Consider the following 72,089-nt stretch of genomic DNA (forward strand, 5'->3'; position numbering starts at 1 on the left):
ACTCGAAATTTATTCTCATTATTAATTTTAATAATTATTGTTATTTCTATATTGGTTTAATAATTACGGTGCTTGTTTGTAGGAATAATAAGAGTAAACGAGAAAGGCAAAAGTTGGGCATACAAATTCTCGAATTCTAAGCTCCCCGAGGGTTTTATTTTCCCACAATCCAACACCCACCCATATTACTCAGTTTCTCAGTCACTCACTCATCCCTCACCAACCTCAAGCCACCACCAAACTCCGTTCCGCCACCCTCATCATGGTTGGCGCTATCGATCCCCAAGTCAGTCACAACGGTCTCGTCGCTCACTGATGCGACGCAGCCACCCTGCTTCCTCTTGCGTCCCCTGCTGCGACGCAGGTCTTTCAGCCATATCTCCCCTGCCATATCACTCCACCACCCCACTCGTCCCCTGCTGTGACGACCTCGCCTGTCACCTATCGGCTCCGCCGTGCTCATCTCCCTCGTCGCTCACTGATGTGACCATCCTCACCCAACCACCATCTAATCCCCAAATTCGAAACCCTAACCCCATATCGATTTCATTATTGCAACTGAATCGGATTTCTGGGCTCGCATCAAATCGGAATAGGGTCTGAGTTGATGACGATTTGGGCGTCAATTTCTCCCCGTAAATTGGGTCGAAATTGATGCTAATTGGGGAGAGATATACCGGGATAGCTTCCTCTAGTTCTTGCTTCTGATGGAGGTATGAATTTCTAGCCAAATTAGTTTATAAATCGCTACTCGATATATAATGCGTCTGCTATTGAGACTCAGTTTGATTTCTGCTGCGTCGGAACACTATTTTACTGCATATACGTGTTCCATTTGTTCGAATTCCGAGGATTTGCTAGGCTCGATTCCTGCTACATCGAGCCCTTGTGTGAAATGAGCTACTACTTCCTGTGATTTTGCTTTTAAATGGTGTGATGCTCGGTGTTGTGCATTGGTTTTAACTTCGACCAGTGTTCATGAGTTGTGGGAATGATTAACTCGACTTTTGGGCGAAAATTTCTGGACTTACTTGAGTCCAATTAGCTGGTAATTTTAGGGTTTGTCTTGATTTCTGCTGTAGCAATTGGGCCCTGGACGAGTTGAGTCTGTGTTGTTGCTTGTCTGACTCGAATATGAGGTTCTTTCTGTCATCTTTGCTTCCCAGTATTGCTGAGCATTTGACTCAATTAATGATATTTTGAGTCGTTCTTGAAAACGCCGAGCTCAGTTTCCTTATGACTTAGCTTGGATTAGATCGGATCAAGGGGTGATTTGAAGAAGATTTGGGCATAACTTTATGGGTCTAATTAAATCAATTTTAATTCTGATTGATTTATGTGAATGGCTATAAGTTTGGTTCACAGCTACTATGAGGTGCGTATCTGCTTGATGTCACACTTATGCTGCTGAGTTTGGGGGTTCAATTTCTCCTACACTGGAGGACTGTTTCCTGAGAATACGCGCTCGCTTGTTCAAATTCCGGGTTTGTTAGACTCGATTCCTGCTATATCGAGTCTGTGTGTGAGTTGAGCCTTCAGTAGCAGTAATTTTAGCTCTATGATGGTGCGATGGGTGGTAATTTCAGGCCTATATTTGTGGGTTTCACGGCTCAATTTCTGTTATATTGAGTCCAGGACTGTCGATTGATTAGCCATAAATTTACCGCTGGGTTTCTGCAACTTCTTGTTTTGTCCAGTTGACGTTTGCTGATACACTGACATTCAGCCATTGACTACATTCCTCAAGTCACCAAATGGTATTTTATGCTTCTAACCTGGTGAGCTCGTTTCCTTCCTCCATTACATTTTGTGTCCTCTGATTTTCTAGTTATTTTTCACATACAATGAGGACATTGCATTATTCAAGCATGGGGTAGGGATTAATTATTGTGATTGTTTGCTGGACTTGACTATTTATGCTAAAAATTTTAAAAAATTGTCACCCGAATATGTAGTGGCAAATTCTTGTGGAATTGAGCATAATTTGATCGAGTTACTAATATTTTGAAAATGAATTGCTTGCAAATTATTTTCGATTTTGATCATATGCGGCTTGTAAGACGTTTTTGCCCTTGATAGTCCAACAGAATAATTGTTTTGTGCTATCTTGCGACATTGTTTGTGGTAAGACGGTATGACTAGACTTGTGACTATATAACCGTGTGACCAAAAAGTCGTGAGATCACATGAGCCAAATAAGATTGGGACATCCATGCCAATCTAATTCTTTCATGAGTGGTTATAGGATTAGTAATTGCCATTAGGATTGCATGAATGATAGAGGCATTCATTTGTTTATGAACTACATTAACCAAAAAGTCGTCCTGAATTTAATATTTCCTATTTGCAACCTCTTTGAGCCTTAGCCTTGTTTTTTTTGTTACCCGATATTTTAACCCGTTTTCCCAAATTATCCTACCCCAGTAAGGGCTAGTGAAGTGTTTGTTTTTCTCGGTTTGAGTAGAGGTATAATACAAGCAAAGCATGGGGGAGTAATTGATGGCAATTTGGTGAATATTTGTCATACGAGAAAACATTGATCTATTTGGAAAAAAAAAATCAGAAGAACAAGAAAAAAAAAACAGTGAAAAAACATTCAAAAATAAAAGACAGAAAACAGAGAAAGGAAAAAAAAAAGTCATATATGTAGTAGTATTGTTTAATAAATTGGGTTTGAGTTTCATTTTAGATGGAGGTGTATGTCCTAACGATGGAGATTTTGTTAATAAAATGGTGTTTGTGCTATATTTCATACGAGGAGTATTTGTTTGGAGGTTTTTGCGTTCATTTCTTAGGCCGAGATTTGACATGTTCTTTTCTAGCTCTTACTCTTTAACACCATATTCCCAAAAAAATTATCCACCTTCTTCCCTTTAACCCCTAGCCCCGTTACAACCCTTAAAAGTCCTCTTGACATGTAGTAGTCGGCAAGTTTAGGCTTAGTCTATATGTGTGACCCGTGTCCTCATCACTTGGACACATGAGAGTGAGTGATTTTCCGCGTTTACATTCCCGAAAGTGAGGGTCACCGGTTTGTCACTTGTCTAGACGGTTTGTGGTAAGAATGAATGGTCACTTGTGCACATTACATGATATTTTGACGGATTTGTTAGGGTGATTGTTCTTACTTGCTAAATTGTGATCTAACTCTATTTCGAAATTAAAATGATTTTAAACTTGTGTTTGATTTCTTTTCGAAAACCTTGGTTGGATTATTGCTCGGTTCCCTTGTATTTTGTCACTAGGTAGACCTTGTTTTCTATTGTCTTGTTTCGCCTCTTGAGTTTACTCGAGGACGAGTAAAGGTCTAGCATGGAGTAGTTTGATAAGTAAATAATTTACCTATATTTTATATAGTTTTCCCCCATAATTTTATACTAATTTCTGGCATTACTGATATGTTTAGTATTATATTTGTCTCTTATGCGGCTTACTACGAGTTTGTATAATTATTTGCATGAAAAAGTCTTTTACGCGAAAAATTACCTCGAAAGGCCGAGTAAAATCAAAGAGCAAATAAGTCAATTGGGCCGAATTTAGTAGATGAAGGGACGAAGCCCAAGTAATTTATTTGATGAAGATGTTGCTGCCGTCACTAATGATTTGCCCATAATTTGTTGTCATTGGCCCACTTAACTTGATAGAGACAATAATTCACATGGACCTTAATAAATTGGGCTTGTGTATGGGATGGATTTAGTGGTATAAAAACAATTCCTACGTTAAGACTCACGCATGTACGGAGAATTAGTTTTAGGTTTTCTTTCTTTTGTCAGTTCCTTGTACGCTATTTCCGTCTTAAATTCTACATGTTCTTCCTTTCAAGATTAATTCAAGACTAAGTTTTTCTTCCCTAATCTTTATTTTAATTATGCATTCAATTATTATTTGTATTTGTTTATTTCGATTTATGAGTAGCTAATTTATTAATCTAGGGTGAATGGGGATCTAGGTTGTTAGAAAAGGGGTTATTGTGAACTGACTGTTAAATTGCTTTTAATTGTTGTTTAATTATCGTCTTACCTCTAATTAGTTAATTACTGATCAGAATTGATTAATTAGCCTAGCATAAACTAGGATTTTCACCGACCGGGTTAAGACTAGTATAGGCCACGATAATTGAATAGAGATAATTTAATGATAGCGATCGCATGTTAAATTAGATCTAAAAGAAATATTAGAATCGACCGATCATATGACTTTCAACAATATAAAATGCTCAATCAATGAATTAAATTCTACCCTTTGATGACTACCTAGTGAACCCGAATCCCTAGACTCTTTAATATTATTGTTTATCATCTTTATTTTACTTGCAATTAGTTGATTAGCATACAAATAATCAAATCCCCAAAATTGGTTACTTTAAGACAGAATTAAATATATACAAACCAGATAAACACCGCTTCCCTGTGGATTCGACCCTGACTTACCGCTAGCTATCTTGTTAGTAGTAGTATAGGTTTACTTTGATTAAGGCAAACGACTGAAAATAACCTTATCACGCGTCATGTCAAGACACAAAGTAGTGACATAGACACTAAGAACGCGTTACCCTTAGCATTCTATGTCTAGAATGACTCTCGTGGATGTCAATGAACACGGATATTCACAGAGATCTGCAGTAAGGGGTAAGGGTACGTATTAGGAAGTCTTTTTAATGAACACCTAATCCCGCCCGCCTCGATAGCGGCCTCTACTAATGATTAGGGAAGTTGTTCATATTCGATATGTTGTCGATTATATGCATGCAATGCAACATCCAACGTTTAATCCTAGCATGTGAATTAAACTAAGTCGGTGAACAATTAATTAGCACTCATTAATGTCGAAGTAGGGTTTAGATTAATTACATGTGAAAACAAGTAAACATCCATGATAAAATACAATAAGTAAATAAAGAAATAAATTACAATGATTTAACTGATTTACGTCATAAACATGGACAAAAGAGTTTTAGAAATAAAAGAAAAGAATAAATGAAATAAGGAAAATTGGAAATATAAGGAAATTGGAAAATAAGGAAAATTAGAAAATAAGGAAATTTGGAAAACAAGGAAATTTGGAAAATAAAAATAGAAAATAGAAATATGGAAAATATGAATTATATGGAAAATATGTCGAATTATGGTGATAATAAGAATAATAGTTAATTAAGATCCTAATTAGAAACCCTACTTCAAAACGAGAAGAGTTTAGAGGCAGAAGCCAACTCGGAACAGGAGCAACATCTGCTGCATCCTCTGGAAGAGGCGCAACATCTGTTGCGTCCTCTGGAAGAGGCGCAGCACTTTCTGCGTCTGTTCTCCAGTTGGATTCTGACTGTGAAAGTCATACTCGTGGGTTGCTAATGTTCGTTAGTAATTTATGGCCGATTATTGATATTAGAACTCGAGTTGAAGTGATTAACAGATTACATACATACTAATATTGTCATAAAACGATAAAACGGATTGAAACGATTTAATACAGGTTAGATATTATTTACGATGCCAGAATTGATTTATATACAAAACTTGAATTAAAGACGGTTGAAAACAAAAGAAAACAAAATATGAAAAATAAAGAGAAATATGTACAAAGACGAATTCAAGGGACTTGATACGGATAAATCGAGTCTCTAAAATCCGGGTTTGAATTTGTGACGAAAACCCGCAAATATTAATTATAAGGGATTTAAGTCGAAAATTATTGAAAAGGATTCATAAAAACTAATTTGAAAATTATTAGGTGGAATAAGGGGAAGAACGAAGAAAGAAAAATAAAAGACGAAAAGAACAAAAACCCGAGGAAGAAGAAGAAGTGCAGCAACTGAAAGCAGCCCCTAGAAGAGGCGCAGCAAATGCTGCGCCCTTTCCAGAAGGCGCATCAGTTGATGCGATTGTTCCCCACGTCAGATCTGTGTTATTTCCGTTAAAAGGTTTTAAAAGGTGATTTTAAAAGACGGTTTTGAGCATGCTTATGATATAAATTCGTACATAAATTAAATACGGAAAATAAATAAATAAAGTTGGGATTTTACACCCTCAGACTTACATGTTAGCGTCGCGAGATTTAACTAAATCGGGTTTTAGTGGTAACTCGACTCGATCTATGCAAATATGAAAGTGCCCTTGAAAAAGGAATTAAAATAAATTGAATTATTGATTATGATGTAGTGGTCAAATTGGTCGGTTATGCAACGTGACTGGTACTCAGAATGATCTTAGCTTACGTGGTCGATTGATCAAGCACGTAGACGTCAAAAGCTTAGAGCGCGGTCTTAGAATGCAAAGGGAGAAGAGAAGGGCGGACACTCGCGTGCAAAATATGGGGAACGAAGGTCCCTATTTATCCTAAACACACGGAGGAATTATGGTAAGAGTAGGATACGGAAGGAAAGATCCGGAAACAACCGACTTGGACAAAAAGAAAGCCCTTAGAAAAGGCGCAGCAGGTGCTGCGTCCCTTAGAAGAGGCGCAGTGCTTACTGCGTCCTTTCTCGGGTAGGATCCTTCTGCGCGTAGAAAACGCGTTTGGCAGCCTGTCATATTTTAGGCATAACTTTCTCTACAAGATTCCGATTAAGGTGATTTTAGTGGCGCTGGAAAGCTAAGAGAAAGATCTAGAACTTTTTGTGAAATGGGCCTGACCCAAAAAAGTCGTTATTACCTCGTAAAACGGGCTTAAAGGTCGGGTTGTCATTTTAACTAAATGAAATGCACATTTTGTATTGTAAACTTTAAGTTTAGCCCAAAGAAGTGACATGGGACTCAAAAATGAGATATACCCATAACATTTTATATCATCCTAACCTTAGGTAGACAAGCACATTGTTTTTTTACTCGGAATTTGACGGTTTTAGGAAATGAAGACGGTTTTTGACCCGGACTCCAAATGTACTCTAATTACTGCCAAAATGACCGTAATGACACCTGGATGACGACCATGAGGTAGACAAGAGTGTATGAGTTACCGTTTATTAACCGATTTACAAAACGTCATAAAATCGCGACATATGCTAAACATGCGGCTCAATCATCACTGGGTGTTTGGCGGGAGGTGCAGAAATGAGGTATCTACAACGTTATTAAAAACGAAGGGTTAACCAGGAGATACCTGAAATAGCAAGTCTATTTAACATATGACATGGATCAGACACGCATATTACATTAATCAAGCTGCCATAATAGAGCTGGTCTTTTTATGTGCTAACAAGTGAGTCTAGACAAACTTTATTACTTCACCATATATGCTTGTGACTCACACAGCTATCTCTTAAGAAGATAGATGTATTTCTAAGAGATAGAGTGGGAGTAGATCGTCACAAACATGTCTTATAGTTAAAGTGTTACTTTTTGAAAGTAATGGAATTATAATCTATTGAGATAAAGTGGGAGTAAAGCACACGTGTCTTATTGTTAATATGTTACTTTTCGAAAGTAAAGGTATAATTACCTTGTCCCAAATCGAATTTGTTGCATACGAGTCATAGCATTACAATCCAAAATTGTCGCACAAGAGTAGATTTACCTTAAGGCGATGGTCTCCTTAAAGTAAATAGAGCTTTAGAGTACCCAAGTGCATAGATTGACATGAAGATGTTAATCAAGACAAATCATGTTAGGAATTGCCACATTTCACTTTGTTGAAGAATGGCAAATGATATTAAAAATTCGCTTTTCTAAAATGGGAATTTAGAGAAGGATGTGTTTAGAACACAAAATCTTAAGATAAAGATCTAAGAATCCTAACATATTATGCAAAGCTTTCTTAAGTTATCCTAGAATGGTCTTAAGCAAGCATCAAAGGATTATACTTTTCGTTCATGTGATAATTGAGAATGTTTTCATTCACATTGTTGATGAATCATATTTATACATGAAGTTAAGTGGGAGCCAGAATTTTTTTTTTTCCATGTCTTATAGGTTGATAACATATTACTTATTGAGAATAATGTACCAATGCTCTCTTCTGTGAAAGAGTGATTGGGAGACTAGGAAAGGGTGCGATGCATTATAAATTTCTTAATCTATGTATTGAATTTGAGAGAATATTGGCATAGAGTCGAGAGTCTTATGATGATAATATCTTTCATATCTGTTTAACATCAACAAGGTTGGGTAGTTTATTCATGTTGATGAAAGTGGAATTGCTATGATAGAGTCATAGTCATTCACTGAACCTAATAAGTTGTTGATCACATGAAATCGATTGCTAATTTTTCCGCCATTAGAACGATCATGTATGCCATTATATGCACATGACGTGATGAATCGTATGCTTGGAGCATAATAAGTCAATAACAAGTTAATTCGAATGAATGTTTTTGAAAGTCTTAAAGAACATCCTTTGAGATTCTTGAGGTGAATTGAGGATTCGTTCATATGTTTGGATGATATACTGAGTTATGTGTTGAAGGGTTACACAAACTCTAGTTTCCAAACCTATAAGGATTTGTCGAAATCCTAGGCTGATTTTATTGACTAAGGAGTAAGAGACTAGATAAGTGTTTTAGTTTCGACCATTGCAAATTCTACAAACAGAATCTAAGTAAATTGTGATAAAATGGTCAACATAGGAAATAAATGTGAATCCCTCTATAAATGACTTTATCACAAGTTATATGATAACAGTAGGAGCAACTTTCAAGTTAAAGAGCCCAAGTCTAGTAAGAAGACTAGACATATACTTAGATAAATTCATGTTATTAGAAATAACATTGAATAGAAGGAAATAGCAATTAATAAAGTTGGAATATATGGATATATGGTATATCCACTTACCAAGCTTTTATTACAGTACAACTAGTGTAAAAGGTACACTATAGATTATAAGGTATGAAGTAGTAATAGTGTATTAACTATTCATATATGATAATCGCATTTATCGTTTGAGTTTCTTTAAACTCATTTATTACATTGTTAAATTCAAATGGGTTGTTGAGACAAATTGAACCCCATTAAAGTGAACTGGATTGACATGGTATATGCCCCTGGTTACTTGAAGGAGGTGATGTCTCGAAGTAACTAGAGTGTGATGCGATTGATGGCAAGTTCAAGTGCCATAGAGTCATATGGGATGACTAGTCGATCACAAAGGCAGACTGTATGGGACACTCTGTCGGGCAGTGACCGCTTATAGAGTTCTGGTAATTCATAAAGTCTGGTCGTGACAAGAGCTACTATAATATTCTTATGAGTCAATTCTTTTGACTAGAGACTATTCGCCCAAGTTGGCACAAATTTCTGAATGGCTTTGATTTATGCTCTACGACTGTCGTAACTGAGGTCAAATGAGTATATTTTGGGTTATGATGAACTGTGGCTAAGCGAAGGGAATAGTGCGATGGGAATTGTCCATCCCCTTGTCAGGGTTATTTGAAATCTCAAGGCCACTCGAGAAGTAGTGAACTAAAAATGTGTGGCAACGCTCGGAAGGTATCTACGGTAGATAATTCCGGCCAGACAGTTACTCTCCAGATCGAGGAAACCACTCAAGATATGATCAAATGCAAGCACGACCTGTGAGACACCTTGCATTGAGTGGGAGATTGTAATAGGACAAGAGAATTGGTGACGCACACTTGTCTCGGACAAGGGGGAGATTGTTGGAGTATGTGTCCTCAACAATAGTGCGATCACATGTTTAAATATCAAATTAAGAATACGTAAGGGATGATTCATTTATATAGTCAATTGATCAACATTAATCAGTAATGATTGGCTAACTAGAGTTTGACATTACTGTCGTTTGACGGTGGTGATCAGTTGATCCCTTAAGGCCACACCTAAAGGACAATTCCCCTAATAGACAAATGGATTAATTGTATATATGACGATACAAGTTAATCAATTCCTTAAATTGAACAATTCAATTTGTGAGAGAGAATATTTATATCTTATTGTAATTTGATTAAATAAGATTTATTTTGGTAATTAATATACTTTATTACTAAAATTGATTATTGTTTGTGAAACAATAGAGATAAGAATGAATGGTTAATTATAATTACAATATGTTGTGAATTATAATTATATGACCCATTTTATTTATGTGATCAAGAATCACTAGTCAATTTGTTATATGTAATTAATTAATTTTTATTTGATAAGTATGCATTAAATTAATTAATAACATGTAACATACTACATGTGACATAATGTGTGACAAATGACAAATTGACAAAATAAAATGGTAGTCCATTTTACACATATGGACCGAAATATTGAGGGTGGAAGTTGTTAGTGGGTGAATTATTTTATGAGATAAAATAACCTAATCATGCCTAACCTAAACTAGCTTACACACCTACATATTTGGAGAAGTGTAAAAGGAAAAAGGTAGATGCCATTTTGGCCTTATGCTACCCGGTCCCTTCCTCCTCTATAATGAGAATTTGTTCTCATTTTTACACTACTTCATTCATCCATTCATTTTACATGCAATTTTGCTCTTCTCTCCCACTTCTCTCTAAACTAGTTTTAGAAAATAAAAGGATTGTTCATCCAAATTCTAATAATAATATAAGATTACTAGTGTAGTAATAAGAACATTATTAGAATTAATTTAAGGATACTACTATATTAATCTAGTTAGTTAATATATTAGTTTAAGGAATTTGTCTTGGGTGAAATCAAAGGAGGATCTCTACATTGAGATTTTGGAGGATCATCCATTACATTTTAGCTCAAAAACAAATAAGGAAGGTGACCTTATTTGTGCCCTTATTTCGAGCCACTTAACAATGTAAGAGACATTATTTTTCTTATTAATCTCTTATTTAGTTATGCATGCACTAGATCTAAAGAACACATATTAAAAAGTTAATTAGTTCACTATTAGAAGAGTCTAATAATAGGTATATGAACCTAACAGATTTAACAAGTAGATAGTGACCGCCTCCCTGTGGAGATCGACCCTACTTCCACTAGCTTCTGTTAGTTGTTTTAGGTATTTATTTTTGGTACTAAACGACGGTATCAAATTTTGGCGCCGTTGCCGGGGAGGCAACTATTTTATTTACTTGTTTATTTTTGTCTGTCTTTAGCCTCAAGGGATTTATTCCTTGAGAAACTTCTCATCTTTTCTCTAGTATTGTTTTGATAGGCCCTACAGGTCCTACCTAGACAGATCTAGGTAAAAGATCATCAAAGGGAAGGCTTGAGTACCTTTGATCTTCCACCTATGTTCCATCCTATGGCACGACAGGTGGTCTATTGTGAGACATGTGGTGCTGTGGGGGCACAATGCTGTTATCTGTATAGCGGGGAATGATGAAGTTTATGCGTTTAGGCAGCATAGGCAAGCCACTCATTCCTTTGCATATGTGCCACCACATCCGCTTCAGCAACGAGATTATCAAAAGTCTCTGACTATCAAAAGTCTCCGTTTATCTGGCCCCCGCAACAACAAACCCTTCCTCCCGTTGAAGAGAATGAAGAGGTTGCTGAATTGAAGTCCTTGGTGAAGTCACTTGCACTTCTAGTGCAAGAAATTGATAAAGCTAGGGAAGCTCGTGTCAAGATATTTGAATCTCAAATAGTTCAATTAGCTACCGAGATAGATTATAGGCATTCAGAGGAGGTACTTGCTATTTGTACCGAGAGCGGTCCTTCTTGTGAAAGACCTGAGCTGCCTATTGATGATGAAGATTTGTACGAGTCGGAAATTGAAGAAGCTATTGAAAACGAAGTATTTCTCAAGCACCTCACTACGGTTCAGCATCAAACACTCAATCGAACGGTTCACCTTGTTCGATCGAGTGAATTCTATGAGAAGGAATTCGATCGAGCATAACTTACCACTCAATCGAACGGTTTGTATGAGGAAGACCTCGATCGAACACCCCACACTGTTCGATCGAGAACTGCTGAGGAAGAGGACCTCAATCGAACACCCTACCTTGTTCGATCTAATGAATTGTATGAAGAAACTCCTCGATCGAGTACTATTCTTGCTCGATCGAGTGCTCTGACCATGAACAGCGCTGATTCGTCATTCTCGCCTATTTTGGATGATGACACGAATGAAGAAAATGGTTATGGTGAATCCCTCATTTGGAAAGCCGAGCTGGATGCTTTAGAGGCTGCTATATATGGTATAGAACCCACAAAGGAGGAAAATGAGAAGGTAGATGAGTCAGTGACTGTTCCTAGCGCGGTAGAGGTAATATACTCTTTTGCCAATGATTATGACGTTAGGAGCGACCAACCTGAGGTAGATATTGATAATTTCTTGATTATTGTTATGACTGATAGTAAACTACCTCATGTGACTTCTGCTTTCTGTTTTGATGCTCCACCCTCTCCTGGTTGAACAAATAAGTTAATAATGTTCCACCATATTTGCCATAGGAAATTTGTTAGGCTTAAACGGTTGTACATTTCAATTTCTTATGTTACTATTATATTATGGTGCTACTTACAGTTTTGTGTAGCGCATGCGCAGTTATTTGATCGGCTGCTGCGTGCTTTGAGCCGTTTTGACTGGGCTCAATTAGAATGGATGTTGAAGACAAGATGGTCGAGCTGGAACCTGTCTGAAACTAGCGCTTTCCGGGAGGCAACCCGGAGTTTAAATTTTTAGTTGATTTGCATTTAGTTTCTGTTTTGTGTGTAATAATTGGTTTTCAAACCATAGACTGTGAACAATTTAGGCTCGGTTTTTGGTCGTATTTGTGGCTGCTATTTGCGTCTTTGCAGGTGTTTTATTGACGCCTAAGAGTTGAGCAATAGGGAGCTCTTGATCGAGTACTATTCTACTCGATCGAGTATTTAACTTCCTCGATCGAACACTTACCTTCTCGATCGAGCAACCACAGACGGCGACCATTCGATCAAGTTATTTCCCTTTCCTCGATCGACCACTTTTGCAGCTCTTGTTCCTCGATCGAGTGTCATCGAGTGGGCTTGTTTGATTTACTTCCTGTGACGCTGTTCTGGAGCTGTTTGCAACCTCCCATGTTGCTGGCTGGTTTGGGGAGGTCCCTTCTTCACGTATTCTTGTGAGTTTTCCGCATCTACACTCTCTCCTTTTTAGTTTTCATTTCCTTTCCCTATTTTTGAGTACAATGAGGGCATTGTACGGTTTGGTTTGGGGAGGTTATGCATCCATATCTGTGTCTGCATTTACGTTTTTATTGCATTTCTGTTATCACGTTTAATTTCTGTATGCATTGTTGTTTATTTTTATAAAAATCTCATAAAAAAAAATTTCTAAAAAATCAAAAATTTCACGTTTATTTAGCTTATAGGTCGAGTCGGAACGGTAGATTTCAATGATGATATTACACTATTATTTGTCACTTTGCTTAAGCCTTGCATAAATTAATGTCTTTTAGCTTTGTCTTTTTGCATATCTACGAGTTAATGTTTAAATTTACTGAACGAATATACTTGACCTGAAATTTTGGCAAACTACTTATAACTTCTAAGATTTAGAGCCTTATAAACTGGTGTCATCCATGACCAGTTCATGTAGGATTGTGAGTAGTTACTCCTTGCATAACATGTATCATTAATTTGCACAAATATGAAATTCAATTACTTTTCGCCTGCATACATTCGGGTTAGTGATTGGTGTCACATGCAAGGAGGCGCTTACATTTCCCTTTCTTTCATTTCTTACCCGTTTAACTCCACATTAGCCAAATTTGCCTGTTGACCCTTAACTATATCCAAACTTAGCCTGCCTTGTCAAGCCAGTTTAGTGTATGTTTTGCGGTATATAGTTTATTGTGCCAAGTTTGGTTTGTATTGCATTACTTGGAGTTGGTAATTTATGGAGGAAGGGATTGAAATTAAAAAAAAAAAAAAAAAAAAAAAAAAAAAGAGAGAGAGAGAGAGAGAGAGAGAAAAAGAATTCGAAAAAAAAGAAAGAAAAACCGAGAAAAAGAAAAGAAAAAAGAAAATTGATGAGAAAATTGATGGCGCGGTTTTTGCTCCTATGTTCCTATTCTATATTTTATGAGGAGCTGATTTTATTCGGTTTGGTGAGTTTGAATGCCACATCAAGGGCATTGTGCTTAATTTTGATGGATTAGAATGTGTTCCATTTGGTTCTGTTTAGGTACTAGCTTGGCCGCCTACACCCTCACATTTCCAAAAATATTTTGCCTTTTCTTACCCATTGCCTCACTTTACCATATTTTTGTAAGCTCTCGGCTATGACAGGACCTTGTTTGGTTGGAATGTATGTGCACGGTAGCTAGAATTGTCTGTCATATTAGTTGCATGCATGTTTATGTGGGTCGTAGTTTAGGTGAGCGACTGTATTTCTTTCTCTCTTACATTTAATTTCTTACCCTTTGCTTCATGAGAGAAGAGTGACCCGTGAGAGTCCATTTTTAAAGGTCTTGCAAGGTCGATGGTTCAGCTTTATTATAAACATCTTACAACTCGTTTGCATTTGACAGTTTTTGCTATAAGTGTTAGTTTGCTACATTAAATCGGTTTAAGTGGACATTTGTAGCTACCTCAGAGTTTTCTTTTCTGTTCCATTAGTTGCATAAAGTTTGCTTGGGGACAAGCAAAGGTTTGGTTTGGGGAGGTTTTATGCGTGCATTTTATATAGACTTTTTGTACCATATTTGCACGCCTTTCTATGCTTATTTAGTAGTGTTTAGCTACAAATGTCCCCCGAATAGTCTACTTTGGTTTGTCTTGTATTCTTTGCAGGTATGAACCAGAGAGGAGCGTAATCAGGCCTAAAACATGTCCCTATGCATGCATTTACGAGATTAATTGAGTCGGAGCTTGAAGACTACTATTATGAGATGCGCAAAGAAGTAATATAGATAGGCAAGTAAAGGAAGAGCTTCAAATTACTAGTGCCTACTTTGAAGAGCCATATCTCTAGTTCTACAACTGATTTTCAGGTGATTCCAATTGGAGATTCAACCTTGTCCTCTTAGATTTCCAACGACACCGGAAAATTGTTGTTTGCCCAAGTAACGAAGAAATGGCGGCCGTTTGAAATTCAGTGCGCGAAGTAGGAATTGTGCGCTGAAAAGTACTCGATCGAGTACTATCTTGTTCGATCGAATCGTTATTGTCTTAGATCGAATGGCCTCTTTTTGATAGTGTTCGATCGAGTACCTAAAGTTCTCTATCGAGAGGTTTTAGCTTGGATTTGTTCGATCGAGTGTTATGAAAGTGCTCGATCGAGTAGCTTGCTATGGACACGGGCTTTTTAGCTTAAGTTCGTGTTTTAGGTTTAATAATTGTCTTTCCTATAAATAGGAAAGACGTCATTAGGTTTAATCTCTCTTCTTTTCTCTCTTTTGAAAAGGGGATACTGTTGAACATTGCTTTTCTCTCATTCTCGGATCTGAACTTTTGTAATTCCTTCTTCCCTTTTATCCTAGTATTCTTTCTCTTCCTTTCATCTCTTCACTATGCTTTCTATTGCTTTGTCTTTCCCTTTTTCTTCACCCATTATTATGTTTAGCTAATTCCCCTGCTAGGATTTAAGGGATTCAATGAGTTGATGTTATTTGCTAATTAGGTTTGCAGATCTGTTGCTAAAATCATGTCTTTGTTGTTAATCACTGCAATTAATTTTTCTTGTCTACTTGAGTCGACGCAATTAGATAATTAATCTTGGTACACCTTGACCTGGATCGGAAGATTGGAATGGGTAAGATCTGCAGTGAATATTAGGATGCTTTAGTGAGGGCGGAAGCTAAGCTAATAATGTTTTAGGGTAAATTGAGACCGGAAGGAGATATTCGTTGCCCCTTAGACCGATATAAGTGACCGATCTGTGACCTTAGCTGCAATTATCTGACATTCATTGGTGACCCGACAATCCTAGTTCTCTCTCTTTATTGTTAATCCCTTATATTCTTTTCTCCGCTTCAGTTAGTCAGTTTAGATAACAAATCAACAAAACCCCCAGTTTAGTGACCTCAAACGGACTGATTTAATGAGTAGATAGTGACCGCCTCCCTGTGGAGATCAACCCTGCTTCCACTAGCTTCTGTTAGTTATTTTAGGTATTTATTTTTTGTACGACGGTATCAAAGGGATATATTAGACCTAGTGTATCACAATGGGGAGCACCAGTTCTGTTTGTGAAAAAGAAAGATGGGAGTTTAAGGTTGTGCATCGACTACTGAGAGCTGAACAGGGTTACAGTGAAGAATAAGTATCCTTTGCCAAGGATAGACGATCTGTTTGACCAGTTGAATGGGGCAACAGTCTTTTTCAAGATTGATTTGAGGTCAGGTTACCATCAGGTGAAGATTCGGGATGAGGACATACCAAAGACAACTTTTACATCGAGGTATGGTCACTATGAGTATGTGGTGATGCCGTTTGGGTTATCTAATGCACCGACAGTGTTTATGGATTTGATGAACCGGGTTTTCAGTCAGTTTTTAGATCGGTTTGTGGTGGTCTTCATCGATGATATCTTAGTCTATTCTAAGACTAAGGAGGAGCATGAGGAGCACTTGAGGTTGGTGTTACAGACTTTGCGTGACAATCAGCCGTATGCAAAGTTGTCTAAGTGTGAGTTTTGGCTTGAGGAAGTTTCCTTTCTGGGGCATGTGATTTCCGAGAAGGGTGTCCCTGTGGATCCGGCAAAGATTGAGGCAGTCACTCGGTGAGAAGCACCGAAGAATGTGGCAGAGATCAGGAGTTTCTTGGGTTTGGCAGGGTACTACCGTCGGTTCGTGAAAGACTTTTCTAAGATAGCCAGACCTATGATAGCGTTGATGAGGAAAGAGAACAGGTTTCATTGGGATGAAAGTTGTGAGACGCCGTTCCAAACATTAAAGGAGCGTTTAACCACATCTCCAGTCTTAGCATTACCTGAAGGGCGTGAGAACTTTGAGGTATATACAGATGCTTTAAAGAATGGTTTGGGATGTGTGTTGATGCAGAATGGGAAAGTAATTGCCTATGCTTCTAGGCAATTGAAGCCTTATGAGGAGAACTATCCGACACATGATTTGGAGTTGGATGCAGTTGTGTTTGCTCTCAAGATTTGGAGGCACTATCTTTATGGGGCGACCTTTAAGGTGTTTTCAGATCGTAAGAGTCTCAAGTACATCTTCACTCAAAAGGAGCTGAACATAAGACAGAGGAGGTGGATGAAGCTGATAGGGGATTATGACATGGATATTATATACCATGAAGGGAAGGCAAACGTGGTTGCTGATGCGCTGAGCAGGAAGAGTGTGCATTCTCTATGCACAGTTATGTCTATGATGAGGTTGAGAGATGAGGTGGGGAAGATGGTGATACATATGATACAGAAAGGGGATGTTAGAGAGGACTTGAGAGTAGAGCCAGATCTTTATGATGACGTTTGATAGGCTATCGCACACCTATGTAAAAATAAATATCCTAGACACAAATTAATGTAGTACGTAGGGGTCGAATCCACAGAGAGACGGAAGTTGTTAATTAGTTGTTATGAGGTGAATTTTATCAAGGTCGGTTATCGTATGATTGGTTGGTTGGATAATGGAGGATAACAATAATGATATAGAAATAGTCTAGGGAGGTCGGGTCACACATGCAAATTATGTAAATGCTTAAATTAAACATAGGAGTTGATGAAACGTTAATTGTTTAGGCTTAGAGACACCCACCTCACGATATTAGTGTCAATCATAGACCGGGTCCTAGAGAAACTCTCGTTTATTTATAACTAGGTCGTCCTACTACACATGCTTAGTCTAATCCGATTTCGTGCCTCTCGACTTATAGAATGAATTAACAAACTTAATCAATGAATAAGGCCTTTAAACAAAGATTAAACGTGGTGGTGCAAACATGTGATAGAAATAATTAGACAATATTATAACATCCTAGTTTATCATGTTACAAATACTTTTTATGCATAGCTCCGTTCATTCCCTATACAAGGTAGACTACTCTAGCATAATGTAAATGTAAACTAAACTAATGACAATTGAAATGATAGACATAATGAAAATAGGAATAGAATTACCTTGAAATGGAAATGGAAATATAAATTGAAATGCTTAAAGGAAATTGTTTATAGTAAATCTAATCTAAACTAAACTAAGAACATGAAAGTAGTGTAGAAAATACTAAGTAAAATGGTGTGTCAAAGTGTGTATAAGATCAACACCCTTTATATAAGAATAAGGAAGTAAAATTTGCAAGGAAATCCAAAATGGCAGCCTAAGCACACTCTTAAAATTCCTTCAAATCTTGAGTAATTGCCAAGAGAATCTCATGTTTCCCATTAACTCCTTCTTAAACATCCGGTTAATTGCACAATTAGCATCCAAAGAGCATCCTAAGATGAGCATCCAAGGCATTCTCCCATCTTCTCTACTTGGGCTTTAACACTTGATTTTATACTTAGGCTCATTTCTTCATTTTTCTACTAACATAAGTTAGTGTCATTTTTGCTTAGACCAACACTCCTTATAAATTGTCATGCCATGATCAAGCTTGCCTTTACTTAGCCTTGGAAATTCTTATGTTTGCTAAAATGACGAGAAAAAGCTTCTGATCGCTTAGATTCCTACAAAATGTAACAAATACAAGCAATACACCTAGAATGCAATATTAGCTCACAAAAACACTAAATAAAGCGCAATAGTCAAATAAATCGAGCTGGAGGTTAAACTATATATAAAATGGACACATCAACATTCGCAGGAAACAGGCTTTGGATCCTAAGATTGAGGAGTGGAGAGCTGGAGTAGAGAAAGAGATAGTGTCTCGATTCTCTATTCATACAGATGACAGTGTGAGATTTGAGGGCAGGTGGTGTGTTCCTAATGATGAGGAGTTGAAAAAGATAATCATGACAGAGGCTCATTGCACACCATATTCAGTACATGCAGGTGGTGACAAGTTGTATAAAGATTTGAAGAAGATTTTCTGGTGGCCTGGGATGAAAAAAGAAACAGCTGAGTTTGTAACTCGATGTTTGACATGTTAGAGGGTTAAGGGAGAGAAGCGATGACCACAAGGTAAGATTCAGTCTCTTGAGGTACCTGAATGGAAATGGAAGTCTATCTCTATGGATTTTATAGTGGGTTTGCCGAGGAGCCAGCAGGGTAACAACATGATATGGGTGATAGTTGACCGTTTGACCAAGTCAACTCATTTTGTTCCGATGAAAGATACTTGTACCAAGATACAGTTAGCTTTGGCTTATAGGAAACATGTGGTTCGTTTGCATGGGGTTCCTAAGGATATAGTGTCTGATAGGGATGCGAGGTTCATATCACGGTTTTGGAGAGAGTTACAGGAGTTGATGGGAACTACTTTGAAGATGAGTATTGCTTTTTACCTTGCGACAGATGGACAGACAGAGAGGACCATCAAGACTTAAGAGGATATGCTGCAAGCTTGTGTGATGGAGTTTGGTGGCAGCTGGGAGGATAGATTGGATCTGATTGAGTTTTCTTATAACAACAGCTATCACATGAGTATTGGGATGACACCATTTGAGGCCTTGTATGGGAGGAGGTGTAGGAGCACGATTTGCTGCGACGATAGAGCGGAGGCCGTGGTTTTAGGACCACAGATGGTACATGAGAAGATAGAACAGGTTAAGCTGATCAGACAAAAGATGAAAGCGGCCCAGGATCGACAAAAGAGTTATGCCGACTTACATCACCGTGTCATAGAGTTTCAGGTTGGGGACAAGATTCTTTTGAAAGTGTCTCCTACGCATGGGGTCATGAGGTTTGGTAAGAAAGGAAAGCTGAGCCAGAAGTTTATCGGACCATATGAGATTTTGGATCGTGTGGGTGAGGTTGCTTACAGGTTAGCGTTACCAGCAGCTTTGGATAAGGTGCATAATGTGTTTTATGTGTCCTAGTTACGGAAGTATGTGAGCGATCCTTCACATGTGTTAGAGGTGGAGAACATATAGTTGGATGAGTCCTTGTCTTATCTTAAGGTGCCAAAACAGATTCTTGATCGCAAGGTTCGGAAAACTAGGAATAGGGAAACAGTGTTGCTTAAGGTTCTATGGTCTAACCATGAGGTTGAGGAAGCTACTTGGGAGGCGGAAGAGGCTATGAGGGAGCGGTATCCGTCTTTTTTTTATCAGGTATGTGTGGTTACGGGGACGTAACCATGTTTCTTTGGGGGGGGGGGGGGGGGGTAGGAGGTGATCGCATAAGGTTTTGGTATGGTTTATGTTAGTTTTAGTATAGTTAGTAGTTGCTTTGAGTCGGTTTGAGTTTTGGTTGGGAGTTTTGTTTTGAGTTTCTGGTTACGTTGTTGTGTCGGAGTTGAGATAGTATGTTTTGTTTTTGTGTGTGGGTTGAACTTCGGGGACGAAGTTCTTTTTAAGGAGGGAAGACTGTAATACTACGGTTTTCCATGTCTATGGGTACTCTATCGAGTGGGGCTTACTCTGTCGAGTAAGTATGTTTTTATACGAAACAGTAGTCTGCCTGTTGGATATTCGATCTAGTACGTGTGACACTCGATCAAGTAAGGGGCACTCGATCGAGTAAGTCATTTACTCGATCGAGTAAGTCACTTACTCGATCGAGTAAGTTGGTCTTACGTGTTATTTTAGCCGGGTTTTGTTAATAACGCGTGATTAGTATAAAAGGGTTCCGTCATCTTTCTTAATCATTTTTCACTTTTCTAAAACCTTTCAAGAGAGAAAAAGAGTTACGCTGTTTTCATTCTTCGCGTTGTTAGCAAATCCCAAGGGCTAGGATCGTCGGTTTGTCATGTTCTTTACACCGTTGAGTTCGTCGCGTTAAGGGTAAGATTCTTGTATAACTTTTATAATATTTCGTTGAGTTTGTTTAAAACCCTAATTGGGTAGAATTGGGGGTTTTGGGTGTATTATGTTGATTAGGTGATAATTATATGAATATGTGATTATAGGAGGAGGTTTCGTAGAGGAGCATTACTGATTAGCTGCGTGTGACGGTCTTGTGGTTGCTTTTTCCAGGTAGGATTTCCCTACTCGGTTATTGTTTACATTGTATTGTTGATGGTTGATCATTGTTGTTGATTTATGTCATATCGGAATCGGTAATTGGTAATCGTTGTTGTATAATGTGATTGCTTGTGATTGCTTGTTTGTGGTTTGCGAGGTGCGTTCTCGGCTGAGTGGAGTGGCTTCACGCCCTTGATTCGCCCTCTGTGGAACCCGCCACAGAGGGGATGTGCACATTAAGGAACATGAGTTATCGCTCGGATGAGATGAGCGGGGCTTAGGTGGGAACGGCTGCGGTCTCCCACTGGCGGTGTGGAATACTTGTTGCGATGAGTATTCTGGCAGGACTACACACTTTAGTGTGTAGTCTGGTGTGTGAAGTTATGATGGAGATTGGATGATTGTTGTTTTGTTTATGCTGTATTGTTTTATGTAAACAGTAACTGACCCCGTTTAAATGTTTTGAAAACTGTGGTGATCCATTCGGGGATGGTGAGCACTTATTGAGCAGGTATGATATGATGCGCATGGGATAGCTGGGTTGAGTTGCCACGAGATGTCTAGAAGTCTTCCGCTGTGTCTTAAACATTGATTTACGTTTTGGATTAGCATTTTTGGGAACAGTTGTATTTTGTTTAACAGTTTTGGTTTTGGACATGTATCACTTTAAATTACTTATTAAAGTACGTTTCGTTGTTGTCTATTTGATATACATTGACTCGGGTAACCGAGATGGTAGCATTCCCATGCCTTAAGTGGTCCTGGTAAGGGACTTGGAGTATGGGAGTGTTACACTAATAAACGGCCATGAAAGCGGAAATGGAGTTTAAATCTTTACAAGAGGAAATGAATAAAATATAACGATGGTAATTTGTTCGGATTTTGAAGTGTGAACGTGTGATATTGCAAATTCGAGGATGGTGTAGCCAAGGGTGTACTGAGCGATACAAAATGTGCTAAATTTTCATGGTTTTGTCTGAGGTCTTCCACGACTGGTGTTGGGGTCGTCGGATCTGGGGGAGCAGGGCACTACGGTCGACCGGAGCAAGGTTCGTTGGAGGGTAGGTTCGCTGGAGGGATGACCGTCGGTGGTGAAGGGAAAGGGTGGATTAAATCAATTGATTTTGGGGATGGAAAAAATGATAAGGGTAAAATTGTAAAAAAAAAAAACGTATGTGAAAAAATAAAATTTATACGTGAAAAAGCACATCCCTTTATAAAAAATTTATAAAAGGGAGTTTTTTTTTTAGAAAAATGATATATAAAAGTGAGTAATTATTAATTTATCCTAACGTTTCTTCTTTTTAAAAAACACTTGATATAAGTATGATAAAAATTAAATAATTAATATTAAATATAATTTAATTTTAAAATTTCTGTTATCCTACTTAAATTTTTTTAAAATTAAAATAAAAAGTGTGAAATGTGAATAATGAATTCTTCTTTGAACTGTAATCCGACCCACAAATTGGAGTAGAGCGCTGGTTCCAAAACAAGTTGGAGAAACAGAAAGGTGAAGGAATTGGGAAGTTAGGCAATGGAGGAACCCTTGAAAGTCCTGGAATTCTACAGTGGTGTTGGCGGCATGGTATTGGTCTCATCTCTCTCTCTCTTTTTCTCCTTCTCTCTTTATGTCTCTTCTTTAATTCACAATTCTTACATTTTAATTATTTTTGTGGGTTAAAACAGAGATACTCACTACTAATTTCTGGTGTTAATGCAACTGTGGTGGAAGCTTTCGAGATTAATGATGTTGCTAATCATGTTTATCAACATAATTTTGGACACCGCCCTTTTCAGGTACCTTTTTGTTTAATCAATCATGTCAAATTCCAAGTTTTAGGGTTTATATTTGTTTCATTTCATATCGTTTATATTGATATGTGGGTTACTGAAGTATATAATGGCATTCAGTGGCGGAGCCCTTAGGGGGTGAAAAATTCCAGGTGGGGCGAAAAAGTAATGGTATCGAAAAAAATTCAGAACTTTTAACTAAAACTTGCGGGTTTTTCATTTTCCAGCGGGGGCGCAGTCCCCCCTAAATCTGTACTGATGGCATTGTTGTTAGTCACTCTAATTCAACTTACATAAGAAGATGGACTGCTCTAATCTCTATAGTGCCTTTCACGAATCGGGATAAAGAGAATTGTTGTAAAATGAGCCATCATACGGACTCTTTACTCTCAAAGAGGTAAAACAAAGAAAATCGTATCACTTTGTAAGGTGGATGTAGCTATTACCACACTAATCATTGGCTCAAATGCTTCATGAGGGACTGCTAGTAAATCAAAGCTGGAATTCTCTTGTTCAACTGGTGAGCTGGAGACCTGTAGTTTGTTTTCATTCATTGCGACTTTAGTGTGTATGTTTGGTAAAATGGAAGATGAAGGCGGCGTTAATCTTTCACTAACGTACTGGATGCTGATGGCTGCTATTTTTATATACATATCTAACACTTTTGAGTTTACATTTAGCTGTGTGCATTGGTAGTTGCCACACAGGGATAAACCAGGATTACGCCGCCTCCCCCATCCGTTACATTATGTTTAAAATTTGAAAATCAATTTAGTTACTATTTATTTATAATAATAATAATAATGTTGAAAAGTAAATTATGTAATACATTAAAAGATTTCATATAAGGGGTCCATTATGTAGGCTCTTTAAACCCCTCAGAAACTTTGAAGTGTCATTCACTGTGATGGTTATGTTGCGAACATGTGCAACATTTTGTCTTCCGGGTGACAAGCAATCATCTCACCCGGGTTATTTCATATATGAATGCAAACTTGATGTTCATATCTCAGCTGATCCAATGCTGAAAGTACAATATTTACTAAGCCCCCCCCCCCCCCCCTCCTCAGAAACTTTGAAGTGTCATTCACTGTGATGGTTATGTTGCGAACATGTGCAACATTTTGTCTTCCGGGTGACAAGCAATCATCTCACCCGGGTTATTTCATATATGAATGCAAACTTGATGTTCATATCTCAGCTGATCCAATGCTGAAAGTACAATATTTACTAAGCCCCTCCCCCCCCCATTATGTGCTTCTCTTCATAATTCATATGTTCTCAAATTTATTTTTTTTCCATTCTGGTTCTATTTCCTTAATTGCAATTTTGGGACGCTGGATATCCGTGGTAGTGAAATGCTAGTCTACTCGATTGTGCAGGGTAACATTCAGAGCTTGACTGTTACTGATCTGGATAAATATCAAGCACATGTTTGGCTTCTTTCTCCTCCATGCCAACCGTATACAAGGCAAGGTAGATTTTTGAGTAATCTGATGCATTGGCTTTCTTTGTTTTGATGGCTATTTTCTCACACTCAATGTGTAGGCCTCCAAAAGGACTCAAGTGACGCTCGGACATTTTCCTTCCTTAACATTCTTGAGCTTATACCCCAGCTTTCCCATCCTCCACTCATGCTTTTTGTAGAAAACGTTGTTGGGTTTGAGGTAAGTCTAAACTTTTGAATGTAAACATCGACACCTTTTGAAGTTTGTCTCTTATTAAGAGTTGTAAATCTTTTGTTTTCAGATATCTGATACTCATAGCAAGATGATTGAGGTGTTGAATGAAACTAATTACGTTACTCAGGAGTTCATTTTGAGCCCATTACAGTTTGAGGTCCCATACTCGAGACCGCGGTACTTTTGCTTGGTAATTTTCTGTCCATGACCCACTCCCGTGCCTGTCTTTTTATTTATGATTTAAATAGACATGTTGAGACGCACCCTCCAAACACACACACACACACACACACACACACACACACACACACACACACACACACACACACACACACACACACACACACACTCACTGACTTCATTCCTTTAACACTCTCTCACTCATGTACGTAACTTTAAAACTTGGAGGACAGGATGATAAGTAAATAACCATAATAAACTGCTGTCCACGTGGTTCAGCCACTACATCTTTTGTTAAAAATAAATTCACTGTCTTGCATATAAGCTTGAATACGCAATTAGATGTAGGAAAAAATCCATCCCATGTCATTTGGTTCAACTGTTTTCCTAGTTTCTTGAACATGGAAGATGAAATGATTTTGTAGTAGAGTGATGTCACTTTGAACATGATTGATATGTAATGAAGGTGTGTAGGTGCGTAGCTGAGAGATTTGATTGATTTTGGTATGCTTAACTCTTTGTTGTTTTGTCCTCCCCTCAGTATAAAAGAAGCAATTGTCTTTATGCATCTTAAGCAGGCGTAGTATCTATCCTAATAATGTAGGAGAAAGGGAAAATCTCATTAGTGTTCTGTAATGTAAGATAATGCTGGCATGCTGGAATTATTTACTGAACCTTCTGGCTATGCTTGGGGGCTTGTACAGCTTATTACTATATATATATCTACTATCCTATTAAGATAGACGAACCTTGTTGACATGAATCTTCATGGCGGTCTTTACAACTCCCTCTATTTTTCTATTATATGATGGCTTTTGTTTTTCAAGCAGTGGTTTAAATATCAATCAATTTAACCCAAAAAATGGCATTTTTAAGAAAAATGTGAAACTTATACCAGTAGATTTCCAACGGAAAAAGATTTTAGTAGAGTATATATTATGCGATTTATTCTTATATTTTGAGGAATATTGAAGAGTTAAGTGTCTTGAAACGCGATAAAGACATAGTATATCAAAAGGTGGAGGATGTAGTAAAATATTTTGTCTTACCTTTTAAGTTTGATTTAAGGGCTGTATTCTTAGCTGTCTTTTGGGTTGCATGTCAACTGCAGGCAAAGAGAAAACCTTTACGTTTCAAATATCCGAAATTTAACAATCAGCTACTTTACACCCCAAGCCCATTGTTGGATCATGATGACGACTTTCCGAACAATTCACCAGAACCTTCGGCATTGGATTGGGATAGCACGATCATGTCTTGTGAGCCGGTTCAGAAGTTTCTTGAATTTGAGTGTCACATCGAGGAGAAAGAAATAGAGTCTCACTGTCTGAATGAGGCAGAACATTCTCATTCTTTATCTGATTTTGTACAAAGAGGGGTTCCAAAAGTTGGGTCTGATGGCTGCTCTGTGGATCAGTATCTTGTTCCCTTAAGCTTGATAGACAGATGGGGAAGTGCAATGGGTATCCTTTTTTTTTTTTATGGTTGTCAGCCGTAGTAGATGACAATTTTGCGCAGGAAAGGAAAAAATAAACAAAAACAAAACTTGTCCGTCATGTTGTTTTGCTTGCATCATTAAAGATATTGTTTATGCGGATTCGAAGCGATGTTGTTGTTTTACAAAGAGTTATTATCGATATGTCAAGGGTACTGGCTCCCTTTTGGCTACAATACAAGTAAGTTTTCTAACACTCTATTTGGTTTGTTGTCTACATGTTTTGAAATATGGCTCTTATATTCTTAATTCATGTCATACCCAACAAATAGGGATGTCATTGGGGCGGGGCGGTGGTGGATATAGGCTCCCCCGTACCCGTACCCACCAAGAAAAACTCGTACTCATCCCCGCCCCACCACCCGTGGCGGGTACAAATTTCAAAAACCATCCCCGCCCCAACGGGTAAAAATATAAAACCGTACCCGCCCCGCCTACCTATTAACCCGCTACATCATAATATTATTCGATAAATGTTTTCATAAATGTTGGTTTAATCACTATTAATTTCCAGTTTTTTGAACTTATCTTTATAATTTTAATTTTTCACCAAATAAATTAGTAAAAAACTTTATAAAGTAGCTATTATTATCATTATATCATAATTATAACTAAATAAGATTTATAAAATTATCATAATCCTACTAATTTTTTTAATGATTGGCCGGTAGGCGGGTATTAGGCGGGTAAGTGCGAAATCCATCCCCGCCCCATGACCCATGGCGGGTACAATTTTTGTACCCTCACCCGCCCCACCACCCGCCAAAGCTCTACCCATCCCCGTCCTAACTGGGGCGGGTGCGGGGCGGTACCCACTTATACCCGCCTCGCTGATATCCCTACCAACAAACTTTCTTCTTCTCGACAGTAATAGTATTTTTGTAGTAATTTTATCTGGTTAAAGCTAGCTTGATGCATGGTTCTGTTCTCTAATTTGAAAAGCTGAAGTACATTATTCCCCGTACAGTGACAGATTGTATTTCATAACAATTAGTTTAGTTAAACCCTTCTGATATTTAGCAGATGGTTTTTACATTATTCCCCGTACATGTGAATTTTTAGTATTTGATGTTATTTGACATATTTAGTGTTTTTACTAGTTTTCTTGCCTGTGCGTTGCACGGATATTAAAATAATGTGTGATAAATTTCACAATAATATGGAATATAGACATATAGTACATCGTTCATGTCTAAGTTTTTATGTATGCCGCATGACCAACAAATAATTCCCGTTAACATAATATTGACATAAGAATAAAAGAGTGTTTGATTAATAAAATACTTTTTTTTTTAGGAAAATAAAACCAATATGAAGTCTTGAACTATACTTTCGGAAACCTGCATAATTAACAACTTAATCTTTTTGATACACGTTTCCTTGTTTAACATTAACCTATAAATTCTGATTGGATCAAATATTAACACTGTTAGATCAATGTTCGTTAAGCTGGTAGGTTTCCATGGATTGTCAGTTATTCGTCATATATGACAAGAAGGCAACTGGGTGTCAGAGGTTGATTTATATCTCCTTACTAAGATTTTATTTTTATATGCAGCCAGAGTTGAAAGGTAAGGTATCTCCATTGGAAAAGCAGGGTCTCAGATATTTTACCCCGAGGGAGGTCTGTTCTCTTTCTCATTCTTACTCTACCCCTCTTTTTGGTTTCCTGTTCCTGGATTTTGTCGATTGACGAGTCAATTATTTCTACATTTTTGTAGGTGGCTAATCTGCACTCTTTCCCAAAGGAATTCGGCTTCCCTGATCATATAAGCATTAGACAGCGGTATGTTTTATGCAATATATGTTTTTTTTTTTTTTTTTTTTTTATGATACTCCGTGCTAAATTAATCCTTAAAAAGAATAAATTAATCCTTAAAACTCAAGGTATAAGAATTGAATCCGTACTCGAAGCTTCTCTTAGCAACGACACAAGGGAAGGCTTACATAATGAGAGTAGAGGAAAAGACGATGTATGATGCGTTTGATATGCTTTCTGACGAATCAAGTCTTCTCTCTCAAACATCTGTGTTACACTTTAACTTTGAACACACTTATAGGTAAAATTTCTTGTGTAAAGACATGCCCCCACCCCTGTATCCCCAGTTCAGAAGTGGGTCCCCATTTGTCAAAAGTTGAGTAATGCCGAATCCTACACTTGCATGTCTCTGTATCCTACACTTTCGAGTCATTGAAGGAGTGCTGTATTTGTTTTATAAACCTGAATAACAAGTGTGCTATTAACTCCCTACAGTTATGCGTTGCTTGGGAACAGTTTAAGCATAGCAGTGGTCGCGCCCTTGATCAAGTACCTGGTCTCGGAGCCTGAACCACACCCATCATCTGGACTATCCATGCCCCTATGAAAGTCGTGGATTTCTGTATTCATTCTAAGATCACACCAGCAGTAGAGATTCCCATAATTGTATGCCAACCCTTTTGTGCTGGTTTATCTTGTAATCCCGATTCCGTTGCCTTGATGGTTATGCAATCTTGGGATAAGAATGCTGCTAGTGGTAAACACATGGGGTGAGTTTTGTGCCTCAATCACAGCTTTGTTATGCATTTTACAACATTGTCGTGTGTCGTGGCTATGGTGTTTTCACCTGGGTTGCTGCGATTTGGTGGTGCAGATGATGGAGAGGCGTGGTAAATGGCTGACTTGGTTCCGATTCCGAGTTCGCAAGATGGAGATGGTGGTGTTGACGAATGGCGAAGAAGATATGAATTTAGACCAGGGTAAAACGGTCGTTAAAAAAAAAAGATTTTTCAGCTGTAAGTGCAAAACGGTGCAATTTTTGACCTGAGAACATTTGAGGGGAGTAATTTATTAAAAAATTTATAAAAGGGAGTTTTTTTTAAAAGAAACGGTATATAAAAGGGAGTAATTATTAATTTACTCTTTCAAAAATGAATATTCTTCGGAGAATAATGCTCGTTTGATCTTGCCTTATATAGGAGTAATAATACACTCGTACTCGTATCCTACCTTTTTTTTAAGCAGCATCTTACTTTCTATTTTTCTCGTTGAAAACTACCAAATACTACCATTTTCTGGCTAATGTTTGTCAATTTTCCGGCCTTGACTTCATTAACACGTGTGAGGTCTTTTATCTCCAAACTCATGTCGCTTAGCACCACCTAACCTAACTCACCAACCTCACGACACCCATCACTACCAGGCCACCCAACTCCGCATCCATAACAACTGCACCAACCTCACCACACTCACCCACCACCAAACCACCCGCATACAACCAACAATCACCAATGAACCATTCTAATCACACCTAGCCATCATCATAGTCACTATCGAACCATAGATCTAAAGGTGAAAACGAACGCGTATATATTGGGTTGGACGTTTGTGGGTCGCTCAATGTTATTAGACATATGGATAGGCTAATGAAGGTCATGGTGGTCTTTACTTGGTTTAGTGATGGACTTGAGCGGGCTGGTGATGGTGGAGGGGTGAAGGTGAAAGGCGACATGACAGGTGGTGCAAAGGAGACGATGGAGAATGCACGATGGAGGTGCTATAGCGGAGGTGGTTAATGGTGTTGAAGGTGGTGGTTATTGAACTATCAATGCGATGGTGGTGCGTGAGATGAGAGAGACTGAGAAACACATGAAATTGATGGATGAGAAAAAGGAGAAAACATATCACACGTATAAACGAAGTCAAGGTCGGAAAGCTGACCAAAATTGGCCGGATAATGATGTTTTGATAATTTCGACAAGAAAAATAAAAAGTAAAATAATACTCGTACTTGAAAAATAAATAAATAAGGAAATAATTTAAAAATATTTAAATGAAATCCTCTTCCCCAAACAGGCCATAAGGGCGTGGTCTGCCCAAACACATTCTAATACTTTACGACCAAATTAGCGAATTCATAAGAGCTAAAAAATTCAATTTACCTTTTCTTTTTTTAATCCCCAATTCTTCTTTAGTCGTATCAAATTCCCAATTAAACTGTCTACTAAAACCCTAATTAGTTTCCATCACTCGAAATCATTTTCATCGATCAATTATTTCAACAAATCAACGCCGACTGTGATATCTGTATTGTCGTGATTGAAATACTAACGCGGAGGACAATTAACCCTAATAATTGATCATTCTCATCGATTCAATTATTTACGTCGGTTTGGAGCTTTTGTTTCTGAAGTTGGAGCTCAAAATTCGTCAATTTGTCCAATTCATCGGCATACCTGAGGCGCCGAAAACCCTAATTTTCTGGTGACGTATCTTTACTCTCTTTAATTCGTGATTTTCGTCGTATTTTTTCCCTGCTTTAGAATTTAGAATATGGATGAGTATCAGGAGATGGAAAAGTTTGGGTTAGATAAGGATTTTGAAGGAGGGCAGTTTATAGGAGGTGAATTTTATTACTAAAAGCGAAAAGATAAAGCGGTTCAATCTAGAGATGATGTTCTCTATGGTGTTTTTGCATCTGGTAGTTCTGATTCAGATGATTATGATGATGATGGCAAAAGGAAGAAGAGAAAGAAGGGTGGTTTGGTTAGAAAGGCGGATTATTCGAAACTTGTTAATTTCATTTCTATTGGTGCTGTTGCGCCTACTGAGGAGGCGGAAAAAGAGGAAAAGAATGAGGGTGTTGGGCTGGGTTTTACTCCTAATGGTTTGGGTTTGCTCCTAGTGGTTCGGGTGCTGGAGTGGGGTCTGGTGGGTTAGGGTTTGGGGGCAAGGGGTTAGGGATGGAGGAGGGGGAGGAGAGGGTTGAGGATGAGGAGGCGTTTTTGCCTACGGCTTTTGGGAAGAAGATTAAGGAAGCTGCGGAGAAAAGGAGGGAGAAGGCGAAGATAAGCGAGGGTAGTGCAAGTGGGAAGTCCAAATTAGGAGAGGCGAGGAGAGGGGTTGAACCGTCGGGGGATTTGAGGCGCATACAAAAGTTATTGGGTGGAAGTTTCTTAAGGAAATGGGGTATAAGGGTGGTGGATTAGGAAGGAATGCACAAGGTATTGTTGCCCCAATTGAGGCAAAGTTAAGGCCGAAGAATATGGGGATGGGGTTTAACGACTACGAGGAGAGCAAGAGCGTGCCGAAAGTGGTTGATATATCTCAACAGATTGAAGCAAAGGCAAAGTCAGTTTCGATTAAGAAGCCGGAAAATCTTTGGAAGAAGCAAGCTCGTACGCGTAATAAGGAGAGGGAAATATAATTACCCCAGGTCAGTTCTTGGCTATGAAGGCGGGTAGAAGGACCACCATTGGTGCTTCAAAAGGTAGTTGATATGAGAGGTCCCCGAGTGTTCGAGTTTTGACGAATCTAGAAAACCCGAATGCCGAGGAGAAGGCTAGGGACAAAGGATGTACCCATGCCTCGAGCCGCAAGACAACATCGATTGCTAGTGGACTTAATAGAGCTTTATATACAAAAGTTAGACAAGGATTTGAGTAATCGGAAGGAGTCCGTAGTCGTGCTTCGAGGGAGAAAGAAATGCTCCAAAAGAAGGCAACACAGAAAAGAAGCGGATCGATAACATGGAAGAAATTTTGAAGATTTTGGATACTCTTTGTTGAGGAGGAGCATATTTCGGAAGATTAACTTTGGAAATTCTTGCAAAGTTTGTGGCGAATCAGAGGATGTATGTCCAGGAGTACAAGATATGTAACTTGTCTAGTATCGCATGTTCATATGCACTTCCTTTGTTGATTCGAGTGTTCCAAGGATGGGATCCTCTCCAAAACCCATCATATGGAGTTGATGCAATAACATTGTGGAAGAGCTTGTTACAAGAAGATGAACAAAGATGAGATATTTGAGGATGCAAATTTGCCCTTATTCTCGGTTGGTCAATGAGGTTGTGTTTCTAATCGAATTGCTTTGGTATAAACACATGGCAAGCTAGAGATCCGGAACCTATGCTTCGATTCCTCGAGTTATGTGAAAAGTTGCTACCATCGCCGCTTCTTGATCTCTACTTGATATGATTGTGATGCCAAAGTTATCCGAAGTCAGAAAATCCTGGGAACCTCTTCTGAAACGATTCCAATTCATGTTTGATTTATCCTTGGCTTCCGCTACTTGGACAAAATTGGAAAGTCTCTATCGGCCATCTCAGTGTGACATTAGGAAATGCCCTCCAACATTGGCACCCCGGTGATACGTCCGCCTACACCATTCTATCACCCTGGAAGACAGATTTGATGCCGCCAGGGGGGAACAACTTATTGTCGTCCATTCTTCCTAAATTGATAATCATTATGAAGGAATTCCAGGTTAATCCTGCGAATCGAAGCTTTATCGCTTTATCTTTGTCATGGCATGGGCTTCTACTGTGCCCATTCATCACATGGTCGACTTGTTGGAGATTCACTTCTTCAAAAAATGGCATCAAGTTCTATATCATTGGCTATGTTCGAGTCCGAACTTTGAGGAGGTTATGCAATGGTATCTTGGATGGAAAGAGCTTATCCCATCTGAACTTTTGGCTAATGAGCGTGTCCGTCACCAACTCAATGTTGGCCTTGATATGATGAACCGTCTTTGTGGAAGGCTTGGAGGTGGTGCGGCTGGCGTGAAAGAAAACATAAGCTTCCTAAGGGCCCGTGAGCGAGAGACAATTTGAGGCTCGGATAAAGCCTTGCTTGCTCAACAAATGAGCTGCTGCTGCAGATGGTGTGCCTGAAACGAGCTTGAAGGAAGTTATAGAGGCTTATGCGCAGGAGCATGGGTTGTTGTTTACACCCAAACCTGGAAGATTACACAATCATCATCAAGTATACAGCTTTGGAAGCGTGAGTGTAGTCGTGGACTCTTTAAATCAGAAGGTCTTAGCACAAGTCCAGGGACAATGGTCTTTGGTATCTCTTGAGTAGCTTGTACGATGCGAGAACATTCCTGGACCTGCAAACGCGAAACTTGTTGGTAGGCCGAGACTCCGTTATCCGTAACATTTTTTCTGTTTAATTGGTCTATGGTTTGAGAGTTTAGAATCATCATGTTGAACAAAGAAACTGAATTATTTATAAACTTTTCCAAACTTACACATTTGTTGATCCTCTTTATTATCTTGTTACTCATTCAAGAGAAAGGTTTAGAACATAAAACTATTGTTCATCGTTATTTTTTTTAGAAATGTCATTTCGAACATTGATTGCTGTGACAGGCCAGACACTCGAGGGGTTTGTAATTTAAAAGTAGAGGTGATTATCCTTATCAGGACCCTTTTTATATTCCCACTCTCTCTTCTCTGTTACTGTATCGCTATCGTCGTCTCTGATTATCCACCTTCCCCTCTTACCGGGTTTTATATTATTCAGTGTCTTCCTCTCTTATCATTTTACGTTGCAATGATTTTAATACTTCTTGGCGTTATTTTGCATTTTTCATGACACACGTAGGTATTCAGATTGATATTTTGTGTGGGAGTATTTGAGCCTTCTTGACTGATTTGCGAGATAATGAGCGATTATGCACCCTCTAGGATTTCTGTGTTTCTTGGTTGTCTAATTGTGTGGACTTATGTGTATTGGCTTTACAGTTGGTTTCTGTTTGTATATCTTTCACTTATTTTAATGACTTTGTTGCATCTTAGTCTTTGTGATGTTCATGAAGCGATGAAACAATTGTCTTTCCTATGCAGTTGGGGTTTGCTACATATTGCATATCTTAGTGTGGAAGCGTATATGCAAATTGATGCAATTCTTTCTGTTTGTAGTTATCTTTGTCGATGTTGTTTAATGATCATATGCGTCTTGTTTCTTTGTTGTGTTGACAAGGTAAATCAGGGTAGTAGACTTTTCAAATAGTCGTCAATATGCAGCTAGATCATGACCATCGCGTTACGTAGTTCTCAGTGCATTTCAGTGATTATCTTTCCCCTTTAATTCATGTGTCGGAAACGAGTCAGCAAATGACCTTTCTTACTCTGGACTTGCTGTTTGCTTGCTCAATTAGTCTTGCTATAGACAGGTATATCCTTCTATTGCTATAGACGGGTCAAATACAATGAAAGTGGTGACTTTTTTTGCCCCCACCGCTCCACTTGTTGTTTGTCCTATTAGGAAAGTGGTATTGTATTTGGCCCGTCTTTCATTATAGACGGATAGTGTCCGTCTATAATGAGAATTTGTGTTGCTAGAGTATGCCTACTTTAGTATAGAACTGTGTTTGGCGATTCTGTGATAAATTCATATGCGGGTCATTTTTACGTTTTATATAAATATAAATTTTTTTTTTTTTTTTTTTTTTTTTTTTGGCAACGGTAAAGAAAGAGTTTTACATTATAGTGGTACGGCTCACTAAACCATACCTATAAACTACAACATAAAACACCATAGAACTACTAATAACATAAACTAAAGCATAGTAACAATTGCATCGGTAAACGTCGTGTTGATGGCGTACGACGGTAGTCGGGACACGCTCTTCAAATTCAAAAATCACCCCAATCTCAAATGGATGATCAACGCTAGCCAAAGGAAGACACCCATCTTTGTTTGTCTTGATTGATGTAGCTTCGAGAAAATACCCGCAACAAAACCCAAAAGAGGGTCTCGAGATTCATCTCCTTGGCTGTGAAAATCTTCCTCGGAAATCCAACGAGTCACCACAAACTCAATTTTACTCGTCTTAATAAAGACAGCTTCAGAGAAATACCTACTACAAGACACAAGAAAGCGTCTCGGAGATTCATCTCCTTGGCTGTGATACACCTTATCTGGACACCAACGAGCCCCTTGACCCAACGAGAGAAAACAAAGTGCACTTACGCCCCAAGGACGTAGAAAGAAAAGGCGGAAAACAAACCACAAAAATCTGTCTCCAGAGGAGAATAAACTCCTACACTTTGTAACACAAACCCCGCTGACCAGGACCCCAAAGTCAAGAATAGCGAGTAAATAGTTGGGAACTAAAGGAGGAAACCACTTAAAATTCCCCCTAACCAAAACCATCTCTACAGACCGCAGAGAGTTAGGCTCAACACTGACCCGATGCAAAGTACCAGTCGTCCTAATTAACCCGTGGATAAGAGGACAGGACACCCCAAACCACCAGGAGTTTATTAAAGGAAAAAACAGAGAACCCACAAACAGCGAGGTTATTATTCTTATAAACAGGATAAGACTAAAGCAACGACCCACCGTCATAAAGAAAAAGACTGGAACCACCACAACCAACCCCACCACCACCATCATCCAGCCCAACCAATCCCAAACCCAAACGACTCGAGAGCACTGAAAAACACCGACACCAAGACACCCACGGCCAAAACGACCCGGACAATGCCCACATCCGGGTCCGCCACCACACGCAGGAAGCCGCCCAAACACAAAGCCCACCCAACCCCATCAACAGAAGACCAACAACAACATAAAAAACCACGACCACCCCGATGACCAGACCGACACAAAAACGGTAAGACCAGCCAAGACCAACACAAACAAAGAAGACCCAACAACCGACACAGACAGACCCAAGACCCATGCATGCCGTCCAAAGAACCAACAGGTGGGGGAAGGGGGCGAGGGGAAGGGGAACACCGTATGACCCCATGCACACCATACAAAAGACCAGGACTCTAAAACCACATAACAAGGATGACACTTACCGGAGAGGAGGGGGAAGGGGGCGAGGGGAAGGGGATCACCTCTCCGGCACCACCCTGAGACGCACAAGGCAGGACCACCATCAGGGAAGAGTCTGGAAAGATCGGGGGGCCAAAAGACTAGAACGGAAGAGGGGGGAAGACAAAGGTGGCCGGCGACAGAGCAACACGGGGCAGACCGATGGAGAAACGCATCCCGATCAAGCGACAAGGCCAAAAGGGGAATCGGGGAAGGTATTAGACAAGGTGCAGACGAATCGAATCACCGGAGATGGGCCCAAGAGAAGCCACATCTCCGGCGACAGGTTTGGGAGAAAAAGTGGGGAGGACGATGGGAGTAGGGCGGCGGCAGTGGAACAAAAAGTTAGGGTTTTTTTGGGGGTTTTTTGTAGTGAGAGGTGAGAGCCTTTTTTTAGAGAGAGTGAAGTGATAACTTTTGATTTATAAATATAAATTTGGATATTGTGATAGTGGTTGAGTTTACCTTGGCGTTGCTGTTGGATTTCAGGCTCAATTGCCAAAGTTGGTACACATTTTTTGGTTCATTGCCTGTATTTGGAGGCTGTTATGTTGTTTCTGAGAATTGTTATGCCCAAGAAATGTGAAGTATTGCATACTTTCTCCATACTCTTTGACAAACACCGTGCCTCGCTTCCACAAGAAACATGCCTTCATCTCTGCCCGTTAAAACTAAGACCATATAATTTGAGGGTGGGGGGAGGGAGTGTGTTGTTGCATGTCAGTGATAAAAAAAACGAGCTGTGTTATATTTTGTGATAATGGATTTAGGCTTCTATCATTAAACTTGTTTGACTTTAATACTCATTAAGGGAGCTCTGAAAGACTTTAATCTTAAAGGGTACGGTAATAAAACAGTGATAATAGAGTACTTTTCTGTTTCAAAAGAAAAGAGTACTTGAAGAGTTTGGATTACAGGCTTGGGTTTGGGATTGTACCAGATACAACAATAGGTTGAAGCTATGTTATTTTCATTTTTTGATTCTTCACTTCTAGGGCCGGGTCGTACATGTTTCTGACACTGCTCCTAGAGTCCTAGATATGTAATTATTAACACTCTTACCAAGCAGTTGGATTACGTACCAGTGTCTAATACCCGCACCCTAATGTTGGTGACCCCAGGAGTCACTTGGACCTGTCATTCCAAGGTTCTGGAGGAATTATCTGGACTTGCCTACTTTCTGAATGCTGGATGTTGTTTGCTTCTTATTGCTTAATATAGGATGCATGTTTTTGTCAAGTTTTGTTATGTTTGATGTCTTTCTTTTTGTTAACAAATTGTAAGATATTTTTCTTAAATTTCAAGCTGTGAAGGGAAGATGGCCAAAAAAGGAACACGCACTTGTTTTCTTTGACGTTTCTATCTATGACAATCCTTTTGAAAGGATTGTTTATGATTTAGGTATCATCTATTCACCATTCTCTCTGATCATTTACTGGATTTTTTCAACTGCGTTATACTTTCCGGTCTCTTTTGTATATCTGGTTTATCTGTTAGAAACCTTATAGGTAATCATTAGTCAATATGTTTTTTGCAGCTATTTTCGGATGTTCCGAAGGCTGCTGCAAACTTGCGCAAATTGTACACAGGTAGTTGTAGACTTATAGTTATAGCCCTGCTGTTAGTCATTGGTTTGTAGAAATATTGGTTTAGCCTGTAGGTTTTGATTGTTGCTGTGATGGTCAGTTTTTAATATTTTATGCATTTAGCTAAGATGGTCAGTTCCAATGCCGATAGTCATTATTTATGGGCTAGTAGTGGACTAGTGGCTACTATTGGCACTGAGAGAACCGTCAATTGGCTAGTAGTAGCTGTGGAAGTCATTGTGTTCTGATCTTTTGAGTCTTGTTTCAAGCTTGGTCCTGGAAAACGCAACTGTTTTGAAGATTAAATGACGTGAACAAAATAAAATGATACTTGTAGATGCCCGGTATCTGCTGAGACTCCAACAAACACCCGATGATTATCGGACTACAACATGTTTTGGAATCGCAGCGTTTGATCGACAGTTTGTGTACAACTTTACGTCGGAAAACTTAAAACGATTTCGAAAATAAAACATTTCAAAACATTTCAAAAATACCTGGAGTGTTTAATGCACGGCGACGGGGTCACAATGACACTAACTAGAGTCAAAACCGACACCGGACCAAAAACCGACTCGAAAATTCAAATCCCGACTCCAACAACGAGTCAAACCGAATCAACCACAAAATATCTCAAAGCCTTCTATGCTAAGTTTTCCCGGATTCATGTTGGTCAAGTACCAAACATGTGACTACAAAACCTAGGATAGAACAAATCATGATTGCGTTTGTTGTGAAAGCGACAACACAGCTCGAAGACCCGCGACGTGGCTCGCGCCTCTTTGAGCAGCCCAGGTGGCCACGTCGCTCAAAACTCACACAACCACTCATTCTCCTATAAATACCCCTCAAATGCCACCCATTTGAGACTTACGCGAGTGTCTGCCCCCTCTTTTCTCCCTTAAAATTCTCGACTCGACTTCTAAAGTCACAATCCGACGTGTATTTACGACCTACCGATCGTAAACACGAGCCTTACACATTGTTTGGTACCGTCATCGTGCATTAAATCACTTGACCTACCACTTCGACCACTACACCATCACTAAACTTTTAAACACTCTTTTACTTACCAAAACGGTTTTAAACCGAGTTTTTTCCGATCAAACGAGTTGTTACACTTACGTCGGTCACTCGCCATAACCAAACATGTAAGTATGAGGGTGTAAAAATCCTATTTTATTATGTTTTCATTTGTTTCATGACTCTAACATGCTAAAACATGCATAACATGAACCAAAACATGGAATAAACGAGCCAAAACTGATTTTTGGTCTGAGGCAGAAGCCCCTTAGGTCGCCAACTGGCTCGCGCCTAAATGGGGTATTTATACCAGAAATCAACCGTGTTTGTTCTCGTCATTTCCCTTAATCCATTTTTCATATTTGTAATCGGTTTTTACCTTTTCAAGTATTTTCGAAACCTTTTTGTTTCATTTCACATGTTTTAACCATAAAGCATTTTTCACCCTTGGTTCCTCATACCATGACGGTTAAATCCGTGTTTCGGTGATAATATTTGGTTAATGACATTTAGAAGGTATTTTAAAGCCTTTTATTTCATTTCCTCACATTTTCAAGCAAACATGTTAGTCACCAACACAAAATCATCCTTGGTTCTACATACCATGCCGAATTTTAACCCGGGTACGATGACAAGTATTGACTAATTACATTCAAAATGGACTTAAAACAACTAGTCCATAATCATTTTTCAAAACTATTCATGTCAAGTTTGTCAAATCGAACCCGACACCGAATATTATCAAATAATGATGATTATTCGGTCTAATTCTTCAAATCAACAAATGCGGTCTAAACGACCCTTTCAAAATCAAACCGGGTTCAAATACCCATTTTCAACACGTTTTATAACGTTTTCTAAATAGTCAGAACACGGCATACAACCGTTGGCTAACCCGCGCCTCAAGCATGCCTTTTCTTTCTCATTTTCAATACCAGATGGATGCCTCTTACACCGCCGGCTGGCTCGCGCCTCTTATAGCCGTCTGGTACAGGGCCTGTTTCCTTACAGCATTAGTCTAGGACGATCCCGACTCCGGCTAACCCGGATATAGGACGGATCAGATGACTATTCATTTATTCAAAACCATATTTGCAAAATGCCTTACTAAGACAAATGGATCATGTTATGCACCCTAAACCTAATACGGTAAATGGATGTTTAATTTCCGTCTTGCATGCAAATCAACCATTAATCCAACTCGACATCTTATACTTGATACTTGGATTAAACTAACCGACTTAGAAAGCTCTCACATGTTAGGTTTAAATCATTGGATGCGCATTCATGCATTTAAACCGTTTTATCAACTTTTGCATTCAACCAACCAAGATCGATTAGTAGAGGCCGCTAAACGCGGGCGGGATTGGGTGTCTGATTAAAGGGCTTCCCAATACGTACCTTCACCTCTTACTCAGAAACTTTGGATAGTGGACGACCTTATCCAGGGTGTACGAGAGTCATTCTAGAGATAGGATGCTAAAGAGGGACGATTTCCTTATCTTTAGTACCTATGTCAAACGCTGCTTTGTGCTTCGATTTGACCGAGGTATAAAGTGGAATTCGAACGGGTTCCAGGCATCCCACAAATGCTTGGTGGCGACTCCAAACATCTCTAATCGTTTCGAGACCCTTACCGAGACGAAACCGACCGATCTAAAACGATCCGGTCGAAAGCATCTTTACGCCGCCGAGCGTGGCTTTCAAAAGACCGCTGCATGTCCACAGATTGGCCTGGCGTGCAGGTGGCCCGCGACCGCGGATTGGTAGGTGGCCCCAAATCCACAGACCGAGATGTGGCCCATGCCCAATACTGTACTTCTTAAAGCTATTGTAGTATCACAAGATTCACTTTCTCCAGAACTATACCATTCGGAAGAATTAAGTTTTAGCTGCCAAAAAAAAATTAAGATTTAATGTTATGCCAAGACCCCAGTAGTTAAAACTTAAAAAGTGTGTTTTACCCTTCGGGAGAATTAACATTTAATGTTTTTATTACGGTTGTTGCTCCTCATCTTGCCACTTGATGAAAGTTGAGACGGGTCACATAATGACAATATGGTTTGTTGCAGGATACACGACAAGGGAGCCAAAGTCGACTCGGGGAAATTGACCCTACCCATAAATGGCCCAATAATAACATTGTAACCTGCCTAGACCCATAATAGCCCAACCGAAGGAAATCATACCTCAAAAGCTGAAATAAACTATACATGACTTGAATGGTCTGTTCGCCAGGTCCAAGTGTCATGGTTCCTCATGAAGTCGTCCTATTAGTGCCATTGTTGAATCTGTAACCATTTTCCACTTGTCATGCGGCTGTCGTCGTCTAGTTATAACCAGTGTTTCACCATCAGGGTCCTGACTCCCGAGGGGCAAGGGTCCCCTCTGCCTTAAAAAAAATGCTACCAGGTCGCAGCGCTTGGTGAAGTTATTGTCGGACAGTTTGTCAAGGGAAGCCGAGTGCCAGGCATATGGGAGAAATTGCCGTGGTACATCAAAATGATTGGGTCGTGCACATTTTAGGCTACTTTACTGTTGGAGGCGACGTTGGGTACAAATTCAATTTGTTGAAAGAAAGGAACATATCTGTCACAATAAATCTCTCTTTTTTTTTTGATTAAAAAGACGGGTAAGACAAGCCATTTATAATATCTAGACATTTTCTTTTTGCACAAAATCTCATTATAGACGGTACATATCCGTCTATAACTAAAGACGGGCCAAATACAATAACACATTCCTAATAGGACAAGCAACAATTGGGGTGGTGGGGGCCAAAAATGTCACCACTTTCAAGTTATTTGACCCGTCTTTAGCTATATATCCGTCTATGGCAAGACTAGCTGTTCTTTTTGTCTTAAGACGGATATATCCATTCTAAGATTAAAAAGGGTCAAATATAACACAACTTGCATGGATAAGACAAGCTTAAGTCTTTTGCTAATATTTAGACATTTTCTTTTTGTCTTATATATGCAAATGGTACGGTATTTGGATACCTCCGTCTTAAATGAGGATTTGTGTATCTGTACATACCACTTGTCAAACATTGCTTAAAATTCCTGGTATTGCACATTTTAGGCTACTCTAACAAACATGAGTTCCCTTTTCCTAGGTTTTGATATTGAGAAACCATCCACTCATAATATGTTTGGAACGATCCATGCAAAGTAGGTCGAGCAACACCGTATACCTGATACGGGTTTAAAAACCGTATCGTATATACGGTGTTTAATAAAATTTGTTTGATACAGAGCCAACCCGGTTTTTAAAATCACAAATTTGATATGCAACAGTATTATTAGTATTATCAAAGAATAGCTCAAGTCATGTGTTTCACACTCGCATTGCTAAATGGGAAACAGTATGACCAATTTAGTAACATGGGTTTTAAAAAAAATGTGGGATACAACAAACTGCTTTTCACATATCACACAAGTGACCGAATAGTTGTCACATATAATCTACTTCAACTTATGTAATTCCAAAATAATTGGTCTATTGAAGGGGAAACAATAACTGCGTAACTTTGAAGACGTTGTTGGGAGGGAGGGGGGAGGAACTGAACTGATGAACTACATCTTGTGATGACTTATCTCACTAGGAGATTAATTTTCTGATAAAAGGCAGAATTCTTCTGAATGCTGGATGTTGGGACTTCATAAGAGCTTGTTACAACTTGTCAGCAGAAGGCCAGGTGGTCAGTTTCAAAGCAAAATTGTAGACAGTGTCATCATAGTACCGGTGTTGAGCCCTCCCAACAACATTTGGGTATCTTTAGCCTATAAATAGACACACAGGTATGAACAACATACCTAGGGAAGCACGCCATAAGAGTTGATAAATAAGAGCATGACTTTCTGCATTAGATCATATGTTCAAAATATGTCAATTAGTCTCTTGGAGACGGTCTCACATATATAATGAGTAATGAGAAACCGACGTATTTGACAAAAAAAGCAGTTATACCTATTAACCCATTAAAAACCAAAAGAAAGGAATATACATGTTATATACTTATATGGGACTATCATGTTAATTTTATTACGAGACACTGATATGAGAATTGGTGGTGAACAATAATGATTCAGGAAACTCACTTGGTATGATCTGGTATCTCTGTGCCAAACACTTCATGTCACTTATTCTCACTGTTGTTTCTTTGAAAATGGTGTAAGCGATGAGAATGTAGGCAAAGACTGCAATACAAATCTGTGGCAAATTTTCATGGATCCAGCAGAGTCTATGGGATTTGGAAGGGGATAATCATCTCCTAAAGACCCTGAGGAATCTACGTGGTTGCGAGGGCGTAAATGCGCTTTTGTTTGGGAGCTCACTTTTACGGATTTAGCTGGAGTGGAGGAATCCTTCAATACATTTGAGGTGTCATCTTCTGTCATGTCAAAGTGCTTGCTTCCTGAACCAAAGTCCTGGAATTTAAGTCATGTTGACTGTGTAATAGGAGTTATGGGTGAGCTTCTCCACCGGAGAGAACTGCTCATAGCAATATTGTTTGTTTTCGATGAAGATGGTGGGATCCTCAAAGTCGCCACGAATTTGATATCGATCGGATGTACTAGATGATTCATCTCCAGCAGATTCTAGCACTTTTTCTGAGTGAAAGGCATTTTCATCTATACTTTCTATAGTTTTTTCCAAAAGCATGCCATGGCTCTGAGAATTTTCCAGACAAGTAAAAAAGTTCTCATCAGATGATACAACTTCGTTCTGAAACTCTAGAGTCTGTACATCTCTCATGAAGGGTAGTTTGGATTTGGGTGCGTTCTTTCTTGCGCTACATTTAGAAGGCAAGCAAAATAAAAGTCAGCACAAACTGCATCAAGAATTGCATCGAATGATACAGCGATTTTACAATGAAAGATGTATAGCCAGGCTAGTGAGTCACGTTAATTTATTTGGTCGTTATCCACAACCAAATACTCACACTTCATTCCATTGAAGGTCAAAGTTTACTACTCCCTCCATCTCGGTGAGAAGTTATCTATTTCTATTTTTGGGTGTATTATTCAATAGTTATCTATTTCTATTTCTAGTAGGTTTTTGTAGGCCACCTTCGACGCGAAAGGTGGAGTTGTGTTTTGTGTGGCCCAAAATCACCCATTTTTCAATTTTTTCTATCCTTGATTTTTGTGCCAAAAGCAATAGATAACTATTGATTGGGACGGAGGGAGTATTTTTTTTTCGGTGTAAAGGAGCCACGAGGGCAATTTGATGCGGACGTGAATTGAACTCACGTCACGAGTATCATCTCTTGTGAGTTGTGACTTTACCACAGGTCGAAGTTTATCAAAGTCGGTGGATAATATTAGTGAGTCTTGCATCTATTGAAAACAAACAAAACGTGTAGAAGCCTATGCAGTAGCTAATAATATCTTACTCTGAGCACTGCAATGCTGGCGTCGACGGCGTTAGGTTAGGTGAATTATGTACCCTGCTGTTGTCAAAATTGCTACCAACAATTGTGTTTTCTTGCCTCCTATCTACTATTGCTTCTGATACTTCATTCTCTGCATTTTGAACCATAAATCCTCTAAGAACACTATAGTCTGCAAATTAGACATTCTATTAGAGTTAGAATAAAGAAAATAGCTATGCATAATTGCACTGCATTTGAAGAAACCTCAACAGCTTGAAATTGCATATTGACACATGCCAGACATTATATTCAAAGGCAGCATTTATATAATCTCAGCTTCTCAAGTGTATACTATGTTTAAACAAGCCAAAAGCCAGGTCAACAAAGTTCGGTGCAGTTTGTTTGCAACTGTAATTGCGCAGTGGTCTCATGCATGGTTACCGAATTCCCTCGGTACCCTACAAATCGCGAATTGTTAAAAAGCGAATTCTATCATGTGGGTTACTGAAAATACATATCACACACATTCTATAAGAGCGAATCGCGAATTGGCAAGGACGTATTCATAGCGAATCCGGTAACCATGGACTCTCATGTTTACAGATAACATGAATACGGTTTAATGCAAATCAATTACTCCGCTGTCACTAGCATATATAACTCGTGTAAAATGAAAACGTTGCATCTTACGTGTAACTAGTGTTCAGTAGCTTCTCTTTATAAGGAAGTTCAGCTTCCAAAAAGTCCTAGATTTCAGGTGCTTATAAATTCTTTAGAAAAAGGTTAGAATTACATCAAGGAAAGAGCCAAATTTTCCAGTTTAACCAAATGAGATGGAAAGGAACTTATCTCCAAGATTTACAGAAATGCCCTAAATAAACTAATTTTCTACGAGTTATATATTATATACCCAAAAGGAAAATAGTAGAGAATAATTTTTTAAAAAAATACATGGTATGAGCTGTGGTATATTTTGCATCTAATCTTATCTTTATTAATTCAGAAGACAATACTCAATCCATGGCGTGCCACGTCATTAATTCAACTTTTTTTTTGGAAATGCATGTTACGGTGGGGCCCGTTAATGTGCAATGTATTTTTGTTCTTCAGAATTCCGGCTATACAAACATGCGACAAATTCCGTCTTAGAACAAATAGTATGAAATGATACTATGAAATAATTTTATACATTCCGAATAAAAGAAATTAATGGCATATAAGCGGAATGAATTACAAATCGGAATAAATAAAATGAATTACCTAATTTTTAAAAAAAATAATAATAATAAAATTACATAATTACGAGAAGGAATTACATTTAATTATGGGATTGAATTACATATAATGCGAATAAATTACATGCATAATTTTTAAAAACTAGATAGTACGATATATTTTTTAAAAAAAATATCCTTTGTTATTTCCTCTTAAACCATTGCATGTGAACACGTATTTGTAATAAGTTTAAACATTAATTATGTAGATCGCTGATTTAGACCAACTAGATAAGTATAATAGAAATGCAAAAAAAAAAAAACATCCAAAAACATTAATACCGGCCCCAATACATACCCGTGCAATTTTGCACGGGTTTAAAACTAGTTGTATGTTTAATGTTGGTACGAGAGTGCAGAAAAAAAAAACCAACTCTCCCACTTCACCATGTTGATAATTTAGTTATTAAGTGATATTTATCTTATTGCTTACGACCCCACTATACTAAACCTGGCTATGCCACTAGACCCGATGCTCAAATTTTTTTGTTAGATTATTTTTCTTTTTCATGAATTAAATGTAAAGTAAACTCATATAAAATTATTGTAAAACGGTAAATTATAGTATTAAAATTTAAAACAATATTGAGCTGTTCAGTGTTCGCAAGCTTTTCGAGCCGGGCTTGGCCTTGCCCGACTCAACTCACAAAGGACCCAAACCGAGCACAAGCTCAAGTCAAGGTCACACGAGCCGAGCTTTGACCAAGCCGATCTCGAGTTGCTCGCAAGCTGTCTCGTCTCATTATCACCCCTAAAAAGGAGGGAGAGGCACACATGCCCTGCAAGGCCTGTAGGACGGTGTAACGACTGCCCTGCGCGGAATGTTGTTTTTTACCCTGCTCGAGTAATCATCAGCTCATCGTTAACTCATGAATAGTTTTTCATTTTTTTCCCTAACCACCATGCTATTGTTCAACATCATGCCGTAGTTTGTTTCCCAGACCAGTCTCTGAAGCTGAAAACTAAACATCTAAAGATTCCATCTCCAGATATCATGATGCTCTACTCAAAACAGTTACATATATGAAGCAGAAATGCAAAATGAAAGGCTGACGTTTAAGAGATTCCTCCTTGGACCGTGTTAACCATTTCATCAAGTCTAGTCAATAGTCATATAGTTAATGACTGAATGACACAAGAATAGCCTACAGGTTGGCTTAACAAGATTATAAATGTTGGCAGTTTCCCATCCAAAAATAAGAGACACGAAGCCAAGTCACCATTCATGATCAAAAGTGAACGAGAGTAGGTATGATTTAGTGCTAACGTACCTTTTCTTATCCCGAACACATTTTTACATCCTTCACAACGACAGCCATCAGAACATCCAACATTAGCCTGATATGAAACATGATGGGTACCAAAATGGTAATTTAGAAGAGTAAAACTAACAATATTTACAAACATCAATAAAGCTCTGAAAGACAGATGATATAGATCAGCAATTTAAAGATGCAAAACCTGATAGCACTCGCAATATTTCTTAAGACAAATTGATTTTTTGCAGTTACATCCTATTTTATGCCTCGCTGATGACGGTGTTGACAGGGTTTGAACTTCCTGCAGATTACCATGATCCTGATTTTTTATTCACTAAATATTCTTGAACTTGACAATAATACAATACATGAAAGATACAATACCTTGTTGACCGCAGAGAATCGGTGATCGGTCATGTACGACTTTAGGAGCAAATGCAAGGGGGTTCCGAGTTTCAATTTGTCTTTGTCTTGTCTCTAGAACCGTGTCTTCATTCTCCGGTGGTTACAACACCCTTGGCAAGCGCAAGATTCATCAGATAAAGACAAACCCGCAAAAAAACAATCACAAGAATCGCAACAATCCCATTAACAAACAAAAACGCACATATGAATACAATCAGAGAAGATTATCTAGCATAAATGTAATATACCGAGACCTACGATTTTAAACATTTGGTCTTCTTGCAATTACAGCGCTTTGAGGTGTCATCATCGCTAGACTTCTTCCCCGGGGAAAAAAAAAATGTCGACAAACAAATATACGATGACTGTGTGTTAAGACAAAGATTCGATACTTGCCTTTTCTTCTTTGGGCTCATTTTACAATGCAGTTCATCACTTTCAGCTGTTGGTGGACTGATTTTTCTCTTTGGACACGTAATAGCAGTACGAGCATCTTGCTTCGACAAAACAGGGCTATAAAAATGTTCAATATTCGAAGGTTTAGCTTCCCCAGATGTACCTATAGAGCTAGCTTTATTATGGTGCTTTTGTTCTGAAATAGTTGACACTTTCCCGACAATGGTAGCATTAGTCTCTCTATCTAATTGATTGCCTGTAACAACTGAGTTTTTTATATCCAATCCCGCAAGAGAAGATAGTTGGCTACCACTTGAACTATCCAATGACCTGGGATAGACCACACTATTCAAGTGCAATCCTATGCCTAGAGGCTTGGAGATAGGAACATGAATGCTTTCAGTAGGAGAAAGAGCACAGGAGCCAGTTGCAGTATTAGGACGCTTCGTCATTTCCCTATTGCCTGGTGTTCCAGTGGATGACAAGTTAGTTAATTCCTCTATCCTTGTTAAATTATCACTGAAATTCCTGAAGTCAGAATTATCAGCATAATTCTTCTGATTCTCTTCAAAAAGGCATCGTCTAAGTGTGCCCCGTTCAAATTGACTTGCCTACAAAAAGTTTAAGAACAATTAAATTATACTCCCTCCAAGTGATATGTATCTTCCCCTTTCACTAATATATGTGAGGAGTATTTTATTGAAAGGGGAAGATTGATAAAACTTGGAGGAAGTATATAGAAGGGCTGAAGAGAAAGTCTTGTATAATACAAAGACTGAAAATGTGTGACAGGTGCAGAGCATTAACATGTAGCCATTCTTTTACCAACTAAGGTTTCAGAAACCACCTTGCCCCTGTTGGAGTTAGTGTCCTCCACAATTAGTGTGATAACATTTATAAATCTCTTATAGGTTCACAAGGGTATACTTAGTATTTTATCAGTTGATTAACGTTTACTTAATAACGGTTGGCTTGCTAGAAGTTTGACGTTATTATCATACTGATGGCGGTGATCAACTGGTCCCTATAAGTCACACCTAAATGATGTGTTTGAGAGATGTGATTATATGAAAATGTAATCACATTGATGCCTTATATGACTAAAAGGTTAGTTCATGTATTTGACTAAACAGTTAGTCAATGTGATGATGAGACGATTATTTAATACAATTAAATAATATTAGCTGAGACGAATTAACTGTTAATTCGTAAATTGAATATAAACTGTTATATTTAATTAATGTATATAATGTTAGCTTAAACGAATTAAGATGTTAATTCGTAATTAAACGTAATCAGTTATATTTAATTAGCAAATTATAAATATGTTATATTTATAGTTAATGTATATATTATGCGAAATTGTCATAATAAAATGTTGACAGACCGGTATTAATAAATCGACTACAAACTGTTTTGTGTAGACTTATTAATACATGTCGACATAAATATGACAATTGAAATAAAATACACATTTATACATTTTGAAAACCAACCTAAAATAAGAAGATATTTTCTCCTTATTCTTGTGGTTGGTGAAAACCGAAATAAGAGTAAAAAGAGGAAGAAAAGATCTTCCTCTAATCACTCTCATTTGCACGATTACAAGAGGGAAGAGAGAGATCATTTTTCTCTTAATTCTCTTTTGACCTAATTCACTCATCACACAAAAAAAACTAAAACCCTAAAAATTCATAAGAAAATTAGGGATCTCATTCTAGCAAATTGAGGGGCATTTCTCATAGCATTTTGGGTGCAACAATTAGGAGAATATCGATTTCGATATTGTTCTTAGGCCAAATTTGCTAGGACCAAAGGTTGATTCATATCTCTATACTTTTGTGCGGAGAGACACATACTAGCACAATGAGGAAAAAATAGGCATATATTAACACTTTTAAGTGAGGGATTAGATGGTTTGGGCTGCTGTATCATTCAGTCAAGGAATATTAACAATAAAAACAAGTTATATTAATGGATTAGAAAGTCCAGGAATATTAACAATAAAAACAATTTGTTGAAACAATCAGTTCACGTAACCTTCAGCTATAAATACCAGGCATTATTCAAGGGTCTTGTCAAAGTACTAATGTGTAATACTTCTCATATTCATTGTATTTAATAGTTCAAGTAGCCAGTAGCTTTGTTACTCCGACTTAGTAAATTACGTGATACAAAACCTTTTTTTGGCTCTCTCCATGAATTATCTAGTAATGGGTCGTTTACATTGTGACACTCGAACACTTCATTTTAAGCAAAACCACGGGGCTTTTCTTCGACTAGCAGAGTCGTACATTTGGACATGCACCTTTGTTAGAAAAGTCTAACCAAGGCTATTGACAAAGTCCATTAAGCTAGTAGTACATCAGCCATCAGTTATAGAAAGACATAGGCCAACATTCTAGTAGTTCTGCCTCTACTGAGTGTCTATTTCACAGCTTGTTTACTTCATTTAACTGTTCACTACACAATGAAAGAAAATTAGGTCTCCAATAGATAACATACCAGACATCCCAAATTATGCATGAGACAGCTAAATGACACAGCTAAGGTTACAAGGGGTTTTAGATCCCTTCACCAGACATTTGTTTTATGTATTGAAAAAAAAAGGTTAAAAAGTAAAATCAAGCATTAAGCGATTGTATATCACTACCTCAATAAAAAGTGGCATTATTATTATTATTATTATTATTATTATTATTATTATTATTATTATTATTATTATTATTTTTCACTACCTCATTTAAAGATTCTCCATTCTGACATGCTTCAAATGCAGGTTCAGTCAACAATCTCGGTAAGCTACCCAAACATTCAGAAGACGGCATCAAGTGCCGTGATTCATTTTTTACCACCTTAATGCTTATTCTTGACTTTGCGTGTGCACCTTTTTTAACATGTATCGGAGCTGAACGATACAAATCAGCATTTTTGCCCCTACTATTGTCTCTTTTCTCTAAAGAGACATCCCTTGAAGGTAGAGAAGTGTCATCAGATTGCGATTTACATGAAGAGTTGGCATCCGGATCGGACAAAAAATCATCAATGCAACCAGGACTGCAGTGTGCTACTTGTCCTAAATTGTTCACATTACAAGCTCTTTGCACTTCAGAATCGAATAGTTTGTTACATTCAGGAGTTGCTTTGGCTAAATTTCCAGGATCCTCATCATTTTTATGACATTTATTCTTTTCATGAGGAGACTCCAATGATCCGGAAGATTGTAGCTTCCTGAACATATAAACAGTTCACATTACACCTGAAGCCAGATTTCACTAAACAGAAAGTAAAATATCAGAATGCAACACATCAGGATACCTATTCAGTAAACTTTGTGATGAATTTATTCGTGGGGATGTAAATAGAAGAGAAGGCGAAGCAAGCCCAGGGAATCCTTGAGCACCAGGTTCAGCCTTGACAGGCTGTATTGGAGAAAGGTTGCTTATGTAATTGAAGACAGGAGAGTCCTGGAAAAAATACAGCATGCTAAATTGCTAAGTAATCTGCTCATAACAGATAATTTCTTAATGAATGAGTAAATGGAATCAGCTAACATGTTCCGCCAATTTTCAGGATCTTCTGTTCAAGACAAAAAATCAGTATAACAGTTATTAAGATCTTATAATTGCAGTCATTCACAACAGTACATATTGGAAAACAGATCATGAAGATGACAGTTAGGATTCAGCAAGAAAGCATCGCAATCTAGCATATCCTTATGGCTTATAGCGAACATAATGATCTCATCCAATTTACAAGTACCATCCAGGCATCCTTGATCTTGAGTTTTCTCAACTTTTGGTTAATCATGTGTCATCTGACTTCTCAGTCCCCTCCCGTACTTTCAAGTTTCAAGGAAGTTAACAATGATAGCTCAGGTAAAAAGCACGAGAAGCTGAATAACTAGTTAGCTTTGAAGTTAGGCAACAATCAAATGCTTAGTAAGTACAGTTTCATAAATATCGTCTGGCCATATTTTAAAGTTGACAAGAAGTGCGGGTCTTCAGATCAAAGTCATCAGCAAATACATATATCTTACGAAAAACAAAGTATCCCTTTCTTTTCCGCAAGAAGAATTGTCAACTAGTGTAGAAATTCTACAAGAAGTCACCGCAATACAGATCAAACACAAGGCAGACCTACTTCCAGTAAACTTAAAGTGATTGACCAAAATGCGTAATTACACCATACTAGGCTTTAAACTAATGGCCTAATCACATAACTCCGCATGACCGCATCAATAATTGAATAAAGATAAAAACTCATGCAGCTTTAAGTCGGTGTTCAGCCAATACAGGTCTACAGAAAAAAAAAAAAAAAAAAAAAAAAAAAAAAACCACCTCAACTACACACTAAGGTTGCACTGACGAGAATGATGAACTGCCTACAATCTTATCCGATAACAACATTGCGCAAATGCCTAAACGAATCCCACAAATGTCAATGTAACGAGGGTTGGATGTACGTGACCTTATCAATGTGTTGATAACACGGATATGTTGCTTTTAGATGACCAATAATGTAAATTTAACAAAAAGTTGCAGCAAACGACTGCCACTTTGCATTGCAATAAAAAGAAGAGAGCATCTTGCTTTCGCCCATCATAATACAGAACCAAAGAATAGTGTCTAATAACTCGATAAATGGGAAAATCCACAGTTCAAATTTCAACAAGCGTCCAGGCATACGGATTGATGTGATGACACGCCCATTTATACACTACAATCAATATACCTAACAAAAAAACCCCAATATAAACCAATTCCAGCATACATTACTTGCATGCACAATGAAACCCCCAACATCAATCCAGTTCCTGAAAACTACTATATCAACTTACCCCAACACACTATAACCAATGTTGATCAACCCAATAAAATGGGCAATTCATATAGTGTAGCAAAATTAAAATGTGACACATCTAATTGCAACAAAATGTAATAAATCCAATCAATCCACCCCAAAATCAGACTGAAATAATCATCCCTATCTCAATCAATAGATACAAATTCCAAAAATCGATGAAACGGGCAGTTGGCAATATGAATAGAAATAATAAAAAATTCTACATCCCTACATATGTAATAAAACCCATGAATCAAAACCCAGAAAGATTAAACAGCTTAAAACGAAAATGGGAAGTAGAAAGTCAAAAAAGGGAGATGATTAATTACTTGGAAAGCTGGGGAATGAGAAGAAGGGGTATTGATTAATTTGTTGGAATTATTGGTAATTGAAAAAGAGGATGATTTAGAAAGAGGGGTGTCCATAATTATGAAAAAAGGGAATAATCAGAAACCCTAATTGAGAAATGATACAAATACCCTCCTCATCTACACAAAGGGAGTGGTAATTGACTGTGTGTAGTTAACTTTGTAGAAATGAAAGAGATGAAATTAAGTAAAACAGTGACAAATATCATACAGTCACTGTATGTGTGGTTAACTTGATTTCTTTTTTGAATTAATAAAATTGGAGGGAGGACACTTTCATTTCTCTTCTAAGGTTTTGGGCTTCTGTGGTTTCGTGCCCTGAGCGCATCTTTCTTGTAGCCCAAGCTATTTCGAGTTTCTGGTTTGTACCAACAATTTTTTTTGTGAGACGGTCTTATGTCGAACCCAAAAATAGTTCAAACTAGTATTCCATTGAAGTTACTATTACTTTTAGAGATTTTTGGAAAAAGTTACCTCAATACTATGTATCTAGAATTTTCGAATGTCTTTGTTTTCTTTATTTTTGGTCAATAACTACCTAGACTATTAGACAGATTTGGTCGGTATACTTCATAATGATTGTAAATCTATTTAAGTTTGCTAATTCTCAACCCACATATGTTGACTAATTAACCCGAATGTTCTATTATTCAACACTACCTACTAAACAAAAGTACAAATTATTGTGTATGAGTTTCATATAGCGTGATCGTCCTCTTAATTATAGGTACAATATTAACCTCACACAGCCATACGTAGCAATATATTTTCACAACCCAACTTCTTTTTATAACTATTAAAGTCGTAGACTTATACGTAATAAAACACTGATTCACATGGCGTATTTTAGGTTAATCAATCCGCATATGTGGGTTGAGATTTGAGAATTTGCAAGCTTAAATAGGTTTACAATCATTATGAAGTATACGGTTAGCAAAGTAAAATTAGATGTCATATGTTCAATGATTTTAGTTGAGTTGCTTATTAATGAGCTGATTTTATTGAAATGTGTCCTATACTACCATTTGTCTATGTAATATTATAATTTAAATAAACTATAGTGTACCATGTTACTAGGATTATGTCACTCCATAGGGCACGAAATGTATCACCAAAATGAACTATGATATTTAGCATTGATGTCACGGCTATATGATTGCCTCTCTTTAACTCAGGTTGAAAGTATATATTCAATAATCGGGATAAAGTATCTCTTTTATAAAATGACAAATAAGAAAATGTAACCCAAATAGAAATAATAATAGTACAATATTCTTATACAACCGGAGGTATAATTCTTTTTTCTGACCGAGTGAGTATCAAATTTGGAACATTTCTTGTGAATGCGTGTAAAGTAAGAACTACTTTGACGTAAACCCACTAATAGTTTGCAACAAAGTAAGAACTAAAAGTAGGATGGCGTAAATCACAGAAATAATCGCCCATGGGTGATTGAAGTAGTCTTTACTCAATACCGCCTTCCATCGATGCCATGAAGTGTTGGCATATGCATTCAAATCTCTACAAACATCATAGTAGTAGAAATTTGAAGAACATAATGAAATATGCTTGCTAATTTCATTGAAGAGATTTGCGACTGCCTCATTGCTTCCGATCCAATTCTCAATTATACCTTTCCGAACTAGTACTTCCACATCTTCAGGGGTATTGATCAAACTATCAAGAAAGAATATGTAGTCGATAAAGTGAGAATCGAGAAAATAATGACAATGTTCAAAAATTAGGATATTACGATATACTGCCTCAGTAGTATCTTGAATGGTAAACTTGGGGATCTCTAGCACGCCCCGCCTAAATCGAATGTCCAGTAAACTCGAACCTTTGCTGGCTATGAATTTGACCCCAACTTCACTTAGCTGGGTGGCACTTAAGGGGAAAAGGGGATATCTATTACCAATGCTATTAGGGTTCGGCCGGTTTTTGGAAGGCAAGCAACATATCCTTAAAAAGTCTACAAAATGCTTGATATTTGGACCCTTTTGCCTAATTTTCTCACTTGTGATTGTATTCTCAACCTCTTTTCCGGGCATGAAACCACAGCCCATGTAACTCCAAGTCAGATCGATGAAGGAAATATGAGGGTAGGCCATCCCAAATGCAATGTCATATAGGCCCTTGAGAACAAAGAAAGGGAGCTGATTTTCTTCCAAGAACAAATCGCGCTCAACTCGAGAAAATACCTCTACAATACCGTCTATAGGATGGTTTTCAAGCGAAAACCGAAAACTCGACCACATAAACAAGTCAATAATGAATGTTGCATCAAGCAAGACCATTTTGATGAAGTCATGACTAGATAGGCTTACTTCCATTTCATAACATCTTCGAATTTCCTGTTCCCATTCTTTTATAAGTCCGATATAAGACTCTAAGCCAATAGCATTGTTACCTTGTGTTAGGAACCTTTCAAGGTGCCTTAGTTTTTGCTTTTCCATAGCTTGTAGTGATGGATGTTGATGGTAGATCGGACCAATTGAGACTGTCCAAGGCTGATATGATTCTTCTTTAACCTTGCGGACATACTGAGGGACCTTATAAATGCAACGAAGGGGAGACACGACCGGCAAAGACCCAAGTTCATCTCTTATCGAAGTTGCAATGTTACTGACAGGATCCTCCATGTATAATTCGTGTGCTAGTAAGCCTCCTACATTGGTAGCTATATCAATACCGTTAATGAGACAGTGTAAATTAGTTTGAAAAATAAAAGCAAAAAACCTCAATAAGATTTGTGCTTGTCAATGTGAAGTAAGAGTTGTGGATATAACCCCACACGTAATTCGTTATCCCCTTATCATGAGTATCACTCTTCATGACTTTACAAAACATCTGCGAGTCATAAATTAGCATAGAGAACCGAGATATAGTAGAGAAACGTACCAGAAACAGCCTTCCGAAGACTTGTAATGATGCAGAGAGATGGGAATGGCTGAAACTTAAACAACAAGGCCTCCAGATTTAATACAAATATTGAGTCACTTTCAATATTCAACTAGTACCTCATTATTGTCAGCTTTTTTTTTTGACTCTACTTGATCATCAGTCAAGGTTAACTCGTTTTTGTACAAGTTAAAGAAGGCCGGCCAGCTGTGACTTGTATAATTGTACATATATGATATTAAGGACCACAAAAGGCAGGCAGTTGACCAGTCAGTGTTGACTTGTTGGCTTTTCTTACTCTGTGAAAAGAATCTAGAGAGGTATCAAACAACTATTTAGACATAGAAAATAAAGAAAACTAAGGCCCCTTGGTATATAAAATGAAATGTTTAAGAGATGGTCATGAAGATAAACGCATACCGGTTACTGCTCAAACGACACCAGAAGCAAAATCCTTGTCAAGTAAGATGTCAGGCGATGCTCTCGACAGCAAAAATATGTATGGTGTAAAGTGGACTATTAACTGGAAACACACTCTTTGGTAACAAATTAACCACATCTTCGAATACATATCAAGAGGTAAGATCGCAATCAAAGTTAGTGTACAACTGCAGCATAAATGCTTTTTCCCTGCAAAAAGTCTAAAAGGGCTACCATTGCACCTTCCGGCTGCTGGCAAGGTGACCCTTGTCAACCCTTAAAATCAGAGAAAAAAAATGTCTCCGGCTGTAGTTTCATCTTAGTTTGCATGTGACTATATATGAGAATTATGGCTATATAGTACGGAGTATAAATCATGGGAAGGAATGAACTCACAGATATGGTATTAAATACCGGCTTCAGCAATTTTAGCGTAATCTTCATGTCAGGCTGTGGAGCCATGGAAATGGGAGGTTACCGTTATCAATTCTGAATCTGCGCAATAGAAGATTAGTCTTATCAAGAGAAACTGCAAGTTTATGACAAAACTAAGCAAAGTTGACACTAATGGGAAAATGGCTAATACGAAAATGAGAAAGGAATACACCAAATTTGATCCTTTGGAAGGCATTGACACTTACTAATCATCAAGATTAACAAGTCCACACACACGCCCGACATCTTTCTATTCAGATAATGAAATAATAATCCAGCTTCTAAATTTTGTCCAAGGGCAGCAGACAAAAGGGTAGTATATCCCAGCAGGGAAAAAAGTGAACCGTTCATTCAAACAGTATATTAAGGCCTTGAGCTCATCTGAACCAAAAAGCTCAACCAAAATACTCGTTTGGTAAGAGGGTTCAAGAGCAACCACCACACACACACAAGTTTACCCTTGCTATAGTAAAGAGGCTAATTGTTACTCACAATCACAATAGTGTCAATTAAATGCGTTTCCATTATGTAGAAAAAGAAACCGTACAATCAAGCATTCAAGCACTAGCACATCAACTGGTAGACATTATTTTACATTTATAAGCAGCAATACTTACATGGGAGACGCAAAAAACAGAATAATAAGACAGCCACCATAAACAATTAACAGGCCTACTTGAGCAGCTTCACACTTAGACGAGGAAATAAAATGTAACCCCACACAAGATAGACGAGTTGACATACAAACATTACCTACTAAAACCCTACTTAAAACCGGTGATAACTTGTAACACTGTGAGAATTAGAAGGACAATCGCATAGCCTACAGAAATGGCCGCCCATGGATGATTGAAGTAGTTGTGCTTCAGTATGGCATTCCACTTATGCCATTTAGTACTAGCATATGCATTCATATCCCTGCAAATTCCCAAGTAGTAGAAATTGGGATTATCTAGGCGAGTCAGCTTGAAGGTCCTACTAAAGAGATTTGCCACTTCTTCATTATTTCCCAGCCAATTCTCAATTATCCCTTTTCGTGACAAGATTTCCACATCTTTCGGCGTGTTGATTAAACTATCCAGAAGAGCAAAGTAGTCAATGATGTAAGAATCCTTGAAACAGTGACATTGCTCAAATACCATGATATTCCGGAACAAAGACTCTGTATCGTCCATCACCACAATCTTAGGAATCTCCAAAACCCCTCGAACAAATCTTATATCAAGCAAATTTTCACTTTTACTGGCCACAAATTTGACCCCAGCTTCACTTAGCTCTGTCACACTTGAAGTGAACTCCAACTTCGAGTTGTTATTAGAAAACTGACCCCTAAGAGCAGAAGGCAAGTAGCATAATCTCAAGAAATCGACCAGATGTTTAATGTCGGCAGTCACTATTCTCTGTGGAACAGCATCTTGCCTATTCATGAGAAATCGATAGGTAACATCAAGGAAGGAAAGAGGTTGATTTTGGGAGGAAGAGTTAAATGCCATCTCGTACAGACCCTTTAAAATGAAAAATGGGAGCTGGTTTTCTTCTAGTCTCAAATCCTGCGTAACCTCTAAAAGCATTCTTGGCTTGTTGAAGATACGATCGTTCTCGTCAATCGATTCTCGGGAACAACCTCTTAAGAAGAGCTCTATGATAAATACAGCATCAACCAGTAACATCTCAACAAAAAGCTCACTGGTAGGCAGGGTTATCGTCTCAACATAACATTGACGAGCAAAAGTTTCCCACCCTTTTAGAACATTAATGTACTGATGTATACTGTGAGCTGGATTACGGTGCAGGAAGGATTTCAAGTACCTCAATTTCTGATGTTGCATGCCTGACAGTCTTTCATCATTACAGTAGACTGGACCAATTGACACCACTAATGGCCTATAAGCATCTTTATTTACATCGCGAAGATTTTCTGGAACTACATATATGCAACAATTAGAGGAAATATTGGGTAAAGAGCCGAGCTTGTGTAGAATTGAGTTTGCCACCCTGCCTGGATCCATGAACAAACTTCTTTCTGCATATGAAATTACGTCGAACTAGTTATTAGGCTTTTGATATGAAAGTAGGTTTTCTCAAATATCAGTTATGACGAACTTACATTGTACCCCCTCCGTCCCAGTCATTTGTTTACCTTTGATTTTGGCACAATTATTAAGGAGATGGGAGGGGAGCACTTGTGGTTAGTGTTATTGAATGACAAGTGGATCATGATGATTATGGATGATCAAATCATACATAAAAAAAACACTCATAATATAGAAAGGTAAACAAATGAATGAGACGCCCCAAAATGGAAATGGTAAACAAATGACCAGCACGGAGGGAGTAAGATTTTAATGGCCAAAGTTGAGCAAAGTTAAAAAAAAAAAAGGGGGACAATAACTTTGCGATAAGAGGTAGTAATCAATTAACTAATCAAGTTCACATTTTTACTATCCAACATATATTTAGAACAAATTTTGTCGCTCCCCCCGGAATTGCATCTTTCTACCCATCTCAACAACAGCAGAAATAACAATATAATCACAGTGACTCAAAGGTTCTGCAAATGATGGGGTAAAAGGGTGCAATAACAATATAATCACAGTAACAATATAATATCAGAGTCTCATTTACTTGGGTGAAACCATTTTACATAATTCCATCATAATGTACTCATCTCATCAAACAAGAAAACTGCCAAAATTGTTTGGCTGTCATGGTAACTCGACGGAACTTTATCCCATTTAATTAAAACACACATCATACAAGATCATATTAATATTTCCACGATTGATAGAAACCATTCAAGGGAGCATCAGGCAACTGAAAAGTGAAAACTCACTAATCCTTGGCTAATTGTTTAGTACTCTAGTTGTTGGTTTTTTCCTAATTTAGCAATAAATCTAGTACAAACCATTCAAGGGAGCATGACCCACAGATGAATGAAATACATAAAAAAAAATATAAACAGAAAGAAAATGCAGAGTGAGAGAGAAGAAAATGAAGAGTTACCAAGTTTAGGAGTTCAATAAAGTAGAAGAAGTAGAGTAGTACAACAATGGAGCATTTGACTATGCTGAGTGCTTGATTATATAGAGGAGCAGTGAACAGGCAATTGCTGTATTCGTGACTTTGCAACAACTTGAGCAAGGGACATGAAGATTCGTGAGGAACCATTTTTGGGTTTGTCCATTTAATTTGTCCAAGTAAAGAATCAAACACCTTTACTCCTATTTTAATCTCCACAACCACAACCACAACCACAACCACAACCATCAATACTCGACACCCTCTTTCAATCGGATAGTCATAGGGCGCCACTGGTCACCCTCTCACAATCATTCTTAATTGAAGGGGTCCTCACTTACCCCATGTAAGAGGGTGGCGCCCAAATTGGGTGTCACCCGGTGACGCCCTTTCATTTCCCCTTTCGATATTCCTCTCTCCCAAGGCCAACCTCATTTCACATTAACTTTCAATTACACAAATTCTCATTTGTATCCTGTGACATCCACTATCCGTCACAAGAAAGAGACGGAGCAAATACATACCATATTATGTTAGTATGGATACAAGTGGGTCATTTTGGGTCTTTGTTTATTATTTATAGGATTTGTAGGAAGTACTATATAATTATTATTCTAATGTGTAGGGACAAGAGTATTAAATGCTAATTTGCATTAAAAACTACATCAAATCATCAATTTTTTTAGCTGAGCATTCTCATCACTTTATTTTGACGTAGTTCATATATGTTCCCATTTTAAGACTCTTTAACATGACTACGTTTCCAACTAAGCTGGTAACACTATAACACATACTCACATGTTCATGCAATTTTGTTAACATTATAAGAGTTTCATTTGCAAAAGAAATGATTGTTATTATGGTTACATTTCGGACTAAGATACTGTCATTTTTACACAATCACCTTCTTTGTATTGTGACTATCTGAGTTCATATCTTCATTCTATTAAACCAAAAACATTTACTGAACTGTGGTGAAGCCACCCATTTACTTAACTTCAACATCCAATTTAATCTTGAAAAAGGAAAATAAACAGTGATGATAAACCGTCAAATCTCAACGAAATTAAAACATTCGTTCCATTGTTCCATCTAAAATGCTTCAATTCCAGTTCTCACAAGCTCTCTTCATATTCATTGTTTTCATGGAACCGAATAAAGGCAATACACTTGAGAGGTGAGGTTGTAATACCCGTTCTTTTAGAGACCCTTTGACCAACGTTGACTGACCTTAGACGCCTTGTTGGACCTTCGGAAACCTTATGAGTGGTGTTTAGTGGCGATATAGCCTTTACCTTGGTTGTTACTCGATCTAGCTGAGGTTACTCGATCGAGTAGCTAGGGAGCTCGATCGAGTAGGGCTCACTCGATCGAGTAAGTTGGTTACTCGATCGAGTGGCGGGTTTTCAGCGGGGAATTATATATCGTGTTTTGAGAAACCGCAAATCATTTCCGCCTCTTTCCCAAAACCTAAATGTCGTCTCTCCACCTTCCCTTCACCATGGATCCTTCCATGGGAGCCTTTAAGGATGCTTGTGCCATAGGAGTGGATTGCTTGGGTCGGGTAGCGGTCTTTTTGCCGGATTGCTATGCGTAGGTATGTCATCATCATCATCATCATTGTTGTTGTGTTTTCAGTTAGGGCTGGAATAGTAGTGATGGAGGGTTGTATTGTATGTATAGGTGTTGCTTGATTGATGAGTGTTGCGTGATAGGACGAGAATCGCTGCGGTTGCTAAAGGTAGGTTCGCCTACTCAGTTTCTGTTGGTTGTTTAGTGTGTCGGTTGTTGTGTTGATTGTAGTGTCAGTGTGGTTGTTTGATTATGGTAATCGGTTGGTGTTGTGTTGTTTCGTTTGTTGTTGTTGTGGTGCAGCTGATTGTGAATGATTGTCTATGGTTCTCAAGGTGCGTCCTCGGTTGAGTGGAGTCACTTGCGGGAGTGGCTTCACGCCCTAGTTTCGCCCTCCGTGGAACCCGCCACGGGAGAGGATGTGCACATTAATGGGACAGGGTTATCGCTCGATATGATGAGCGGGGCTTAGGTGGGAACGGATGCGGTCCCCCACTGGCAGGGTTGGTCCAGTGGACAGTCGGTGACGGTGATTGACTGGAGTGGTTGTGACTTGTGTGTGTGTGTGCTTGGTTATATTTGTTGTATGCTGGTAGTTGATGTTGTGTCTTGCCTCAGTTACTGACCTTGTGTGGTTGTTTCTTGTTTGTTTCTGTTGTGTCTGCCGTGATCTCTTATGGTGAGCAGTCAGTCTTAGCAGGTGATGTCTTGGATGGTAGCCGGAGTCTTGGCGGGATGAGTCTTCACGAGTCATGAAAGGAGTAGTTTACATAGTGTTGATGAGTTGTATCGTTTGTATCAGTAGTTTTGGTTTAATCACGTGTAAAGTAACTATAAATGTTCTTTTATCGACTTTTGATGATTGCTTTCCTCGGGCAACCGAGATGGCAACGCCTTTATATGCTAAGGAAGGTCTTGTTAAGGCTCCTTGGTATATGGGGGTGTTACAAAGTGGTATATGCCATTAGAGCATTTTTTACCTGAAGTCACTCGATCGAATGCCCCTCACTCGATCGAGTAGCTGCAGGTGTGTCTAATCAAGGGGTATTCTGATCTCGGGCAACTCGATCGAGTGACACTGTTACAGGCACTTTTCGAAAATTAAATTGTTTAAATGCTTTTATTTTTGGATGTTTCGATATTTATCATGACTGTTGAAGGTTCGTAACATGTTTTGGTCGCATTATTAGTTATGTTTTGACTCGTGCTTGCGTTATAAATGAAGTTTTGTGAGATATAGGTGTGACGGGACGATGACATGTATCGTTACGGGAACTTGACATGCAAGTAATGCCGTTTAAAGTTATTCATTTTTGTATATGTACATATCGTTGGCTTATGAGTAGTGGTTATGTGGCGTAAGTGGTCAGGGATGGACATGGATTTTGAGCAATTCACGCAGTTTTGGTAGTAATTGTATCGTCTTTTGTCTGTATGCGCATACCATCTGTCATGGTTTACCGAGTGCTATGTTTATAATATCCTCACTTCTCCCATGTGGTTGTATAATATCAAGTTATTGAGAAGCTCCTAGTTGTCACAGGATATGTGCATGTATGGGTCCGTGAGGTAGTATGCAATCTTAATAGTTTACGGTTGTAGGGGTTGTGGTCACGTAATGTCCGTGTGTAAAGTGGCATGTGTATATGAATTAATATTAGTGGTGGTTCATGAGTAATGTCAATAAGATGTGATAGGTGTTGGGTTAAGGGACAGGGAAGTCGTCTGATGGTGAACTTCGGGGACGAAGTTCCTTTTTAGAGGGGGAAGAGTAATGTCGCAAAAGAAAAAGCCGAAATTATAACAATTTTGCCGTATGCTTGTAATATTTTGCAATATCTCTGTTACATTCCAAGTACGAGTTTATGATTGTTTTAATAGTTTTGGTTGAGGAAATTGTATATTTAAGTGAGAATGAGTAATTGTCGAACAAGATGACATGTCGTTATACCTTATTTCAGTAATCTTTCGTTAGTTGTCAGTAGTGGTTTTGCATTGTGCGGCTATGAATCATACATTGTTGTGAATCTGTGATAGGACCGTTGTGTTGCATGTTTGGTATTGGTAATTGCGACTAGTAAAAGTATAGCCTCGAAGTTGCGTTGATGCATGTCCGAATAATTCGATGTAGTAGTATAAACGATAGTCGAGTTGGTCGTGTTGGTGCATGTGATGTGTTCAGTAACTCAAGTAGTGGTTCGTTGAGGCTTGGGTGTGTGGTGTGTGTTAGGCAATTGACGATGATGATGTTTGATGGACATATGTAGGGAGATAATCTTTCTGAGTAGTGTTGTTGACCTGTGTCGGGTAAACGGCGGTGTCGACTTTGGTTTCTTGTCATGTGGTTTGGGGGAGGATGAGTCGAACTTCGGGGACGAAGTTCTTTTTAAGGGAGGAAGACTGTAATACCCGTCCTTTTAGGGACCCTTTGACCAACGTTGACTGACCTTAGACGCCTTGTTGGACCTTCGGAAACCTTATGAGTGGTGTTTAATGGCGATATAGCCTTTACCTTGGTTGTTACTCGATCTAGCTGAGGTTACTCGATCGAGTAGCTAGGGAGCTCGATCGAGTAGGGCTCACTCGATCGAGTAAGTTGGTTACTCGATCGAGTGGCGGGTTTTCAGCGGGGAATTATATATCGTGTTTTGAGAAACCGCAAATCATTTCCGCCTCTTTCCCAAAACCTAAATGCCGTCTCTCCACCTTCCCTTCACCATAGATCCTTCCATGGGAGCCTTTAAGGATGCTTGTGCCATAGGAGTGGATTGCTTGGGCCGGGTAGCGGTCTTTTTGCCGGATTGCTATGCGTAGGTATGTCATCATCATCATCATTGTTGTTGTGTTTTCAGTTAGGGCTGGAATAGTAGTGATGGAGGGTTGTATTGTATGTATAGGTGTTGCTTGATTGATGAGTGTTGCGTGATAGGACGAGGAATCGTTGCGGTTGCTAAAGGTAGGTTCGCCTACTCAGTTTATGTTGGTTGTTTAGTGTGTCAGTTGTTGTGTTGATTGTAGTGTCAGTGTGGTTGTTTGATTATGGTAATTGGTTGGTGTTGTGTTGTTTCGTTTGTTGTTGTTGTGGTGCAACTGATTGTGAATCATTGTCTATCGTTCTCGAGGTGCGTCCTCGGTTGAGTGGAGTCACTTGCGGGAGTGGCTTCACGCCCTAATTTCGCCCTCCGTAGAACCCGCCACGGGAGGGGATGTGCACATTAATGGGACAGGGTTATCGCTCGATATGATGAGCGGGGCTTAGGTGGGAACGGCTGCGGTCCTCCACTGGCAGGGCTGGTCCAATGGACAGTCGGTGACGGTGATTGACTGGAGTGGTTGTGACTTGTGTGTGTGCTTGGTTGTATTTGTTGTATGCTGGTAGTTGATGTTGTGTCTTGCCTCAGTTACTGACCTTGTGTGGTTGTTTCTTGTTTGTTTCTGTTGTGTCTGTCGTGATCTCTTATGGTGAGCAGTCAGTCTTAGCAGGTGATGTCTTGGATGGTAGCCGGAGTCTTGGCAGGATGAGTCTTCACGAGTCATGACAGGAGTAGTTTACATTGTGTTGATGAGTTGTATCGTTTGTATCAGTAGTTTTGGTTTAATCACTTGTAAAGTAACTATAAATGTTCTTTTATCGACTTTTGATGATTGCTTTCCTCGGGCAACCGAGATGGTGATGCCCTTATATGCTAGGGAAGGTCTTGCTAAGGCTCCTTGGTATATGGCGTGTGTTACAGAGGTCTAAATACCTCCCAAGTTACTGTATTTTTTGTGTTTGAATCTTGTATTAGTGTTTTTTTTTGTTTTTTTAGTCCATTAAGTTCAATTTTTGTCTGTTTAGGATGTGTAGATGTATTGATATAATCATGTTTTTTTTTCCTTGGTAAGAATTTAGAGTACTCTGTATTTGTTAATTTAGATAAATATAGTAACATTTGTTTGTGTTTTTTGAGAATTTTATATTAAACGTTTTTTCTACTATTGATTTGTCTCTTGATATTGTTATAATCATGTGTAGATCTATTAATATAATCATGTTTTTTTAATTGTATGCATGTTGAAAATATAGTAGATATGAATACTTTTTGATATTGCTCAAGCAGCGAGTTCGCTAGAATCATTTTGAGGATTGATGGAGGTTTCTGTCATCTACTGCACCGATAGAGTCAAAAGTGTCGAGTCAATAAGGCCTTCTTAGGCCTAGTTTGGTTTAATTTAAGGGTCTTTTTGTTGGAGTAATGAACTAGTCCTCCCGTCCCATTGATTGTTATGATTGACATGTTTTAATGCATGGTTGGAGCATAGTTTTGAAAGAGAGCTCGGAATCCCGAGCAAGTGCCTCTAACCACACCCCTAAGCAAGCAATCAAGTGAAGACGGTTTCTCCAAGAGCCAGCAATAGAGTTGTCATCCCTTGGTGAACAAGCATGGAGGCCAAATGGTGAAAGGAGTGTTAAAAGAAGAAGCAATTTTGGAGCGGAGATCAGCCCAGTCATAACAGGAGTAGTTTACATAGTGTTGATGAGTTGTATCGTTTGTATCAGTAGTTTTGGTTTAATCACTTGTAAAGTAACTATAAATGTTCTTTTACCGATTTTTAATGATTGCTTTCCTCGGGCAACCGAGATGGTGATGCCCTTATATGTTAGGGAAGGTCTTGCTAAGGCTCCTTGGTATATGGCGGGTGATACAGAGGTCTAAATACCTCCCAAGTTACTGTATTTTTTGTGTTTGAATCTTGTATTAGTGTTTTTTTTTGTTTTTTTTAGTCCATTAAGTTCAATTTTTGTCTGTTTAGGATGTGTAGATCTATTGATATAATCATGTTTTTTTTTCCTTGGTAAGAATTTAGAGTACTCTGTATTTGTTAATTTAGATAAATATAGTAACATTTGTTTGTGTTTTTTGAGAATTTTATATTAAACGTTTTTTCTACTATTGATTTGTCTCTTGATATTGTTACAATCATGTGTAGATCTATTAATATAATCATGTTTCTTTAATTGTATGCATGTTGAAAATATAGTAGATATGAATACTTTTTGATATTGCTCAAGCAGCGAGTTCGCTAGAATCATTTTGAGGATTGATGGAGGTTTCTGTCATCTACTGCACTGATAAAGTCAAAAGTGTCGAGTCAATAAGGCCTTCTTAGGCCTAGTTTGGTTTAATTTAAGGGTCTTTTTGTTGGAGTAATGAACTAGTCCTCCCGTCCCATTGGTTGTTATGATTGACATGTTTTAATGCATGGTTGGAGCATAGTTTTGAAAGAGAGCTCGGAATCCCGAGCAAGTGCCTCTAACCACACCCCTAAGCAAGCAATAAAGTGAAGACGGTTTCTCCAAGAGCCAGCAATAGAGTTGTCATCCCTTGGTGAACAAGCATGGAGGCCAAATGGTGAAAGGAGTGTTAAAAGAAGAAGCAATTTTGGAGCGGAGATCAGCCCAACCTGCGTCTGTTGATGTAGCTTGCGCCGTTTGACGCAGGCCTGCGGTGGGCGACGCAGCCTGCGTTCTCCTCAGCCTTTTAGTGTTGATAATCCGTCTTAAACCATTTGTGGAAGCCCAAATTATGTTTAACCTAGAAGGGAGTGCATCCATATATATATATATATATATATATATATATTTCATGGTTTGAAGACCACATATGGTACAAGATATGATTGAGCAAATTCGCATGATTCGTCAAAAGATGAAAGCAGCTCAAGACCGCCAAAAGAGTTATGCAGATTTGCACCGTAGAGACATTGAGTTCCCCGTAGGTGACAAGGTCCTTTTAAAAGTGTCACCTATGCGAGGGGTGATGAGGTTTGGCAAGAAAGGGAAGTTGAGCCAGAAGTTTATCGGCCCGTATGAGATCCTCGAACGCATAGGTGAAGTAGCCTACTGGCTAGCTTTACCACCATCGTTGGATCGATTCCACAATGTGTTTCATGTTTCGCAACTCCGAAATTATGTGAGCGATCAATCACATATGCTTCAGGTTGAGAACATAGAGCTAGATGAGTCTCTAACTTATGCGGAGGTTTCCAAGGGGATCTTAGATGGAAAGTGTGCAAGACAAGGAATACTGAGACCGTCTTACTAAAGGTACTTTCGACTTATCATAATGTGGAAGAGGCCACATGGAAACCAGAGGTGTCGATGAGAGAGCGTTTTCCTCACCTTTTCGATCAGGTATGTTTGAAGCAATTTTGGAGCGGTACTTTCTACGTAACTTTAATCATCCCTAATCTCTCCCACGATCGTTGATTGTTCGTGAGTCCTTGTTCTTTTCTCTCTTGCGTCGATTGTGTCAATAAGTCACTAGTCTTATAGCTTTGTCAGTTTTGTCTTTTAGGGTTTTAACCTAGTGATTGGAATTGGGGAAGGGGTTGTTTTGCATGTTGTGATTGGATTGTATGTTTGTTGTTAGGTGGAGAATTCGTAGAAGAGCAGTTCTAGCTTCCTTATTGACTCGTAATCGGATTTGTGCTAAGGTAGGGTTTCCCTACTTAGTTGATTGCGTAATTGATTTAAGATTGATGTTGTGATTTAATTGATATGATAATATTGTTGTTGATTGTATTCCGGAGTATTGGAGTTGTGATAGATTGACTATGACTGTGAGGTGCGTCCTCGGCTGAGTGGAGTCACTTGCGGGAGTGGCTTCACGCCCTTGATTCGCCCCTTGTGGAACCCGCCACAAGAGGGGATGTGCACATTAAGGAACATGGGTTGTTGCTCGTTGCGATGAGCGTGGCTTAGGTGGGCAAGGTTGCGGTCCCCCACTTGCGGTGTGGATTATCTGATGTGGCAGTAATCTGGCAGGACTACACACTTAAGTGTGTAGTCAGTTATGAGACGTGATTGAGAGTTGGAGAATGATTGTGGAACATTTGCTTTTGTCATTGTTGTATTTTGGCTTATCTTAATTATGCAGTGAACTGACCCCGTTGTTGTTTTGTAAAACTGTGGTGATCCATTCGGGGATGGTGAGCAGATTGTGACAGGTGATGGTTGTCTTTAGCTACGGGGACGAGATGAGATGTCATCACTTCGAGTCTAGCTTCCGCTGTTACGAGTTTAGCTGTTTTTGATTTCAGTTGTATTGACATTTATACACATTTCTTTTGGTTTGGTTTTGAGACAATGTAATCGTTAACTTTAGTGCAGTGGTAGCTGGGTTAAACCTTGAAACTTGCAGAAATGCAGGAGTTGACAGGTCCCAGGTTCGACTACCAGCTGGGGCGATGATCACTTGGCCACTGCAGCCCACAAAGGGGGTGACTTACATGGTCCATGTGGTGGTGCGGGAATGCATGGGCCCGGGGGGGACTCAACCCCCTCGTCATTAAAAAAAAAAAAAAAAAAAACTTCATACTTTAATAAATGTTTTGTAATGGTTACTTTTGATATACTAGCCTCGGGCAACCGAGATGGTAACAAGCTCTCATGGTAGAGTGGTCCTTGGTAAGGCACCTTGGTATGTGGGGGTGTTACACGGAATGCGACGATTCATTTTTTTTTTCAAATTGATCGCCTTTACGAGATATTCGATTTGAAAAAAAAATATTATCACTTTTGAAACTCGTTGCAAAAATTACGGTCGGTCAAACGTTTTTAGCCAAATAAAATTGACCGGCTATATCTAATGGCTACGAGTTCATAAAGTAACGATTTTTTTTTTCAAATTGATTGTCTTGACGAGATCTTTAATTTGAAAAAAAAATTGTCGTTTTCGAGTTCGTGACCAAGAATTATAGACAGTCAAAGATTTTTAGCTCAAAAAGAAGGATACCCCATACAATATGAAAAAACATAGGGGGTACCAGGTAGAGTATCCCAAAATATAATAATAATTAATAAATATATATACTAAATATAAATATAATAATATAATAAATAATAAGAATAATAAAATAAAAATATTAATTATGTTGAATAGAACTAATCTGAACGGAACCGAACTGAACTTAATAGAGATGAACTGAACTTATAAGAACTGAAATTAAGTCCAAAAGAACAGAGCCTCAGTTCAGTTCAGTTTAATTCAGTTTAGTTCAGCTCTTCTCTTAACAAATTAATTCTTAATTCAGTTCAGCTCTTCTCTTCACAAAAATTAACTTTTACTTTAGTTTCAGTTCAACTATGATAAATGCAGTTAAGTCATTACTTTGGTTTCAGTTCAACTCTGACAAATGCAGTTAAGTCAGTTCAGTTCTATTAAGTTCAGTTCAGTTCAGATAGTTTCAGTCCAAAACATTAGGGTCTTAGAATTAGATCTTCATTTCTTCCATGGAATAATAATTAAACGTTGATTTTGTAAAGCCAATAAAGTTAGTGACTTTATGCCTTCTATTAAACATTCATGTCCAATTCTTTCGTCGTAGTTTGAAAGCTAATAGTTTCAACTTACCTCACTCATTCGAAATGATGAAATATATGGACTACGGGGAAGTGGCAAATAAGCCCCAAACGTTTGCCACTACGTGCAAATTAGCCCCATAACATTTTACACGTGCGAATTAGCCCCATTAGTTATACCCGACGTGCAAATCAACCCAAGTAGAGATATCCGAGTAAAATTCTCGCCGGAAAATTGTGACATGGCACCGGAAAAATGAATAGGATGGATTAAATTAAATAATAATTAAAAAAAACATGAATCATCAGTTCATCACTATCACTCTTCAATCGTTATTTCCTCCATCTTATCACTCCCACTCTCACACTATTTTAAGCTCCTTCATCCTCACACCTCTCTATCCTATCCATAATGAACTGTGATTTGAAATCTACTTTAATTCATTCAATCCAAAACACCCTACCCTGTAGAGTACTCAGTCGTCTTTGACGGATAAACATATAAGATTATAGAGGATTATCAGAACATGCATGTAGAGTACTGAGTCGTCTAATAGGGACAAAATAAACTAAATTACACTACCAAAACAACAACCTAATAAGGATGATGATGATAAAGACTTGTGTGGCCGGCCTATTGAATTGATTTTTATGTAGTAGATAAAACAACATAATCATAGTGTATTACAGTCGAAAATAAGGGGATTAGTTAGAAAAAAAAGAAACAGACATGCAGTTGTTTGAATATTTCTGTAACTGCCAAATGAATTAAACAGACATGCTGCTACATACACTAGTAATTTGAATTTGAATTTAAAAAATAGTATGAGAGTGGGAGTGATAAGATGGAGGAAATAACGATTGAAGAGTGATAGTGATGAACTGATGATTCATGTTTTTTTTTAATTATTATTTAATTTAATCCATTCTATTCATTTTTCCGGTGCCATGTCACAATTTTCCGGCGAGAATTTTACTCGGATATCTCTACTTGGGTTGATTTGCACGTCGGGTATAACTAATGGGGCTAATTCGCACGTGTAAAATGTTATGGGGCTAATTTGCACGTAGTGGCAAACGTTTGGGGCTTATTTGCCACTTCCCCGATATTGACTATGCCATAGCCGCATAAAGGATTAAAAAAAAATTTGAGTGAAATTGTTTGACGAGCGCCGTTTGAGAAAGAAGATGTAAATATGGTCTGAAATCTAGAGGATAAAGCTAAGCGAAGAGCCAAAAACCCCAGAGGTTGTTCATCCCTGAGAAAGAAGGAAAAATGGGATTGACATCAGTACACAACACCTCCTCCATTACAATACCAACCTTACCTTACCAAACTAGACATCTCTTTCTCAGTAACCCACCTTCCAATCTCAGTCTGCCACGTCTCCCTCTCCGCCGTTGCATTCTCACTCTTGCCCGCCGTCGCAGCAATTCCGGCCGCCCTTCTTCCAAACTTAATAAGGTACCTTTTGTATACAGTGGCTTGTTTTAATTTAGTTTCACTTGTCAAACCGCTTATTATCTGGTTCTGAATTACCATGGAATAAACCAAATAAGAGACAGTCTGTTTGCGTTATGAATTAACCGTCAGTTAATGGTATTCTTGGTCGCAATTTTCATTTGAGTTTAATCAGAGACAGTCTGTTTGCGTTCTCATTAATGTTGCATATATTCGACCCCTTCCCTTCTATTTCACAATTTACTCATAGCATTATACCACCCTCTTTATCTTGCTTTAGGATTAATCACTTGGATACCCTACTAATGTGATCATGACGGAAGTTGAGATTTGGGTGCATTTGACTTTTATCTCTTTAAGTTGTACTGAGTAAAATATTACTCCCTCCACTCAAGTCCAAATCCGCTATTTTTTTTTTGTCTGACACTATTCATAGTGAAAAGAATCTTCACAATCTGTGAAATATATAAGAGAAAATATATTCATGCGGATTTGATTGGATTTGTTTACATGAGTACGATTAGAATATCAAACTTTTATAATTTTTTGTAATGTGGAAGTCAAAATATTTACGTTACAATATGTGTATTATCTACAAAAAGAAATTGGGTATTTGGACTTGAATGGAGGGAGTATATCTGAATGTAGTTTTCTATCTATATTTATTTTGTTTGGAGCTGCAGCATAAGCGTCTTTCTTTGTTTGTAGAGCGGTAAAAAAGGGGGCTCAAAAAAAGATGAGAACGTGGATGAGGATGCTTTTGAGGCTCTTTTTAAACAACTAGAAGAAGATCTCAAGAAAGACGGGGAATTTGTTGATGATGATGATGAGGATATTTCTGAAGAAGACCTTGCCTTGCTTGAACGTGAGTTAGGGGAAGCACTTGCAGTGGATGAAGACCTAGCAGAGCTGTTAAATATGGATTCAGATGATGACATAGGAGTGAAAGCAGGAGCAGAGGAAGTAGAAGAAGTGGAAGAAGATGTAGGAGATGATGATGATGATGCTGATTATACTGATGAAGAAGAAGAGGAAGAGGAACCAATTAAACTGAGAAGTTGGCAACTTCGTCGTTTGGCGTATGCACTGAAGGTTGGCCGTCGGAAAACTAGTGTAAGTGTTACGATTCTCGCTATTCGGTAAATGGCGAACTAATAATATGTTGTTTTTCCACATCGCTAAAAATTTGAAAGCTATTATGAAGTATTATTCAAAAGCTAGAGAATTAAGAAAAAACAGTGCAAAATTCTGAGTAAAATGTACAAAAAATAAATACATTTATAGTGTTTGAAGACGCGGAGTCCTTGATACGACAGTGTATGGACTTGTGACGTTATTGGATTATACCAGGCACTTGCTTTGGTCATATGATAGTTCATCAGTTGATCAGTTGATCACATCATTCATTTAGTTTGTAACTGACATGTTTCCTATGTTACTCTGACTGAGCTGCTAATTGTCGAACACGACACAGTGTCGAAGAGTCGGATATGGTTATTTTTCAGAAACTTTTCACTTTTTTCGTCTAAAGTGAAGTGTCAAAGTTTCGGACACTCACGTGTTGTACAGGCGACCAAAGTGATATATCAAGACTCAAGAGTACATAGCATGTTTCTATTTTTTTTTTTTCAAAATCTTCACTATCAAGTAAATTATCAATCGCCTTGCAGATAAAACAACTTGCAGCGGAGCTATGTCTTGATAGAGCTGTTGTTCTTGAGTTATTACGTGAACCACCACCAAATCTACTGATGTTGAGTGCAGCAT

General features: G+C 38.3%; 4 protein-coding genes and 2 pseudogenes across 7 annotated transcripts in view; 3 read left to right on the plus strand and 3 right to left on the minus strand.

The window, feature by feature from the left end:
* The first annotated feature begins 22,322 nt into the window (after positions 1 to 22,322).
* LOC141605581 (tRNA (cytosine(38)-C(5))-methyltransferase 2-like) lies at positions 22,323 to 37,035 on the plus strand. Of its 4 annotated transcripts, XR_012526389.1 has the most exons (11): positions 22,323 to 22,474; positions 22,576 to 22,686; positions 24,063 to 24,156; positions 24,229 to 24,347; positions 24,430 to 24,552; positions 25,654 to 26,005; positions 26,124 to 26,218; positions 27,596 to 27,661; positions 27,759 to 27,823; positions 28,292 to 28,566; positions 28,671 to 28,905. XR_012526389.1 is itself a non-coding variant. In XM_074424417.1 (10 exons), exons 1-10 carry the CDS (start codon positions 22,424 to 22,426, stop codon positions 37,033 to 37,035), a joined length of 1,164 nt encoding a protein of 387 aa, XP_074280518.1. In that variant the 5' UTR covers positions 22,323 to 22,423. The 4 variants fall into 4 exon arrangements, 3 of the variants coding, with proteins under 3 accessions (XP_074280518.1, XP_074280517.1, XP_074280519.1); XM_074424417.1 differs by lacking the exons at positions 28,292 to 28,566; positions 28,671 to 28,905 and adding an exon at positions 36,948 to 37,035; XM_074424416.1 differs by having other exon boundaries at positions 28,292 to 28,906.
* On the plus strand, positions 29,897 to 32,958 carry LOC141606932 (septin and tuftelin-interacting protein 1 homolog 1-like; annotated as a pseudogene).
* A 5,230-nt stretch (positions 37,036 to 42,265) lies between the features above and the next one.
* LOC141607531 (protein tesmin/TSO1-like CXC 2) lies at positions 42,266 to 52,378 on the minus strand (annotated as a pseudogene).
* Positions 52,379 to 53,408: 1,030 nt separating this feature from the next.
* Positions 53,409 to 55,183, minus strand: LOC141605579 (UPF0481 protein At3g47200-like). The gene is made up of 2 exons (XM_074424414.1): positions 55,072 to 55,183; positions 53,409 to 54,850 (listed from the first exon to the last, which is right to left on the minus strand). Exon 2 carries the CDS (start codon positions 54,810 to 54,812, stop codon positions 53,532 to 53,534), a length of 1,281 nt encoding a protein of 426 aa, XP_074280515.1. The 5' UTR covers positions 54,813 to 54,850; positions 55,072 to 55,183; the 3' UTR covers positions 53,409 to 53,531.
* A 1,242-nt stretch (positions 55,184 to 56,425) lies between these two features.
* On the minus strand, positions 56,426 to 59,209 carry LOC141605578 (UPF0481 protein At3g47200-like). The gene is made up of 2 exons (XM_074424413.1): positions 58,930 to 59,209; positions 56,426 to 57,949 (listed from the first exon to the last, which is right to left on the minus strand). Exon 2 carries the CDS (start codon positions 57,933 to 57,935, stop codon positions 56,691 to 56,693), a length of 1,245 nt encoding a protein of 414 aa, XP_074280514.1. The 5' UTR covers positions 57,936 to 57,949; positions 58,930 to 59,209; the 3' UTR covers positions 56,426 to 56,690.
* Positions 59,210 to 70,010: 10,801 nt separating this feature from the next.
* LOC141605580 (protein OVEREXPRESSOR OF CATIONIC PEROXIDASE 3) overlaps positions 70,011 to 72,089 on the plus strand; it is a 3,625-nt gene continuing 1,546 nt past the window's right edge. Inside the window, exons 1-3 of the mRNA XM_074424415.1 lie at positions 70,011 to 70,325; positions 71,031 to 71,435; positions 71,993 to 72,089. The exon at positions 71,993 to 72,089 is cut by the window's right edge and continues 224 nt beyond it. Coding sequence (XP_074280516.1) covers positions 70,137 to 70,325; positions 71,031 to 71,435; positions 71,993 to 72,089 — 691 coding nt within the window. The 5' untranslated portion in view covers positions 70,011 to 70,136. The remainder of the gene's footprint in view (positions 70,326 to 71,030; positions 71,436 to 71,992) is intronic.

The sequence above is a fragment of the Silene latifolia genome, chromosome 10, assembly GCF_048544455.1.
Source record: "Silene latifolia isolate original U9 population chromosome 10, ASM4854445v1, whole genome shotgun sequence".
In the NCBI taxonomy this organism is placed as follows: Eukaryota; Viridiplantae; Streptophyta; class Magnoliopsida; order Caryophyllales; family Caryophyllaceae; genus Silene; species Silene latifolia.

Coding starts and splice junctions, on each gene's coding strand:
- LOC141605581 (XM_074424416.1), top strand. CDS start 22,424: ATGGAGGAACCCTTGAAAGTCCTGGAATTCTACAGTGGTGTTGGCGGC. Junction 22,475..22,575: donor ACAGTGGTGTTGGCGGCATG/GTATTGGTCTCA, acceptor GGGTTAAAACAG/AGATACTCACTACTAATTTC. Junction 22,687..24,062: donor TTGGACACCGCCCTTTTCAG/GTACCTTTTTGT, acceptor TCGATTGTGCAG/GGTAACATTCAGAGCTTGAC.
- LOC141605579 (XM_074424414.1), bottom strand. CDS start 54,812: ATGGAGGATCCTGTCAGTAACATTGCAACTTCGATAAGAGATGAACTT.
- LOC141605578 (XM_074424413.1), bottom strand. CDS start 57,935: ATGGATCCAGGCAGGGTGGCAAACTCAATTCTACACAAGCTCGGCTCT.